Source organism: Varanus komodoensis, unplaced genomic scaffold (genome assembly GCF_004798865.1).
Source record: "Varanus komodoensis strain SLA01 unplaced genomic scaffold, ASM479886v1 scaffold24, whole genome shotgun sequence".
Lineage (NCBI taxonomy): Eukaryota > Metazoa > Chordata > Lepidosauria > Squamata > Varanidae > Varanus > Varanus komodoensis.
In genome coordinates, this window is record NW_025335641.1 from 10,850,006 (window position 1) to 10,922,094 (window position 72,089).

Consider the following 72,089-nt stretch of genomic DNA (forward strand, 5'->3'; position numbering starts at 1 on the left):
AAGCAACTCATATGTTCAAGTAGGATCCAGGAGTGAACCATCCTCATAGTTTGTTATGGGTTTGGCTGCTTTAGTTTTCAAGAATGAACCAATTGCTAGGGTTTGGCAAGGCAGACCACTGAAGCGTGATCAGGGACAAGAACAAAAAGGACAATATTTCTCTTGAATATCTTCCCTTTGAAGAAGATGCAGCAGCAGCAACGATTAATTCACTTTTGACTGTGAAATTTCAACCCCCTAAAAAGGAGAAGAAAGTAATAATATACATACATAGGTTTGTGCATATCTGTATCAATGAATACACATATGAAAACATACCTTTCGCATAAAGTTTCAACAAAGCTAGAGCAGTTATCCAAATAAGTATCCAATTGAAGTTTGAATCTATAGATCTATATGGTACCTGTTCAAATATGGAAACCACTGTAAGGTACTTAAAATTCTTTCAGCATTAGAGGAGATGAAGATTTTTCCTTCCAGTGTTGTAAGATAATTCTTTCAGCAGTCAAAAGAAAATGGATTTTTCTATTGATACTAAATAAATCTATTTATGATAACTTTTTCTTAACTTCCAAGAAGGAGAGAATTTGAAATAGCATGTACACTGGCAAATATTAACAACTATATCAGTATGAAGTTTATCCATACAGTAACTTCTGCCCCTCACCCAAGCAACGATTGGAAATCACAAAGCAAGTTTTTAAAAGGAGCATTAGCTGCATTGCATTGACAACAATTAGTTCAGTTACACAAATCTCTGTTCAAGAGATGTTGCAAAGTGGAAGAAGTTTTTGCTGCATAACCTATATAGATGCCAAAGCGATGATCAATTGCTAGGCAAAATGGATTCCCTGTTCTATTAATGGATTCCCTGAACTCTGTATATAAATCAATAACAGTTTTGTTATGGGCAGGGCACCCCCTTCCCTTTCCAGCAGACTTAGATGAAATCTTAGAAGCATAGTCTTTTATTTGAGCTCTACAGATTACAAAACAGCATAAATCAAAGGAATGACCTCTGAGTTATGAGAGAAGTGACTGCCCACATCAAGAGTTGAATCCACATGGAAACATCCGCTCCTTCCCTTCCTTTTAGCAAGATTCTAATTCCACCCTTGGGAGGTTCCTTTTGCTTAACAGATAGATGGCTGAAATGCCAGATACTTCTTTATTCATCCAATTGCTTTGCCTTACAGGGTCAAGATCTCCCCTTTAATCTTCAACTCACCCTGTTTTGAAATATCTTCCTCCTTTTCTAACATGGGCTGGTTCTCACACTCTCAGCATCTTCACTTCGTAACCCTGAAAACACAAGTTCAGTTGTCCACTTCTTCCTCTCCAGATCCTCCTCTGAATCTGAAAAATCCATCTGGGGAGGCTGTAACTTGAGAGAGCTGGGCCCCCTCTCCGCAAAGTATTGACTGACATGGATTGTGGGTTGCTTTGCCTGACTAACCTCAATAATTATTTCCAATCACTACAGAGACTCTGATGCTGTAAAAGCAGCAGAGACACTCACAAGCTCTGCAATTGTAAATTTTGCCATTCAGTCATTGCTCACAAATCATATTTGGCGTGCAGCATAGAGAACAACATGAACTAATCATCAGCACCCAATTGTTCCAAAGTAAAATTTGCCTTATCTGGGACACACATCTCTAACAGTAAAACCTAATGCTACCTATTAGGAAAGCCAGTGCAGAATGCAAGACTTGGGATCCAGGAGTTCTGGGTTCTAGCCACCAGTCAGTCATGGAGCTAACTGGCTGGTCACAGACTTTGACCCAGTCACAGACTCTCAGCCCAACCTACCTCACAGGATTGTTGTTGTGAAGATAAGACTGAGAAGAGGAAGAGAACTATGTAAGTTGTTCTGAGTTCCTTGGAAAGATGTCAGTGAAAAACCCCAAACTAAGTAAAAGTAATTTCATAAGCCTGATGACATAGAGCAAGAGCCAGAAAAACAAATCTACTTTCTTAAATTGGACTTTACATCTTTTTTCAAAGAAAACATTGGAGGGCTTAGAACTCTCCCACTCCACCACCTCACCATCACTTTCCTTTCTCTGTTAAAGTTGACTCTTGAGACTTGACTTGAACATTTCTCATAATGACTTGAGATTCATCATGGACCCATATATACCTACCCGCCCCTTAAGATCAGCCCAGGAGGTCCTTCTATGAGAACCACCCCTCGGGGAAATGAGAGGGGTGGCAAATAGTTGAAGGGCCTTTTCTGCTGCTGCTCCCCATCTCTGGAACTCCCTAGGGAGATCATTTTGGCCATTATAGGTGGTATATAAATATGTGAATGGGTGGGTAGATAGATAGACAGACAGAATTGTTCAACCTGCCCATTATGATTCCAGTCCCACTTGCTCTCTTCACAGTGGTGATGTTTTGGTTAAAAACAAATTAAAAACATGAATATATTTGAAGTATTTTCAGTCTGTCCTGGGAGAGTGCACACGGAAAGGTGATAAGGAAAACAGAATGGAAAGGAATTCCAAAAATCCCAACTTTCTTCCTCTTGATTTCAATGCTATTACATTCCTTCGTTTATGGATGATGCATGTTCAGATAGCTTCAGGACAGAATGTGACAGAACAGGCAGATGCAAGCATGCACATGCACCAGCAGATAATAAAGGGGGAAGAGGGGGGAAACAGCCCGTGTTGTAGATAAATCTGATGCCCTGCAGATGTGTTGGACTATAATTACTATTACATGTGCATGGATTTATTTCATTTTTTATACCAAGGCTGTCTGAGCAGATTAAAGAATATACCTTAGCCCCAACCAGCGTGGCCAGTGGTCAGGAATACTGGGAGTGGTAGGGCAAAATATTGTGAGGAATCCGGTTGGAGAAAACTGCACAGTGCTCCTCACTACTGAGGACCTACCGAACAGAAATTTTGCCATTGCTGTTTTCTACCGAATTGCGAAATGCAGACATTCAAAGAGTCTTTGAATATCCATACACATCCATCTCAGATGGGTTAGAAGTACTGAGTCAGGACACTTCAGTGTGTATCAGTGGGTATTTAGAGAGAAGCAAAATCATTTTCCAAATCACAGCAGGCTACAGGTGAAGGGAGTTATTTACATGTTTCAATGTGCCCACATAACAAGATTTCCGCACACACACGCAGCCTATTTCTTAAACAGGGCATTTCCACCAAAAATTATCAGCAACAGGGCATCAACTTATGTTCTCTCAACCCTTGTCTTCCTGATATCCAACACCTCCTAGAAACCTAATTATGAATACAGCTACTTTGAACTTCTCAGATCACTACAAAGCCTCAGCCATGTGCTTCCCTAACAACAAAATACTGACAGATTTGTTTACACAAGAGAGAACATGCCATATACAAGATACCCAACAATGAAGGGATTTCATCATAAACAGCCACAAAATCATTTGTTGTCTTAGTACAACCCTTACTATTTGCTCCTATTTTATCCTGCTGCCTCACCTGTTTTCCTGATATCTCAGAATTTTTAAAATGTGGATACAGGTCAGAATTAAAGAAATTTATATCAATTTCAGTTCATCAAGCAAACACAAACATTGAAGATAATGCTGTGTGAATGGCAGTTGGTTGCAAAATACCCTGTGGTTGTTCACATTAAACCATGCCACAGAGTAACCATTCAGCATTGTATCTCACCTTCTGTCTGATGTTCACATATTCTCCATCTTACCTCTAAATAGTCCATGTATCCCATCAGCCGCTGTGGCTCAGAACCAATCCCAGGATGCACCGCTGCAGCTTGCCCCACCTACCTCTCCCCCATTGGCCCATCCACTCCCTAGGCATGGCCTCCGCCAGCTGCTTCTGTTCCCCCCCCCCCACTGATGGGGGCTTCAACCACCTCCCCTGGAAGCCCATTCCATACCCCTGGGGTCCTAACTGTCAGGAAATGCATCCTGACATCTAAAGTGAACCTTGGTTCCTTGAGCTTGGCTCCACTGGAACACGTCCTACTCTCCTCCTGCTCCCTGGAGTCACCATCTACTCCTTAGAGAAGGAAGATGGCTCTGCAGAACAACAGAACAGAACCCTGCTGCTGCCCCACTCCATGTCCATGCACGAGCGAGTCCTCTCACCCATACTTCTCCCCTCCCTTATGACATATGTGCCTGATGCTCCCCTCATGCGTAGGACATGCACAAGCTGCTGGGGACACCTCAAGCCAAAGCAAAGCATGCAGCAAGGCAGGGCAGGGCACCGGGGGGCGGGGTATTGTGGCAGGGGGCACAGCAGGGCATTGGAGAAAACATGCCAGTAGGGGAGCGCAGGGACCGCCAAGCAGTGAGAAATCGCAGGTGCAGCTTCTGCTGCAGTCATGGCCACTCAACTGGCAGAAATAGGGAAACCACAGAAAAACACCCCAAATGAATTCACATATAACAACAAGCAGAGGTGAAGCACAGAAACCTTAGAACACACTGTTGGTTCTCCTTGGGGATGCACAGTAACTGAATGGTTTGCACTTCACCATGCCTGCTGGGTTCACATGTAACGACAAGCAGTCTCCAGCATAGCTTGTCCTTATGTGTTAACACAGCCAATGTGTCGCATAACCACAGTCGCACACAAGGAACTTTAGTTGCATTTTCCTCATGCACAGGTTCCAATATCATTTGTGCTACAGGAATGATACACTTGAATGCTACCCATAATTTAGTACATGGACTAAAACCAGCCTGAAACTTCTGTAACATTCATATTTAAGCCTTTATCAAGATCCACACATCCCATTTTCTAAACTAAAATGCTATGTAATGTTTACTGCTCTTCCCTGCAATAGTATTCATTATATTTATATTCCATCATTTTTCCTGAACAGAACTCAGGGTGGCTTATACAGGGTGTCCCCAAAAAATTGACATCATTTCGTAGTCTAATAACATAGCCAATTCTCACTCAAATGATCCTAAATTTTAACAAAATGTGTAAAAACTAACTAATGTTAGTTACGCAATGTTATGCAAGACATGCTACAGTGTGTTTGGCAGGAGGTGGACTGCCGACGTGACATGTGTCATGTCACAGGCGGTGTACATATTGAACATTTGTGAAGCTTTGTGAAATTGGTTATAAAATCTACATCCCTTTGAATCTCTTGTTCGAATTTTGATAAATAAATATTTTATTGTTCAACATCAAGCTTATTTAATTTTGTTTGCCTAGGACATGTAGTTACTCAGATATTCACATTTCAAATAATGTCAAATTTTTTGGGATGCCCTGTATATTCCGCCTCTCCATTTTATCTTCACAACAACCACGCTTTGTGTTAGCTGAGGCTGAGAGCTGGCAACTGACCCAAAATCACCCAGAAAGCCTTATGGCTAATTGTAGACTAGAACCCAGACCTTTAAATCCACAATCCTACATTTTCATCACCACACACTGGCTCAACTCTGTGTAATATTGTGCATAAAATCAACTGTGTACTTGTAAGTACAGTAAGGGCCACTTAGAGGAGCAGAAATAATCCCTTGCTAGTCACTATTAAATACTTCCCGAACCAGCAGGATAATAAACTCAAGGTCAAGTCAAACAGGAACATCCAAAGGAAGAACAAATTGGATTCCTCCCAGCATTTCAAGCAAAATTAAATGAAGATTTAGGGCTAGGCAAGGTTGATTAGAACTTACAGCATGTAATGAAGCACATGATTTTGTCCAACATAAAGTACAGGATAGTTTCTCTTCTTTAATTTCAAACCTCCAAATGGATCTGTCAAGGCAAACATTGATTTCCTTACTAACAGGCATGAAAATGCTGGTGTGGGAAGGGAGATTTAAAATGGCATTCATAAGATGTGAGGGGCTATCATCCAATGTGAATTGCGACTTTCTTTAAGTAAATTTATAGGCTGCATTCAATCTTATTTCTACTTAGAGTAGGCCCATTGAATATAATGGGATTTGCCAATCATGACTCAACTTCCATTCATTATACTAGTTCTGCTCTACGTAGGAATAACACTAGATAAAATTTATGGATTCTATTCTCAGCTGTTTTAGAAACCAAATGTAAAAGCAGTTATCTCCACAGTATTTTTAGTTATACAAATCATTAGCTTGAACATAAACATATTTCATGAGCAAATCCTCTCAGTCAATGTGTATCTGTGTGTATCTCACATTTTCCTCTATAAATAGTATAGTCATTACAGAAATTCTCTCAGCACATTCTATTCCTAATTTTCATCTGTCAGATCTATAGAACCTGGTGCCTGGCAATGGAGACTGCAGTGGTCTAACAGGCTTGTTAAATTCTGACATGAAGGAAGAACTACAACAAATTTGCTTGCAGATTTTTTTTCTATTTTCCCTCTCTGAAACATCACATCAAAAGGCTATCGGTCAATCTAACCCAGAGTTAGGTCACCTCTACTTTGATTTAGTAAAATCCTAGATGTGCCATCAAAAGCCTAGAGCAAAATACTTTACTTGCCACTCTGGTAACATATGAATTATGCCTAAAGATATTAAGGATGTGAGTAGAAACGAAAGAATGTCTTTTTGCAAAATCCTTTTCTTGTTTTTTCACTAGAACCACAAAAGTCATCAACCAGAAGATGATACAAAATCAAGTGTTCTTCATACTAACAGTATCGTTTAGGCTGCGTAGGCAGTAGGTCGAAAAAAAAAAAAGTAGAAGGGAACCAGAAAAATCCAGAATATATATTTTCATCCCAGGTTCCCACACATTCCTTGGGAGTAGTGGAAAATAAACAGTTTTGGTTTTGGGCTCTGGTTGCACTACGTTTTTCTATCTTCTCCAGGCCTTCATGCCAGCCAGTTTCTTCTCGGTATTGTTAAACAAGTATTAGTAAGACTACAAAAATCACCCAGCGATCTACCAGGAGCTCCAGCTCTACTCCATTCTAGGAAAGGTTTCCTTCCGTTGGGGTGGTATAAGTTCGCTGAATAGAAACATGATAAGAACATAAGAAAAGCTGGACAGGATCAGATCCAGATCCATCTAACCCAGCATTCTACCCACACAGGAAACCCACAAACAAGAGCTTCACAGCATTCACCCACCCCAAGTTCCCCAGCAACTATTATACACAGGCATACTGTATGGACTACTGTATAACTGGAGTAGGATAGATGGCCATCAGGACTAGTAGCCACTGATTACCTTTATCCTCTATGAATTTATCCAACCCTTTTTAAGGCCATCCAAACTGGGGGTCATCACAACATCTTGTGGAAGAGAATTCCATAATTTAACCACATACTGTGTGAAGCAGTCCCTTTCATTGGAACCAAGTCTTGCACTGATTCATAAGCTGATCCTGGGTTCTAGTATTATTGGAAAGGGGGAAACTTTCTACTTTCTCCACACCATGTATAATTTTAGGTATCTCTATCATGTCTCCTCTTATCGCCTTTTTCTACATTAAATGCTAGATATTTTAACCTTTCTTTTTGGAGAATTTGCTGCAACCCACTGATTATTTTACTTGCCCTTCTCTGCACTTTCTCCAACTCCACAACATCCTTTTAAGTGCAGTGACCAGAACTATGCACTGTATTGTAAGTGTAGTTACAACACAGAGTTGTATAAAGGGGGTGAAAGCTTGGCAGTTTATTTTCAATTCCCAACATAGACTTTGCCTTTTCCAGAGTCACTACACACGGGGTTGACATTTCATCAGGCTGCCTATCACAACCCAAGACCTCTTTCTGGGTGAGTCATTGCTAGTTCTGATTCTATCAGCTTCCACTTGAAACTAGAATTTTTGCTTCAGCTTGTATCACTTTGTACTTGTTTACTCTGAACTTCAAATGCTATATGATACCCATTCTCTCCTTACAATCCTGTTTTTGTTTAAACCATCCTAAATAATTTGGTGTCTTCAGTTGGCCACTTCACTGAACACACCTAATCCTTTTCATATCATTTTTACTGAAAAGGATTTCATCCAGCACAGATCCATGTGGGATCCCTCCATCAGGGGAATGTATCATTTATTCCTGATCTCATCATTCTGTTCTTTACCTAATTACTGACCCATAAGAGGATCTCTTCTTTTATTCCATGACTACTAAGCTTGTTCAAAAGTCTTTGACGAAGGGATTTTGGAAAAAACCTTTTGGAAGTCAAAGGTTTTTTTTAAAAAAAAGTCTACCAAAACATCCCCTCTGCATATTTATAGCAAATAAAAAACTCTAAAAGGTAGGGAGAAAAAGAGAAGCCATGTTGATTTTTTCCCGGCAGGACTTGTCTTCCTACATGCTTACTCATTTTACCTTAATAATATTTCAGCCCATTTACCCAGAATACAAACTGGCTTATAGTTTCTCTTCCCCTGCCCCAATTCCTTCTTTAAAAAATTGGTGTTACCTTGGCCATTCTTCAGTGGATAGAGCCAAGATGACTAGCAAAGGAGAAGGCAATGGCTTAACCTCCACAGTATTAGGTGATGAAATCACTTTTGGCAAGAAAATTGTAACACATCCATTGCCAGATGAGGAAATTCCACCACCTTTGACACTTTCTTCCAGAGCAAAGCATTTGCGCCATCAGTCCTGTTTTTCCTGGTTTGTTTGATGAAAGCCTGACAATGTGGGCAAGAATCAACGATATACCTCTCACCCAGGCAAAGTAGGCAGAGGCTGCATTCACACATGACACTAACCATGCTGCTGAGTTACTTACTGCACAGCATGGTTTCTTACCTTGCGTCCTGTGTTCAGACAGTTGCATAATTTCCATGTTTCTCCACCTTTTCTCCTAGTGAAATTGTTTCTGAGGGAGAAGGAAGCAAGCTAGTGAGGCCCCAGAATAGCTCACAGTTTACTCATTTTTCCACCTACCAAAAAGTCCTTTTTTCTTCCTCTCCAAGGTTGCATTCCCAACCTCAAAATGATAATCAGAGCCGTTCTTTCAGCACCAGCTAAGAGTAGGATAGACACGGATCACGGACTCCAAGGTCAGAGCACTATTTCTAACTTCACCTACAGCAATACGAAGTATGTCCTCTCCTAGGGGAAAGAGGATTGCTCTCCCATTAAAACAAATTGTATTCCATAATGTGGATACTGTGTGTCTGTGACAGTATAGTGAAACCAGTGCACACCTTGATTTTATCACTTGTGTTGCTTCTTCTGCTTCTAAGCCTACATTTCATGCAACCGCTAAAATGCCTTCTCATCTAATCTGAGGTCAATTTTTAGGGGAACACCCATGAACCTGTCAGATTGCACATGTTACACACCTAAGTCAGATCACAATCTCTAGCCCCCACACACATGGAAAGCCTACAATACTTTTAGGCAAGAGATCCTCTCTTTCCAACTGAGAAACAGTTTTATGGCCTATTGTCTTTGGAGGCATCCTGCTCCCAGACAGCTCTTCTCATGTCTGGAAAACATACCCTCTTCTCTCTTTCCAGCAATAGTTTCTCAAATGCTACAAGTAAAACATAGTATGAAATAATACAGCCCTGTTAAAAGCCATTCTCTTTTAGCTAATGATCATGATTCACTATTCTGGTTTGTCAACTAGCCAAAGTCTAGCAAGAGTTACTGTTGTAAACAGTGCAGAGATCGTTGACTATTGGATGTCATAAAAATGTATTGCCTAAATAATTTGCCTTCACTTATTGCTCCAGAGAAGACTGTGCATCCATTCCCCACCTTTGTATCTCACATGACCTTCAAGATTCATTAAGGTTAATTAATTACTCCTATATAGAATAAGAATTGGTTGAATTTCACGCTGAATTCTGTAACAGAAGAAGCACCCGAGATCATATTGCAAATATATGTTGGCTACTGAAGCACACCAAAGAATTTCTGAAGATTAATCTATGCTTTATAGACCACGGTAAAGTCTTTGACAGTGGAGATTGTGCGAAGCTATGGTCCTGAAAGAAAGGAGTGTGCCTCTGCTCTATATTGCTCTGATGTATAGTTTGTATCATGGACAGGAAGTCGTTGTGGGGTCAGAATATGGAGAAACAGCATGGTTTTCTATAAATAAAGGTGTCAGACATGGATATAAACCCTATCTGTTCAAACAGTATCAGAACCTACAAGGAAAGCTGAATCGGGATCAGAAGTCGGAGTGAAATCTAGGAGAAGACACATTGATTTAAGATACGCAGATGTTATCATATTACTGGCAGAATGCAACAATGAATTGAAACAACTCTTGATGAAAGTGAAAGAGCAAGTCTTGCAACTGAATATCAAGAAAACAAAAATCATGACTACAGAAAAATTGCAGAAATTTCTTGTTAATGGTGAAGAAATTGACATGGTGAGAGGATTCTGTATATCTTTGTTCGGTCTTTGATTCAAAGGCAGACTGCAGTCAAGAAATTCAACAAAGACTGAGACTTGGCAGGGTAGCAACAAAGGAACTAGAGAAAATAAGGAAGTAAAATTTTGGATATAATATTGAATTAGAAAAGTAGCAAAAGCTGTGGGAGAGAAATATTAAGGTAACATTAGCAACTTCGTATAAAGAAAACTTGTATAAAATGTTTTATAGATGGTAGCTGTCGCCAAATAGATTAACTAAGATGTTTCCAAATATGTCAAATGGATGTTGGAAATGTAAACATAAATTGGGTACTTTTTATCATATGTGGTGGACTTGCGATAATGTGAAAAAGTATTGGATTAAAATACATAAATGGCTCAAGGAAATGTTATAAAAATCCTTAGCTTTTAAACCTGAAGTTTTTTTATTAGGCATTATACTGGAGGACATAAGTAAATAAGAAATGTATTTGATTTTACATGTAATCACTGCGGCGAGGATTGCATTCACTCAACACTGGAAAAGTGAAGAACTACTCACCGATGAACTGATTCTAAAAAAGATCCTGGACTGTGCAGAAATGGATAGATTGACTTTATCATTGAAGGAGAAGGAAGATACTGACTTCTATCAAACTTGGGACTTTTTATTATTGGCTAGAGAAACAGGACTTCGCATAGATTTAAATATGTTTATAAGTTATCATAAATGGAAAAAGAAGGGTGTGGGGGCTGACCCAGAGAGCTCGATGTTTTTGATGATGGACGTTGTTTGTAGTTTTCTTTTTGTTTTTTAGGATTATAATTTCAAATAAAATGTATTTAAAAAAAAAGAAAATAATGAAGTGTAAGGACATCTTCATAGAGACAAAGGCCAAGTCGATCTACACTATTGTATTCTCAATCACTATGTATGAACATGAAAGCCAGACACTGAAGGGAGCTGGAAGTTAGCATACATATCACAAACATTCACTGGCACAAGCCTTCTCATCCAAAGGCTAATCCTGCATGGAACTGAATGACACATTTTTTTAAAAAAGCAAACCTTAATAGCCATCACTAGAAAGTTGATCCTCCAAGTACCCTGCAGTGAATGTTATAATAATTAAGAGGTACCAATGCCAGATCATGGTGTATACTAATTTAAGGTGGAGATGGTTATGTAATTAGCCCTTTTTCTTGGAAGGAAAACAGGAAACTGCAGATCATTCAAAGAAGTGGAGATTGCAAGTATGCTCTGAAGACAGCCGAAGGCAGATGAGTTAATTAAGGCTGCAAAACTACACAAAGGCACACCCAACCTACTGAAAATAATGAGAGTACTGTTTAAACAAACAGGCAGTACTACGTGGTATTGCAGTATCAACTGGGAGTACTTCCTATTGATTTCCATATGTTTCTGAGTAAAGATCCGTATAATCACGCTGTGCTGTGACTCAGGGGGTTTGTCCATCTTTTATGACACCAGTGTGAAAATATGCTCATAAGAAAAGGTGCATGTCTTCCTATGCTTGGCACAAAACCATTAGAAATTTAGGGTGGAAAATCCAGTTAACATGCAATGATTAGGATAAGTGGGAAAGACTTTGATGAAGGGGAACAAGTAAAAAGATTTAAGGGAAAATGAAGGGAAGGAGGACTAAGGCCAATAAGCTGTGGGAAACTGTAAAATATGGAGGTATAGCATATGAAGCAACTGATTCATTACCCAAGTTGATGCTGTTAAAAGAGGAGATGTGGATGATGACATAAGTGGATCTGTTTTTGAGGAACTGTGTATAAGAGAACTTAATCTGTCACCCTACCGCTAGTGTGAATGGTGCTCAAACATGGATTCATCTTCCTCTTTAAAACATTGTAGTCCTAACAAAATCAGATTGTTTTTCACTCAGTATAATACAATTGAGTGTGACATGTATGTGCAGAAGGGTTTTTTTTTTTTAATTACAATACATGTTGATCAGCTCACCATTGCAATCATAACCCAAGCCAGCCTGTTCCCAGTTTGCCTCTGCTGACACCGGCTGTCTTTTGATCTCCTCAGTTGTCACCTAGCAGAACCCTATTCCATCAGACTACCTGATTGGATTCCAACCCGGCTATTCTTGATAAGAACTCTAAGAACTGGAGTCTTTCTTTCTTTTTCTTCCCTCACCAATCACTTTTTCCTCATGGGTCATGTCTTTCAGACTGTACACCTATGGGCAGGAACTGTGGTACAGCTGAACTTTGCACTGGGAGCCTATTTGGTTCAACCCAGGACATTTTGTGGAGATAAGTAACAGTGCCTACACTTTTTGCATTGAAGCTCCCTTTAATAGCACAATTTACATCTGCAAACACACCCAAACACATGTATAAAACTGCCAGTTTAAGGATAATTTTGTTTGGATCTGATGCTAGGATAAACTTGTAGGTCTTTTAAGGTGCCATGGGTCTTTGATGTATAGATACTAATTAGTGACTGTAAAGGATGTAGTTAGGATGGCACTGGTCATCATTCTATGTTCTTCAAATGCTTACTAATGTGTACAATATGTATATGCTAATATGAAGAGATACAGTCCTTAAGAAAAATATGTGTTTGCCACTTCCATGACAAACTACAAGCTATGAGGCTTGTAGCACCTTTGAGACTAAGCATCACACAGCTCAAATGTCTGCATATATTACTGTGAGCCATCCAGAATTATTTTGCGCTATGTGGCAGTGTACAAATACAATAAATACATATAGTTGGGGGTCCACTATATTTGTCCCTCCCAAGGGCACATAGGATTAGAATCCTATGTGTTTAACCAAAAGTAAATCCTATTATGTTCAATAATGGTTATTTTCCAGTGGGTGTGTGATGATTGAATCCCTACTGTGGCATGCTATCCTGGTTTTATGCAACTTTCTTGCCAGCGAAAGCTCATAAGTGGTGTAGAAGTTAGAAGGTTCTAGTCCCTGACTCGGCCATGAATTACTTTCGGGCTAGTTGCAGATTCTTAGTCTAGCCTATCTCATAGGATTGTTGTGAGGATAAAATGTAGAGAAAGGATTCTATAAACCTGTGAAGAGGGTGATCTTGGATTCCTTGCAAGGAAAAAAGCAGGATATAAATATAATGAAGTGTTAGTCTCTAACATGAGGAGAGTGCAAGTGGATAGGTCAAATAAGTTCTTTTGAGACCTGAGTTTGGGAGGAAGAATCAGAAAAAAATCGAAAGAGGTGCGATTTCTTCTCCAAATTTCAAAATATCCCAGGGGAACAGGGTTCCTTCTCAATCTTCCTATCTCTAGGTTCACTATGAAATTATCATCTGGACATGTGTAAAAGAAAAATGCTTGGAATGTAGGGCAACAGGAACACCGCTGAATACGAACTCTGGGAGTAGGGCAAGACAGCAACATTTGCGGAATCCTAACATCAAATTTTCCTTCCGCGCAAGGATAAAAATGTCTCTTGGTGGAATGAAAGTTTCCTGCTCGAAGCTTTTTCATGCACTAAAGCTCGACATAAGCACAAAATGCGCGTAGTGTATCTCTCACCCTTCGTATCCAAACAACTGAGCACAGCTGTTTTGGAACTGGCATCTGGAACAGTTGCTGCGTTGCTGCGTGTTAATTCCACAAAATTGCTTTTTTTGGAAATGCACACCTTCCGTCTTAATGTACGGTCTGACCGGAAAAAAAATGAGGCGGTCTTAAAGACGCTTTGCAGGGAGCGGTTTTGTTAGCAGGAGCTCTCCAAAGCCTGGATTGAGCCTTCTCGGTTCCCGTAGTCGCCGCGAGGGGTGGCCTATCCATGGAGCCCTTGTGGGCAACGCTGGGCACCGCTGCCTTCGTCTCCCTTTTGCTGCTGCTCTTGGCCGCTCGCTTCTTCCAGACGAGCGGTGCGCGCGTCCCACGTAACGCGGCCGTCGCCCTCTTAGTCGTGGCCGGTTCTGGTAAGGTTGAGACGGCGGGGTCCGCCACGACGCGCGGCCTAGGCCATCCGGACTACGCTACCCAGCAAGCAAAGCGACTAGGGACAGGGGTGCGGGAGCGAGGCATGCTGGGAGTTGTACTTCATTGGCGTTGAGTGAGAGTTGTAGTCTTTGATTTGGAATTGGAGGATGCCGAGTAGTGGGTGGGCAGGAAAGAGCTCCCAGATGTTTTTGGACCTCGACTCCCTGCTTTCCTAACACTCAGGACTTTATTTTAGGTTTAGCGCAAGTCAAAGAGCTTCCGCTCACTTTATAGTAGCTGCCATGCTCATACGTTTTGGACGTCCTCTTCCACCAACCCCAAGCAGCATGGCTCATGGACGGGAATGCTGGGATTTGTAGTCAAAACAACTGGAGGGAATCCGGTTGGGGGAGATGGCTGCATAGCATTTTAGAGAAGAGGAGGTGCTTTCTTACATGTAGACAAGCAGGCCACTGAACTTAGCATGTCTGCACATGCTGATTTTAATAAATTAAGCAGGTTCATACTGAGTCAGGTGACCTCTCCGGTACCATTTGATGGTACCTCATGATGGCTCACCTTGGGTGGATCACGTCACCTTCCTAATAGTTCAGCTGATCTTAAAGGATATGTAGAGAATCAAGACAAGGCGATATGGTGCAGAGTCTAAGCCAAAAAAAAAAAAAAAAAAGACTTTCGCTGTAAGTAATACAGTATAGTGAGAGTCTGTACATGACAGTCAATGTTTCTTTTACCAACATTTCCTACCACTGTAACACAATGACAGGGAAACCCTGCCTTATGAACTTCCCCCTTGACTATAAGTACTAATGGAATAAGAATCCTGCTTCTTATAAAATTACAACCCTGAGTGGTTGAAAGTAAGAGAGGCAGTCCACAAAGTAGCTCACAACTGTATGGGCATAGGAGAAAATTAGACACCCCCCAAAAAAGGCCAAATTCTCAACCTGATGCCCTCAAGTTAGTTACTTAGCATGGCCAATGGGCAGGGGGTCCATGCCATCTGGAGGGCACTAGGTTGGGGGAGGCTGAATATAGTTAACACATAATGTGAATATGCTAACTTTAGCAGCATCTGGGTAAGGAATATAATTTAGTAGCAGAGTACAGAAGTGGAATCTGCAACAAACTGTTGTAGTATATCCACCTTCCCAGAAGAAGTACTCTGAGTTCAAAGTTTCAGCCCACTGGAATTTCAGTTCTATCCAAGCAGGATATTCTGGTCCTTCCATCCTCTGCCATCTCTAGATAGGAGTGGGAATTACACCTGATTGAAAACTTAAGATTTTCCTTCCAGCCAGTATAAACAGTACTGGGCTAGGTGAACTGATGCTCTAACCTGGAATAAAGCAACTTCCTGTGCCCAAATTCATGTTTCCCAGCATTGTTTCTTTCTACAAAAAATGGTAGAAGCACAGCAGAATAGAATGCAACTCTTCTTAGAAAATAAAGACAATGTAAAGTTGTCACAGAAAAAGTCAGGTTTTTTATGTTCTATACATGTTGATTTTTTAAAAAGGAGATCAGGATCTACTCAATGTTTAAACTCAGATTTTTCAAAACAGAACAAAACAATGCCTAAGGTGTGTAATTATGAAATATTACTTGAATGTCTGCTAATGCAAATATTTGTCAACTGAGAAAGGAATATGTGAAATGGCTATAACAGGAAAATAATTGTGTTTGAGATGGTATGAGAGTTCTGTTTATGGAGATTGCTTTGTAGCTGCTCAGCCATCCCATGCAGGCATGAAAGGATAAACATACTTCCATGGACAGCCCAGTCCGGAAGGCAGCCAGACTGGAACCTACAGTTTACCCTGAGCCTTGTTTCATAAACTAATTTTGCACCTATATTTTTCAGGAGGGCACACAATGGAAATCTTGAGATTACTTAGCAGTCTCTCCCAGTCATACTCTCCTATACATTATGTTTTGGCTGAATCAGATAAGATGAGTGAAGAAAAAATCCGTTCTTTTGAACAAAAAAGAGCTGAATTATTATCCAATTCCTCGGTAAGTTGTCACAACTTTCTTGGTAAATAGGGATGTGAAGGCCCAAGGAAAGAATAATAAAAAAATGGTGGGGACTAGATTAAAAAAAAGAAAAACCTCCCCCATTTTCCAAGAAGTCCCTTGAAAAAATACTGGCTTTCTATTTTTTCTGCCCTTGTCCATCCCTCCCCTCCTTTTCCCCTGGGCATTCACATTTCTATTGGTAACTATTTGCTTATATTTTGAATGTGAAATGGTGGTTTAAATTGCCCATCAAAAAATTATACACTACATCTCAGTTCTAAGGATTTCATTTATTGAATATTATTTTTTTTACTCCCAAGTCATATAGTCCAAGAGCCATCTTCCTTTCTATCACTTTTCACCCGTGCAAACCGTTTATTTCTTGATCTCAAAAGAAACTTAGAAAAACAATATGTTGGGATTAATGGAGCCAAACGATGAACAAACACTGGTGATTGTACATATGTCATGGCATGAAGCAGATGCGTGAATTGACATTGCCAGCAATTGCTTGTTCAGTATGAATAATCAGCAGCTGGTGTTGGACAATGTAAACTGATTGCAGTTGTTTCATACATTGCCTGAGTAATCTGTGTGGCCTCCACGTGGAATACATGGCCGCATAAAATATTTACATTGAATAAATGCGATCTATAAGTGAACAACATGCATGCTGACTATGGGGGTGCCCACAAGCCTCTGAAATGGGAGGATTACAGGCACCCTACCTACCGAGGGCAGGAGGAGCATGGAGTGTTTCCAAGCTCCTTCTACTGTGCAGCATAGCTGGAAGGCTGATCCCAGCCATCATCTGCAACACACCTAGATGATCTCAGCCGTCTAGGCGAGGAGGGAAGGAGGCTGGAGCGTCACCATTGTATCCTGGCAACCCCCGTCTCTTCTGCACCCCGTCCCCCAAAACATCCTCTTCACTCTTAAGACCTCAGAGGCACAGCAGATGCAGTTTTTTCTGTGCTAGCTATAAGTGGAGAAGGGTGTGCTGAATGCACAGTCGCAGCTGCAACTGCAGAACTGGTTTCTTGGTCTGCAAATAATCCTGTGACACTATAGGATTTCTCTGCCCCTAGAATTTTTTCCGCATATGCATCTTTGCCAACCTTATGCATATTTACCCAGCAGGGTGTGAACTGCTATGTGTACATGCTTTCTTCAGAGTATGTGTGCAGTCTCTATCCCATGCTTATTTACGACAACTTATATATAAAGGCAACAATTCCGGAAATTAAGAGCAATAAACAAAAACATAAAATGAGAAAAATCTTAAAAATATAAAAACAGCTTTTTAATGTTTAAAAAATCAGGACCTAGAATAATACTGTATGGTTGTATTTCAAGAATGTTTAAACCTTTTGTAAACTCATAGGCCCTGTTTTGCTGTTCTAAAGCATATAATTTGCATATATAGAAAATCTTCTAGGGGTGCCAGTAGATCTGGATTTACTGGGAGATCTCTGAGTGACTTGTGCTGGATTAGCAAAGATACTTATACTGCTGCAATATGGAAAAGTTGGAGCAACTGGAAGTGGCTTTTAGGATGGAAAGACAATGAGATTCATTCCATTCTAGTACTCAGAAACAAATTCCAGGTCACAGAGTTATTTAAATCTAAATGTACATGTTTTGCATCAGGTCTTGGTTGGTGGCTGTCAGGGTTCTAGGATATTCTGCAAGACTGAAGTCCACCTACCCTGTTCTAACATTAAAGAAAGTGGAACAATATCAATAAAGATTGTTTAGCACATGAGTCCTGTGACAGCTTGGGTCACAGAAATGAGCAGTTCCCATTAAAATTAATAGGCCATTATTCTGTGTGCGCCAGTAACTGAAATACAGATGGATGCATCACTGAAATCATGGGTGCAAATGTTCTTAACTCTGTTGGACTGCAGCTGTAACTTTTATATGTTTCGTATTTTTGCCCGAGTGGTATTTCAATATTCACAGAAAAATGATGTGAATGAGCAGAAGTATGCAAAATACCTTAAAGCTGCAACTTTATTCAGCTTAGACTAAGGTCTGTTGAACTCATGGGGTCTTATTTATGAGTAGAAATTCAGGAAATCACACCGGGTCACTTGAATATCAAGTCTGGCTCACCTTGAAATTTCCCACTGAAATCAATAGAACTGGCTCCCCCCCCCCCCCGAAAAAAAATCTTTATACTAACATGCAATGAAAACATTATACTTTTGCCAAGGACATTTGGACAAGCATATCAGTCTGCCAGTGACATCTGCACAATCTGCCTTTAACATTAGCATACCATTGCTGTGCTGTCATGATGCTTTTGTTTGTTGTTATAATGCTGGTGTTTACATTGATAGTCGCATCCTAAGTGCTTGTATGCTTGGATCACAAACCCTGGGATTAGGCTGTTGCACAGCTTGCACAGATTTGTTTCTGACTTCAGCATACCTTCCCAACCACCACTAAAAGAAAAAATGCGAAAGCTTTCCTTTACTGCAGCTTTGCCACAGTCTCTAATCATTTTGGTCTGGGATATATCCGATTCCCTATTCAGTTTGTACAATGAAGATAAATGGGGAAGGGGGAACCACAGGAACAAATCTTTCTTTTAATTTCTTGCTACATGTAAGAATTTTTCAGGAGGAAGGGTGGAGTTCATGTTGATAGGATCTTTTATAAGTATATATTAACATAACAGCTGTTTTCTTTTAAGTATGTAACAACTTCTGTATAACCAAACCCAGGAATATGAAAACTGTGTTTCACTTGGACTAGCTTCTGAAGGTTTCCATTTTTGATGTGGTTACACGCTTCTGTATTTTGTTTTTTGTTGTGTTGGTTTACTCTGTGGAGATTTCAGGCTTGTGCTTATCTCCACCAAACGGCCCTTTACTTTGAAACATGTATTACAGTATAAAATTGCTTTTTCCCCCCTTTGGGGTAGGGAACAAGGTTAGCTGTCTGATCTAGTTCTTATCACACTCTAAGGGTTCTGACTCCAGTGAGCACTCAAGTAATTGATCCCCATCATGGCTTGGCTTGAGATCTCAAAAATGAAATATTTATTCCCACTGGAGAACATAAGTTTTTTCTTGTTTGAAGATAAGTACTCTCCTGTATGGGAACAGAAGAAGAAACTTTCTTTTACATGCACATACACACACAGATGCTGCCCACACCCATGTAGAACAAAGGATATATCTGAGTAAGATGAAAGGGAATAAAAATGAGATTTCAGAACATGTTTATTTAGGTTTGTGTGTGGGCTCTCATCTTAACTGATCATCTGCTTGATGAGGGAAGGCTGCAATTGTAGACATGATTCCTAAGAGTAAGCACCACTGAACATCAATGAGACTTAGCTTTGAATAAGCTGGAAGCATACTTCCAGCATGCACAGAATGCTGGAAGTAAGTGCCGTTGAATTCAGGGGGATTAATTTCTGAATCAGCATGCATAGACTGTATCGTGAATCTGCATGTATGGGTAAAACAAGTTCTGAAGTGGCAAAAGTGCACTATTTCTGGATCAGGAGTGAGCAATCTGCAGCCCTAGGACTAAGTTTACAAGGCCTTTTAAAAGTTTCACTTCAGACAAATCAGGAAAGCTATCTATCCTTTTTCCAGCAGGCTGCTGGGTGGGAAAAAAGAGAGAGAAAAGGACTGGCCTCAGCCCCAGCCCCAGCCACCAGGGGCTTTAGCCCCATTCACACCAGCATCCCCCTCCCACACACATGCTGATTACCCACAAGGGAATTCAGCCATGACTGAAAGATTCCACACTCCTAGGTGGTATTCAACTGTGTTTCAGCTGACCTTTTGGAATGCCTTTTCTGAAATAGGTCCTTATCACTTGGAGTGTTCGAATGTAGCTGCACAGCAACTAATTACTTTTTAAAAATAGTGTTTAAAAATCTGCTGCTGGGTTAATTAAAAAGCACTTTTTAAAAGGCTCAGACAGTTCGTTTAGTATTTATTGTTTGCTTAAGCTGCCCAATGACAAATGTTCTCTAGGCTGATTGCAAAAGGATGAAATATATTGGAATTTAACCAATCAATCAACTAAACATAGGAGGTTTCAGGACAGATGGTAGTTACTCCAACCCATTATGGGTGCTCCATACAGACGTCTGTGCATGGATTCTTAGATTCTGATTTAACCAGCCTTGTAAATAAGCTTGTAGAAATTACAAGCCTACATTTTACTAGTATGTTGGGCACTGGCAGAGCAGTTCCCTCCCATGTATGCTGGACGGTGTGAGAGGATTTCCCTCCCATGGCATTTTGCCTGGCTTCTATGCTGGGTGCAGAGGAGAGACAGTGTACTCCATCTTTCCTATGTTAGCCCCTTCAGTCACCTTTTCAGGCTGTAAGCAGTAGATCTCCAGATATTTTGAAGTTCATTTCCAAGAAGTGCCTACTAACAAAACTAATGAAAGAATTGTTTCTTCCTGGGGCATCCTTCTCTCCATTTCTAGGTGATTCCACAGTGCCACAGCTAGAGAACTGATCATCCTGGGAATCTATTCTCAAGGGTCTCTGGGTCAGGGACAATATCATTGCAAATATCCTTTAAAAATATGAAACGAGCTAAAATAATCCCCTTGGGGATAAATCAGTCAGCTTTATTCAGACCAAATGCAGTAGACAAGAGGGAGTACATTTTTTCTGCTATCTGCTTTATAGTTTTTTTTCCCCCCTTCACCAACATTACTGAAATTCCTACTCGCATTATTTGTTTGGGTAAAACATTCCGGAGATTAAGACTTGCACATTCTTTTCACATACAAGAGAAAAACAAACAACAAAATAGAACCTTGGCTATGGCTGAAAACAGGCAGCCAACACATTTTCCATGCAGGCATTTCCATACATTTTCCAAGACAGAAGGACGATTGAGCCATATCCTGGAGGACAAAACTGCTTCTTAGAGACAACATGCCTGTGATTTCTGGATGTGATGCCAAATGACCAGGCATTGCCATTTATTTTTATTTTGTACTCCCCTTTTCAAGAAAAAAGGCTTCCTAATGGGCTTGTGATGTAGCTGAGGCAGCACAAATACAACTTTAATAATCAGTTAAGCAGTAGAGCAATAAGCAGATCTTACGCAGTACTATGCAGCTGCAAAGCCATGTATAGTGTGTAACAGGAAGTCCCCAAAGCAACCAACTATAGTGCCATGGGTTGATAAAATTTGGGAGACTATGACTGTATATGATCTCTTCAGCAAGAGCTGCAAGCAAGGAATCCTACTTTTAAGAATGATTATGATACCATGGTTTTCATCTATTTCCTCTTGAAGCTCTTCAAACTTTTCATCAAATTCTGAGTATATAGTTTTTCTGATTAAGAGAGCAATGCCAGGGCTCCCAGGCATTGAATGAGGGGCAGTGAGTCCATTGACCTGACCTGCCCTCCTCACCATCTTGCACCTGCTACAGAAAGATCTGATGCCCTCTGATGTCAGAAAAATGAACTCAGAAAGTGGGAAAAGGGGGCTTTCTGGTGGGCAGGGAAGGGAAGAGACCAAAGAGGCCAGGATAGGCATTATCCTGAGTGGCCAGCACCCTCTTTCCTTCCACATCTGAAGCATCCCTGCTAGACAGGGTAAGCAAAACCTCATCTAGCAAAATATGCAGGGCAGGAGGACGGGAAGCTGCACCTCCTGCCATGCACTGGATGATCCAAAACTGCCAGGTCCTGGGGCTTCCAGCCCTCAGTAGGATTGCATGCGAATGGGCACTGCCATGCCAAATAACATGCACTTGCACCCTCTCCTTCTGTGTGCTGCATAAATTGTAGTTTTGCACCTTCATTAAGTATCATGCTCCTTTATAAGATGTTTTACTCTGGATGTTCCCTAAAATTATCAGTGACAAGCTAAGAATTATTATTGGAAAGTTTCTTTGTTGTTTAATGCTCTTGATGTATTATCTATATACTTTTTGTTGCCTTCATTTTGTTACGCTTGAAATACCTTTATTTCAAAGTAAAATAAAATGTTATGGTGATAAAAGGATCAGTAGAGAAACTCACACCTAATCATCTCTGTCTCTTCCAGTTCTGTGACCAGATGCCAATGCATGAACAGAGATTGAGCAGTTGCAACATGCTGCTTCAGAGCAAAAGCATGAACTGGATCATCTCTGAGATCACTGAAAGGGGCCTGTAGCTTATACCAGTGTGGGAAACCTCAGGCCCAAAGAGCCAAATCCTGCCTTCTTGGCATTCTCAGATGGTCCCACCTGCTTTTCCTTAACCAGCAGTCATTTGGTGGCTCCCCAGCTTTTAGTATAAATGCATAGAACTTCACTCCATGCTTTTAATTCAAGTGTGGACAACATCTGACCTTCCAGCATTGTGAGGAATGGTATAAGTTTTTGACCAAGTCATCTTAAGGGGAACAAATTGCACTCCTCGATTTAATTCAGGGGTGGACAGGAGATTGAACAGAAGGTACGGGTAGATCTGCAGGTGATTTGCACTAGGTCACCAAACATTTCCAAACGTTTAATAGTAGCAAGAACAAAATGATCTTTCTAATAGAAATTAGATTATCAAACTGAATTTTGGATAACAAAAACTAGACTTTTCTTTGAAAGACTATAAGCTCAGTTCAGTTTTGCCATGCAAAGGGAATTGCAAGGCTAAGCATGTATTCGGCTGCACCCTGCTCTTTAATTCCAATTTATGCCTTTAGCACCCAGCCTGACAAACCTATATTCCTATCCCTGGTTTGTTACTAGCAATATGCTCTGTTATCCACTAGATGGGGCACTGAGATAACACTCTTGTAATATGTGTAAGCTGCGGATATGAACAGAGTTTAAAAGGAGGGCTTGCATATATATATTTCAGATAAGCATCTGTGCCCACAAAAGTTACTAGCCTGTGTTTGCTAAATTCCTAGGAGGCTCCTATTCTGCATTTCCATTTCTGCCACAGATAGGGATCTGGAGAAATCCACAATGGATTCAAATGAGTTGGGACACAAGAACCTATTTAAAAAGAAATGTGAAATTGCTGAAAAGACTTCCACATAGGCACCAGGTGCCCTTTCTGGGAAGACATTCCAGAAGCAAGACGCCACCACTGGAAAGGTTCTTTCTCCTAAGTGACTTCCTGTCACACCACATTTGGTTTTCATGTTTGCATGGAACTCATCATCTATGGCTACTGTACAAGGGTTTCAATTAGACTATTGGACTGAAGTTGACCTACAGCCCCTAGCAGAGGTGTTCACACATGCCCCCTTGACTTTTCCACTTTTTGTGTTGCAACCTGGAAGTGAAATGGGTTTCTTGGCACTGTTACTGCTTGAGGATCATTTGTTATTTGTTTACTTAACTGTTTCCCATAATCAATATTTTGCACCTTCAAAATATTGAGTATCTTGTGTGCATCAAATAGCAGCAATGCCAATAAAATCTATTTCAGTTCCAAGTTGTTAAACAAAGAGTGGAAGACATTAGAGTTGGTGATGAATACTTCTACAAGGCACTATATCTTTCCATGATCTCTAACTATGTTTACCAGGGTCTTGTTTAGTTCTTGGTGTTTCAACTGAATCATCAAACCACTGTTCAGTCAACAGGGCTTGGTGTTAAAGCAAATTGGTGCTGGTTTGGATGGGGAGAAACATCCTATGGAAATTCAGAGCACACATATGGTATTTCCTACATATATAGAACTCTCTTCTATGGGTGGTGACAGTAGCTGCATTCTGGGCCCTTTTCAAATTATGAGCCCTACCCAGAAGGTGCTCCTCCTCTCTTCGTTCTTGTTTGTGTGAATGGGAGTTCTTTCAGCCCGCAACCTTACAGTACAGTAGTTATGTACTCAATGGGTTCTTCTGTGTAACTCTGTCCATTTGTCTTCTAATTTCCCAAGTTCACCCTTCATCGCATTCCCAGAAGTCGAGAGGTCCATCAGTCATGGAGTTCTTCAGTGCTAACAACTCTGCAGTCCATGTTATATTCTCTTCCTTTGGCCTTCAGACTCAAGCCAGATTTGGTATGTAAAATGATACTCTGCAGCAGTTATGAAGAAATGCTAGTCCGTTCCAAAAGGAAATAGCTATTTGGCGGTAACAGACTTTTAGAATGTATATTCAGAAAGGCTCGTTCTTGTAGACGTTATTTCCTTCTATGAGCCGAGTTCACACATCATACTAGAACAAGCCACCACAAGCGTCACTGCCACCGCCTCCTCTTCCTGCACTGCTACAAAGAGTGGTTTGGCAACATTCCGTTTCATTTTCATTTAACTCAGTTTGTGGCATTGTCCAAGTGTGATAAACTGTGGTTAATCTTAACCAACTGTATACAGATGTTTTGTATTGCAGATCCCAGCCAGATTCCTGACCATTAGCCATGTTGACAGGGGCTTGTGGGAGTTTCGAGTCCAAAACATCTGGAGGTCTATGTCCTGCCCATCTGCAGTCTAAGCAGGATTGCCATGGATGGCGTGGTCAGAAAATGTAACTGTTGCATGAAATCCTTGAGCTACCCTGTGCCTCTTTTCAGTGTCCTTCCACCTTACCATCCCAGCTTCATAGTAAGCTACTAAGTTGAGTAGTAAACAACTAAACCAGCTTACTACTGAAAAGTAATGAGATTCTTGAAGTAGGTCTGGGTTCTTTAATTCTTGTGTGTCTCTAAACTGGAAGTTCCAAGCCAAATCTGGTCCCCGAGGACACGTCTTTCATTGGAGGTCAATGCAGAGACAGGCGTGAGGAGAGTGGGGACTGCCTGGAGGAAAGCTGAAGCCAGCACCCTCCACAGGTTTTCAGGGTAGCTTTCCCATAATAGCTGGCGAGGTCTGTGAGCAAAACAAACCAGTGGTTCCTGCTACCCTTCTTCTCCTTATATTGATTTTCTCTTTTCATGAATGAGGAAGTAAAATGTCTTGATTCAAATTAAACAGACAGTCTTTATTAGATGGGTACATTAGGGCATTGCCTTGTTACAGTGGTGGTTTTATCTAATTAGAATCGATTGTATTGCGTTTCCCTCAAAAGGGAAATTGCCTAGAAAATCAAGCAGAATGGAGCGTTACTGAAGGAGATGATGTGGAAAAATCAAAGGGGAAAGGTAACATGGAGTAACTTTAACTGTTGTGTAACTCGACCATTCCTTTGCTTAGGGAACAGCAGTGACCAGTTTTGCTAATCTAGCAACAGTTTAACTTGTCTGTAATTTTTTAAGCTTGACAGAGCAGTGGCAAAAAATGCAGAGTTATTGCCAAAACGTTGTATGGACTTTGCACTGAAGTCTCCTCTGCGATTAATTTATTGTTTTAAGTGGTGTGATAGAATTCTGTAGAACTGTGTTTGTGATGGGTATCAGTTGTGTTGACAGTTTGTGAAGCAATGAACATGCTACAGTTAGTAGCAAGAGCAGTTTGGTACTTTTTAGTATTATTTGTATTATTTTCTTAACACAAATAGAATATAGAAAGAAGAAAGGTGTGTGTGTGTGTAAAAGTAAAATGAAGTAAAATAGAATAAAGTTGCCAAGTGATTTTAAACACGTATAACCAATGCATTCAAAACCACAAATTTCAGAAAGACTGAAAATATCTATCTTTCAATCATTTGGGACTCTACAGAAATTCAGAAAAAATGGAGTTATTATTCTGTATACTGACAAATTTTCCAGGAACTTCAAATCAATTATAAATCATCAACTACTTCTTTTTACATCCTGTTAATTGTACTGGGTACAATAGAATTTCCATTTCTCATTAGATTCTTCAATCGGTCTTCTATTTACATAATAAGTTAACTTTGCCATCACTGCGTATTCTGCCAAGTTATTTTTCCAGTCTTCAGTTGTTGAAGATTCTGGTGTTTTCCATTTAGAGACAATTGTACTTCAAGCAATTTGGTACTTTGGCTTACAGTGGGTTCTAAAGTGGCTCAGGATCTGGCATGTGTGAGGGCTGAGAATGTGCCCTGTGACTCAGAAATCCCCAGCTCAAATCTCTGCTCAGGAGTTCAGGAACATCATTGAGTGGGGGGCATATGACACCCCTCCCAGCCCTCCATTGGCAATTTAATGTGAGATGGGCATGGCCATACCCACCTGACATCATTCAGTCCCTGGCCTGTGCCAGCCAGATCTATGATGAGACTTGGCTTCACATGAACTTTCCCTGTTAGGGAAGTACCTTGCTCAGCAAAACCAGGCTGCCATAGTCCCCGTCTCTGAGGCAGTGATGGGGGCTTGGTCACCTGTGCTGTGTCCTTGTCGCAATGAGGGAAGGAAGTGAGAGAGCGGAAGCAGAGCTGCACAGGTCCTTGTGTCCCCAAGTGAAACCAGGTGAGGAGGCCCAGGCCAACTTGACTTCACTGGGTAGAGAAGGAAATGGGACAGAGGAATAGATGGGTGCAGAGAGTGAAAAGAGAGGCAGAGGGGGGCATATGGATGGGCAGAACGCATGTGAGTGAGTGAGTGAATGCTTCCATGAGAGTGTATGGAGTTGCATTAGCACTGCTGCCATGCAGCCCCTGGAAGATTTTCCATGTGCAAATGAGGCCCTTAGGCTGAAAAAGCTTCCTTAACCCCTGGGCTAAAGAAAGGCTTAGCAAGTGCCTGGCATTTTGCTGATGACCAAGGTAGGGTTTGTAAACCAAGAACAAACTCTTATTTCCCATCCTGGCTTCTAAAGAGCACAAAAAGCCAGGAGCCCCAGTTTGGATGGCACACTAAGCTTTCTTGGTGGCCAGTTAAGACTCTCCTACTGGCTCCAGGAAGCAAGTGGGAGGAAGTGGGCTGCGAGCACCATAGCTTGGTCAGGGCAAGCCAGGATCCTCTGGGATCCTGGTCTATCACGGCATACAAACAAAGCCAAAGTATATTAAGCATGTCGAACTCTAAACTGGCTTGTATGAAGACAGACCATGAGCCCGTTTAGCCACTGGCTGGCAAAAATTTTCCATAGGCTCAGGTAGAGGCCTTCCACAGTCTAGGTGTCTGGAATCCTGGCATCAGTCCAAGGAGTGCACCTGGACCCTGTGGGGTGCAAAGCAGGTGCTGGACCATTTGCTGTGCCACTTAGGTTCAAACATCAGCGTATAAACGCTAGACGTTATTGTGACGGTTGCTGTTGTCATCATCACCATTAATAAATCCAAGCATTTTATCTGAATAACTGGTTTATATTGGTCACTTGACTGACATTTTAGCATTATATGGCATCAATAAAAATTGATCCGATGCCAACAACTGTTCATCAGAACAAAAAATGCTCTGGAGATCAAAATGCCTTTGACCTCCTATAAAAAAGATTCTGGCGGAGTGCGCTATGATACAGCTACCTATCCTGTATAATATTACCTGCATATTATGCATGTTATTTTTAAAATTAGTTAGAGAACAGGTAGGCAAAATGTGCACATGTATAGTATTGAATTTATTTTTTGAAAAATGAACCTGTGACTTCTCTACAGAATTCATTCATTTCCCCATATCCTCATATCACCTCGTTGAAAAAAAATCCTTCTTTTTGAACGTGAATTTCTCTTGAAAAATATCCTGAGAACCTGAATTGCATAAGTGGAAGGGACAATAATGGTGTGTGATATTCAGATATATTTCATATATTTGAAATAGATGTTTCAGTCCTTCAATATTTGTTGAAGATATTGAGGGCATCAATCAGATGGGAGTTTTGTGTGCCTAGTACCCTCATCACTGGCACTGGTGACTGTCTGTCCTCAGTTAGGTATGTAGGATGCTGATATGTTTTTTGGAAAACCTAATCAAACGCTGCCGAATTGTCCCATGGAATGGTTGTCAGAACTCTTATCGAGTTGCATGCTTTCCTAGATAGAAAGAATTGTTGATAGAAGGTAAGCCAGCCCTTAGGCTCAAGGACAATGGGGAAAGACTGGAGTTAGCTGGATCAGAGCAAGAGTGGAAATTTTTCTCTCTCTCAAGGAATCCCATAATCTCTAGCAGGGGGCTGAAGCCAGCAGTTCATAGGGCCAGAACCAAAAAGAGACCAGGACCATCTCCCCTCTTTCTCTCTTTGCCCCCCTCTCCACCCAGTGGGGGAGACAGATTCCTCTTTCAGAGGGCAGAATTTGCAACCAGCCCTCGAAATCAAGCTGAGGGCTGGAAGGTGCCCGTTCCACTATATCGGAATGTGCTTTGTGACCAGGTCTTCAAAGACTGATCCCCCTTTTGACAGTGAGGTGACTTCCCCCTCTGCAAGTAGATTAAGAAATAAAAGCTGCCTCTGCCTCATATTCCTTTGCCTGTTCAGCACTAAACTAATCCAGGAAGCATTATCCTTCTGCTAAAAATCTTATGTCAATTGTCTTAACTTTTCCCTTGCTCACTCACTCTCCTCGCTTCTTTCTTTCCCATTATCATACAGCTTGACCAGTGCATTGCATGGATGTTTATCAGAATTTGAAAGACCCATTTGGTGCTTGAAAGCAAATGCAATAACAGCATATATTTAACTGCCTATGGGTGAGAGTGTGTTTACTAAACCCTGGAGTACCACATTCTTGGCAGGATATCAGGGCCAGTAGGTTTTATGAGGCTTGAGAGAGGCAAAACAAAAAGCTGGTTCTGAGTGACAGCATTCTGCCACAGAACTCAATATCTAAGTGTTAAAAATAGGAAACAGCAAGAAAAGCATTGAATGGAACTCAACTTGCATAGCTGTGATGCTGGAATTTATGGAGAATCTAGGTCTTATAAACAATGTAGGCGGATCCCTCCCCCGCACACCCTTCTTGTGTTTCTACTGTACTGTTATTAGGCAGTAGTAGGATTTTGGAATGCTTTTAAAAAGTCGGCTGCATTCATGAACAACTGATCGTGCAAATTCCTGTGCCCTCCCAAACTCCTCTTGACTACAACAAGAAATCTGAGGAGTTTAAGGAATGCAAGATTAAGCAGATAGCAAGTACCCCCTACTTTCATCTTCTAGAAACAGGAAGCAGTCAAATACTTAGCCCTCAGCTTTTGCAACAATGCGCAAGCATGTATGCATACTACCCTGAGCATAAGCAAGCATTTCAGACTTTATTTTGGCGGGCTGCAGGCGGGTCTTCTTGCTCCCATTTCCCACTTTTCTTGCCTCCGCATTCTCCTCCTGCTTCCCGTTCTGAGTTTCTTTACCCATCGCTGCTCCTTTCCTCGACTTCTTTCTCCCCACCCCTACCGCATCTGCCCCACCACTTTCCTTCCTACCCTAGCTGAGCATTCACCCCCTGCACAGGGTCTGCCTCCTCCCACTTGCCTCAGTGGCAAGGAAGCTGGAGATCAGCAGATCAGGCGATGAATGTCCTGCTCAGCCAACTTCCTGCTTCCTAGCTGCTGAGCAGGGCACGGAAGCATTGGCGGGGATGAATAAGGGAGGACACTGGGGGTCTTGTGAGTGGCAGGTAGCAGGGTGCCCATGGAGCCAGGTTGCCATCCCTTGCACTGTACCACCCAACGCTATGCTGTTGTACAGCCATGCATACCCTGCTTCAGTGGACTCCCAACACTGAGCATTCTGCCTAGACCATCACATAACAGTATGTATGTATTATATGTATATCTTGCCCTTCCTCTGGAGAAGTTCTTATTCTCTCATTTTCCCTACCCCACATTTTACTCTCAGTATGCCTCTGTGGGGCAGGTTAAGCAGAGAGACTGTGATCGACCCTGGGTAAGCTGGGCAGGGAGTTGGGTCTTCCCAGTCTGGCATCCTGACCATTACATCACAATGCTGCGGGCCTTTGTGTCTGTTGTCCTTCCCCTGGCAAAGCAACTTGACCCATACATCTGCCCAAACAGGGTGTTTTTCTATATGCCCAGAGGTTTTTTCTCCACTAAAGGAGCATTGAGACATGACCAGGCACAGGCAAGTCATGCAGGCCACATGTGACCCATCAGTTTTCTGGGGGTTGGAAATGCATCCTTGGAGCCTCTGAACTTGGCCACCCCGATGCAGAGGATAGTGAGTTTTAAAGAGGATTGCATTTGGGGAAGGCAGAGTGAACTGGGGTGCAGTGCAGTTTGAGTGGAAATTAATTAGCTGGTTTTGTCTTCTGGGTAATTTAAAGAAACCCTCCTAAATAGATCGACATTCGTGTGTGTGTGCATAGATTAGCTCGTGCAACTTTTATACAGCTTTGTGCATTTATTTATTTTATACCCCACTTCACAGCTGCAGTTCTCTTACGAGACTGTGGCCCATATCTTTAAAGTGCCTGGTCTCAGGCCTGGCTTTGCTTGATTCTACTGACAGACCTAATAGGCTCCAGTCTCTTCCTGCCGGCTGTAGGAGAAAGAGTGAAGAAGGCAGGATTGCATGTGGCTTCCTTAGCCTTAATGGATTTCATACTTGCTTACAGCTGCTTGGGCTGAAGGCAGCCATCTCACTGGAGGCCGAGTGTAATAAGTTGTTCAGAAACATAGCCAAGTAGTTCGTGCAGTTTGCCTACTGTTTCAAGGTGCTAGGATAGACACGCTCAGATAGAAGGGGACTATTCCCCCATGTGTTTATGACCCATTTTGGAGAGGAGGAGGCTCTGTAAGATGCCAGTTTCATGAGCTTGTTAAATTCACCATAACAAACAGATAGATTTGTTATAGAAACGCTCACTCAGTGGAACTATATGAAAGGCGATCTTTATTACACTTAGCTAAAACTTTCCATTCTGTCCCATTCTCAAAATGTCTTAAGTTCATACCACTTCAGTAGCGTGCTGGAATGGATAATAATGCATTGTTCCTTTATATCATGCTCACTATTGGTGGAATAAGTTGTTCAGTTGTTCAGTAAAAAACAAATTACTTCCCAATATACACTTGGTTTCGTATCTTCAAAGTTTTCACATACAGGTCACTTAGATATGCTGAGAGTGACTTAAAAATGAAAGAAGACATTTTTATTAGATGGAATATTTTACATTATTTAGTAGAATTTCCCCACTGACTATAAGTTATCTTTCATAATACTACTCTTTTCTTTTATATTTCTTGTCTTGTTGTTTTGGTATTGTTATTATTTAATTTTGGAGAACAAATTTTTATGTATATAGTTCAGACATCACTGCTTACTGTTTCTCACCCATTTCCTGAACACGTGGTGAAAATTGCTGCAGTCACATACCATCCATTAGGTCTGGCCAAAATAGGGCAGTTCATGAGCATGGAGAATGTGCCCAAAGAAAAGTTAGAGGATTCTGGGCGAATCCACTAGTTTACTAGCCAGGCCAGAGTATTTATTTATTTATTCAAAGCTTTAATGAACCGTTCTATTAGAAACCAGCTCTCAGAATGGTGTGCAAGAATTGAAACAGTGTAAAAGCAAATGAAAAACAAATATACTGTAGATGCATTATCAACATAGTAATAGCATTCATTGGGGCATAACGTCTATTAAAAATAATAATGATAATAATAATAACAATACATAATATAAGAATAACACCAATCACAGAATGTCAATGACCATATAGAGAAAGGTAATATAGCAGCCAAAACATTGTTTAATAATTGAAATGCCAGGAAAATAAAAATGGTTTTGACCCGGCACTGAAATATATACAGAGTCCATGTTAAGCACACCTCTTTGGGAAGTGAATTCCATAAGTGGGGTGCCACAGTCAAGAAGGCCCTTCCCCTTGTGACCACCTTCCTTGCTTCTTTTAAAGGTGGCTCCTGGAGAAGGACCACCATAATTACTTTAGGGTCCAGGTAAGTGCATATGGGAAGAGATGATCCCATTTAGGGCTTTATACAATAGTGAAAACATCTTGAAGTAGACCTGGACTTCAACTGGCAACCAGTGTAGCTGATAAAGGACAGGGCTTCTGTTTTTATGACCTGCACATACCTGTAAACAGGTGGGCTGCCCTGTTTTGTACCACTTAAAGTCTTGGGACCATTTTCAAGGGCAGCCCCACATAGGTGCATTATAATAGTCTAAACATGAGGTTACCAGAGCATGGATTACTATTGCTGTGTTCTGCCCATCCAAATGGGGACGTATTTGGTATCTCAACCACAGTTGATAGAAGGTGCTTCTGGCCAGGAATGCTACCAGGAACTCCAGGGACAATTCTGGGTACAGGAGCACCCCCAGACTCCACACTCTGTCCTTTAGGGGAAGTGCAACCCCATCCAAGACAGGGTTGATATCCTCCCTCTGGACTAAGGCACCCCCTACCAATAGTCCCTCCATTTTGTCTGCATTAGGTTTCAATCTGTCAGCCCTCACCCAGTTCATTATTCCATATGGACTATGATATCATTCATACTAAATGTAAAGGTAAAGGTTTCCCCTTGACATTAAGTCCAGTCATGCCTGACTCTAGGGGTGGTGCTCATCTCCGTTTCCTAGCGAGGGAGCCAGCGTTTGTCCCCAGACAGTCTCCGAAGTGCACATACATCATTCATACTAGGCATGATCTAATCTAAACTAGTTAAAAATTCCATTGATTTCAGCAGAAGAGAGATAAGCACATTTTTAAATTTTTCTACAGAAATCAATGAAATAAGCATGCTTAACTTTGGCTGGATCATATACATTCTTCTGAATATATATGTGTGTGTGTTATATGCACAATTATCCTGCTAGACTATTCAAGCAAAATGAGGTACACAGTGCATATTAATGTTGGTCTAGAAAAAAATAATTATAGAACAGTAACCCACTCAGAACCCTAACTGAAAAATATAACTGCTCATATGAAAAAATATAAATACCAGTCATTGATATCTATCAAATTAGGTATAGATAAATGCAGTGCTTTTTTTGTAAAAAAAAAAAAAAAGGTGCCGGAACTCACCTCTTGGGGTCAGTCACTCTACACACACACATAAACATAATGGTCACTGCTGTAAGCACTGAGACCGTGACCACACAACTGATCCCAAGCTGAGCAGCGTCCCGAGCCAAACAGTGCCCTCCCGAGCAGCGCCGACACACACGCAGCCCGCAGGCACTATTTTAATGCTTTTTGCCACCGACCTGCTACTCCCGACAGGGTAATTCACAATCACATGGAAAAATCCGTCAAAAAAAGGTGCCGGAACAGCATTCCGGTGCGTTCTATGCCAAAAAAAGCCCTGGATAAATTCTCTCCCTAATCTAGGAACTGTACCTCTTTGGTCCCATTTGTTTTACTGGGACTTATGGCAACTTGTAGCTGTGCTACTGACTTAAATCAGACCTAAGTATGATTAACTTTCTCTGGATATAAACACATTTACTATATTGTTGTTAATTTATTAATGTTGCTTAGTGTTGATTATTCATGGAACTGGGCTGAGTAAAGATGTTGCTTTTGGTTTGTTTTTGGTTTTGCTTGTACGGTGAATTTCTTCTGAAACCAACTAATTTCTTCCCTGTTGCCAAACATATTAGGAATACATTTATCTTTATTTCTCTGTATGGTTTCAGACTGTTACCTTCTAGTAGTGTTGCAACAGGCAGTTTCAACTAGTTTGATACAGCTGAAGTACAGGGGAAGTGAGGAAAGCAGTGATATGATCTCCAGAATTCAGAAAGAACATGGTGTGGCTGATAATTAGTAAGCAATTCTATCTGATCATATAAGAGAGATCTGAATGTTCTTTGTTTTGTCAATAACAGAGATTCTGTTCTTTGGGATGTTTGCTTTGGAAATATCCAAGCTGTCAACTCTCTCTTTCACTAGATAATGTTTCAGTAGGTGGGAGAGTAGCCAGAATGGGATTTAAGTTGCCTAAACATGGCCTTAGTGCACTTCATGGACGCAATCCTATCATTTGCCATTTGCAGTATGCTCTCAGATATTCTCCTTTACCCTCCCAGGGTTCTGCAGAGCACCCAAGAAGGTGATAAACCAGACATTTGGATTCCATTTTGGGTGTAACCGTGGTATTAATATTTCTGCTTATTGGGAACAAACACGCATTTATTTATTTATTTATTTGGAATTCTTGTATGCTGCCCCATTCGCATAAGCCTCCAGGTGGCTTCCAACAAATAAATATCAATACAAATACATAAAATGTATTTGTACATAGCATGCTAGCATATACTGCCCAATTGCTCCCATTTGGCTCATCTTGCCAATGGAAAGAACAAAACAAACCAGGAACCCTCAGTCCGTGGTTTGGCTAGCATTGTGTCCAAACCAGGTTCCCAGCCTTCTTGCTCTTCTGGCATACTGGAATCCAAAGCCAGCTTTTGTTCTCAGCTTCAGACTTTGGCTGTTTAGGATAACAGCAAGCTGGAGATCCTATTTTAGATGTAACAGTAAACCACTCGTGAATGGAGGGCTTTTCCTGGTAAGAGGAGCCAAGTGGGAATGATTAGACAGTATATACTAACATGCTTCCCATTCCTGATAAGCTAGACTTCTTCAGAATTTTGGCTTATTGTTATCTGCAGACAAAGCCACTAGCCAGGCATTCCATCTTGCTTAGGCCCCACAGGAGAATCCACTCCTGCTTCTTCTGTGCGTCTTCAAAGCATGGAGCACTGGAGAGGAGTGATATACCTTGAGGACAGCTTTCAGTTTAAGTAACCACTTTGCCACACTGCTTCATGGCCAGCATAGCCAGCAGCACTGCCAGAGATCCCATATTTCACAAATTCCTAAATCCTTTGTAAATTATAGATGGGATTGTTCCCTCCCCCACCCCAGAATTCCTTTATCCCCCGGTTCTCCTTCTGAGAATGCCATGAATAGATTAATCAGCAAGTGTGGTCTTGCTGGGGCTCAGAATAATGTTTTTGGCCTGTATTCAATATTCAGTATTTACATAACCTGGAATTCTGTTTATTAACAACTTCCTTCCACTAAAATGTCATGGTTTGATCATTAACACTCATGCAGGCAGGCCCCACAGGAGAATCCACTCCTGCTTCTTCTGTGCGTCTTCAAAGCATGGAGCACTGGAGAGGAGTGATATACCTTGAGGACAGCTTTCAGTTTAAGTAACCACTTTGCCACACTGCTTCATGGCCAGCATAGCCAGCAGCACTGCCAGAGATCCCATATTTCACAAATTCCTAAATCCTTTGTAAATTATAGATGGGATTGTTCCCTCCCCCACCCCAGAATTCCTTTATCCCCCGGTTCTCCTTCTGAGAATGCCATGAATAGATTAATCAGCAAGTGTGGTCTTGCTGGGGCTCAGAATAATGTTTTTGGCCTGTATTCAATATTCAGTATTTACATAACCTGGAATTCTGTTTATTAACAACTTCCTTCCACTAAAATGTCATGGTTTGATCATTAACACTCATGCAGGCAATCTAGCATCGGTTGCCATTAGCTCTGCACATTGTTGCTTTAGCAGTGCTTGTGTCTGCTTTTTATTTATGTAAGCATTCATGTAATTTCCCGTGGGCAGGGCTTTAGGGTATCTTTCATGAACAGTCATGAAAGCAAGTGACACAATCCGTTTAGGAAAGGCAGAATAGTAACGGGTAGCTTGTCTACTGAACACTCCCTTTGCAGCCCTTTAAAGTTTTGCTTCAGAATTGTGGGTAACTAGATTCACCTTACAATGGGAAAAATTGAATGTTCCAGCTTACTGCTGCAGAGATGAGTGTGAGGACCCTGGCATGAGACACATAAACTGAGTGCCTTTGTGAGATGTTCAGTCACTCTTGATTTCTTGATCTGACATTTTAAAACTTCTTTTGCATTCCCTCTCCTCCTCCTCCTCCTCCTCCTCCTCCTCCTCCTCTACTTCATTTTTTGAGACAATATAATTCAGGGTCCAGTTCATGAGGTCCCAGGTTCAATCACCAACCCAAAGCTGTGTTGAGAGCTGGCTGCCTTCCCAGTGAGCTGGATCAGGGAAATGGTATGGGACCGGCCTTCTCAAAACATTTGACCTTCAGGTGTTCTGAACAAGTACTGTCAGCATTCCTGACCACTGGCCATGCAGGTTGGGTCTGGAGTCAAAGTCCAGAACATCCGGAGGGCACCAAGTTGAGGAAGATTAACTGCTTCAACAAATCATATCTAAAACAGCTGTTTGTGTGTTTCGAATTTACAAGACTTTCTACTCTTTCTCAAAGGCAAGCTACATTTTTATTTTGCATGTCTATATAAAAAAGTGATTATTCTGGTGGTGCAGGCCCACCAGGCAGAAACAAGTATTGGTACCGACCTCACTGCAAAAATAGAACATTAGAAGCAGGCCGTCATCTTGCTGGAAATGCACCATGCACTTAGAGGCCTTTTGTTAATCAGAACATTCAATGTGCAGAGGATTCCCATGAACCTGATGACCCTCAGACACCACTGGAGGATGTTTCCGTTAAGCCGGAAATGCCAGGCTTAAAACCCTGGAGATCATGAGATGGGCTTGAACATCTCATGGAATAAACAAACATTTTTTTTCTGGGGCAAGTACAATTTTTTCACAAGGCAACCAAATGATGATCTGGAATGTGTTCTATTAGCTTTCCTCTAGCATGAGCCTGATGGACCCTGTTGCAGAGGACAGACCTCTGCTGAATTGAACTCTCCAGTTCCAGTTAAACATAAAATACCCTAAGCACTGTTGTCATTTCTTTGTTTTTATCCTGTTCCTCAGCCAGAAAAAGACTCTGAATCAGTAAACTGGTAAAAAAGGCCAGTCCCTGTCTGCAGCCTTATAATTTTAAAAAACATGTCACACAAGGGGATGGGGAGGGAAAAGGAAAACATAAAATAGATTGATTGATTGATTGATTGATTGGGGTATTTCTAGGCCGTTCCGTCATTTCTGGACGGCTCACAACAAAATTCTGAGCAGGGCCATTAGCATGGCCTTGCTTTGCTCATCAACACCTAGCATCCGGATAGCAGACTGAAGAGGCAGGTCACCTGATCAGTTTTCCATGCTGTGGCAAGGACCTATATTCTATTTCAATTGTAATAATTATTTCAAAAGGCTAGAAATTAGCATAGTCCATTTTTATGCGCTTTTGCCCCTTCTTTTGCCCCTCTCCCCTTCTTGGTGATACTTGTTTTGCTGATTCATAACTGGCCATCCATTCAGTACTTCATTCAGAATGTGCCTGTTCTTTCTCTTTCATACCAGAAACTTTCAGAGGCTGTTTTGTATTCAGTTTTGTACCTGAGACAGTTACCTTCCCCAATTTATGCAGAGTTTTTGTGTAAGTCAGGTTGTTAGTTTTCTTGTGTTTATCTTTTCCTGCATGCCATGATACAATGCTGTTTAGAATCTTAACTGTTGCTACTTTCTTAAGTGGAAGCAGGCTTTAAAAATGCTCAGAAGGTAAAAGATTGTTCTGAAACTCCTTGTTCCTAAATGTGTTAAGACTGGTTTTACTTGCTCCCTTCTACTGAAAATAGATTATGAGGCAGAGTTTAATAAGCTTTACCAAATGAAGAAGGAATGTGCTTCATCTGCACAAGGCAGCTATGAACTATCCTTGGAAGTAAAATGAAAATTGCTGCCCAATCTTAGCATGTCTATATAGAAGTTAAGTGTCACAGAGTTCATTGGAGCTTATTTCTAAGTGGTGGGGGAATGCAGGATGCATAGAATTGTGCCCCAAGTGTTTTTAGAATCGATGTATTATCTCTAAGCATCTCTACTCTGAAAGAAATCTCACTGTGTTCAGTAGAGCTTACTTCATTGTAAATGAAAAGCTGCTCTTATTTGGGAGAAGCCTCACTGAAAACAGTTTGGTATTGAGCTGTTGCTGATGTTAGCTTGGAGGGAAAATATATTTTTGTTATTTTAATCTTTGGTCTTTTAAGGAACAAAAGGGAGAGTTGCTCTGAAGTTTCCTTAGTCCAGGAATGCTGGATCTTTCTTTCTCTGCCAGTCCCATAACAGTTATTCTCTTGCCAATGACTCTGAAGGAGATGAAATTAAAAGATTTATCCTAATTTTTAGGGGTGTTTTTAAACTATAAAAAGGCAGGCATATCTATGTGATTAATCCTGTGAACATGACTGTTGCACACCTACTTGTGCAAGTGTGTGAGAAATAGGGTAGAAATAGTTGCTCCATTGTCTTCCAGGGAAGCCTCAAGGAAGCAGCCTCCTTGTTAGCAGCCAGCCATTCTGCCTTCAGCTGCTGAGCAGCATGTGGGAGCTGCCCATGTTCTACCCACTTCCGGAGCAGCCAGAAAGACCCAGCCTTCCTTGCTGTTCTAGTAGCCAGCCCATCTCCTGGAGGCTGCTGGAGGCTGGAAGTGTCAGCTAGCACCCGTGGTAGTTATTGTAAGAATAATGGTTATGTATTTTCTTCATAAGTCCCTTTGAAGGTAATTCTGCTTGCAAAGTGACCCATACATTTATGAAACATTGGGATGGGCAGGGCAATCCTATACCCTTTAGACAAGAGTTTGGGATTGGGCAGAGGGATCTTTGTGCTGATGGAGATAAGCTTTGCCGCAGCAGGGGGTGGTGGTGGAGGCGGCATGTCTTTCTTGAAGATCCTGATACACCCACAGAAAGCTCTGCATGTGTAGATCTACCATTGAGCCCCAAAGGGTCCAAGATATTACTGGCATATAAAGACCCAAACTGCTTAGGACCATAGTACCCAGAAGATCGTCTATTCCCATATAGACCTGTTAGACAACCATGATCTGGAGAAAGTCTTCACTCCCCGTGCCACATCCTGCAGATCTGCATCTGGTATAAGCATAGCGTTGGCCTTTTCTGCAGTGCCACTTTCCCTCCTGAATGACCCCCCCCTCCAGGATTTATCAGGCAGCAAATATTAGATGCTTTTAACATTTCTTAACAACATTCTGTTTATCATGGCTTTTCCTGACCATCAGCACAGTCCTTTGCACTGTTAGACAGAAAAAAGTCCCGCATCCCAGCCAGCCACGGGCTTCGCTGCTCATACAGCATAATCCCGTGTAGGTTTAAAGGGGGGGGGGAGCAGTAGAGTGCAGTGGTTGGAGTGTTGGACTGGGACTTGGGGAAGCCGGGGTCTAGTTCCAACTCTGCCATGGGCCAGTCACTAACTCTTGGCCCAACCTACCATGCATGGTTGTTGTGAGGAAAGAATGGAGAGGCGGAACAGGGTTATATAAGCTGCCTTGGATTCCTTGCAGGAGAACAGGCAGGATATAATTATAAAAGTGAAAGAAAGAACTTTTCAGCTCTCACTGTGCTGTGAAGTAGCTGTTTGAAGAATGCTTGGAATTATAAAACTAAGTTGTTTCTGTCTAAATGTGCATAGGATTGTGCTCACAAAGCCTTATCTTACAGAACTTTGTAATTTGTAATATGTTAATGACATGGAACCTGCAAGGTTTGTGTTATAATTTGTAACTTCATTGGGTTTTATAGTACATTGTTTTGTATTCTGTTAAAAGCAGCTTTGGGAATTTTTAATGGGAAAATTACTTCTGTCGTAAGTCAATATTGAGCAATCAGTAGAAGTACTATGCAAAATTTACCTTCAAAACGAACTAATTGAGAGACTTACTGTGAAGTTTTTTAAAATGATGAAAAATGTACTCATCATTGGGTGATTCCTTTTGTAGGAGAACCCTAAAATACAGAAGTGTTTGCTTGAAATACTCCAGCTGTCTTTATGAACTCTTGTGAGTTTACACTGTAATGCATAATATATTTGCGATTGTGAGATATTCTGCAACAGTCAACCTCATCTGTAAAGATACTTTAACAAAAGAGAACTAATATTAAGGGCAGTTGTTTTACTTAAACCTTATCTGTGTTCTAAACTGAATCATTTTAATGCATTTTTCTGATGCTTTGTCACAAATTGTGGGAGCCGTGTATGGCTGTTGAACAGTATATAAAAGCAATAAATAAATAGAGACTCGGACATCCATTTTGATAGGGCAAATCATTTCAGGAAGTGTCTTCGCATTTGTGTTTGCATTTATTTATTAGATTTATTATGGGGTGCAAACACTGTACTGAGGTGGCTGCGCATGCACAAAAAGCTGCCTGGTTGATGGGAACTCAAGCTCAGATAGTGAGGATGAGCTTGTGGAATCTCAGCATGTCCAAGCAATAGAACAAGGTCAGGACATGTCTGAGAAGACAGAGGAGGGGAAGGAGTAGTAGGGAGCCCAGGCTGATTCACCCATGGGAATGAGGAGATAGGGAAAGTGGAGGAGGAGTTGACAGTTTGGGCTGGTGGGAGCCCCAGTCTGTTGATCTCTGAGGAGGCTGGACTCGTCTCGCAGCAGGAGAGTGAGAATAGGGGGCTCAGTGGTTTGGCAGGCATGGAAGTCCCTCTTCCCTCTCTAGGTGCCAGCACTGGTGGGAGGTTCAGTCGGGGGATGGGGGGTGGGAAGAATACAGATAAGCATGATTTTACAGCACCCCGTCTTCTGGAGCAAGATACCAAAAGGGTTATAGAGAAGCAAAGGAATGATTGATGTTAAAAGAGGGCTCAACATTTCACTCTGAGTGAACTGGCTGGGTAACAATAGTCTGTTGGAAAAAGGAGTTTTGGAGTAGCATGTTTACTCAGGAGGAGGACCCCAGCTCACAACATTGATATCCCACTTTGCTCCAATGAACTCAAGGTGGCTTACGTAATTCTCCTCCTCCTGCTCAGTCTTATCGCCACAGCAGGAACCCTCTGAGATAGGTTGAGCTGAGCATCTGTGACTGGCCGAAAGTCACCCAGTTGGCTGAGCAGGGACCAGAACCCAGATCTCCCGAGTCCCAGTCCCATGCTCTTAACCACTGCACTACACTGGTTTGTACGGCCAGCCAACCAGCTTAACAAAAGGAAAGAAGGTAGCATGGTGCCAGCTGACACGCAGTATTGTCAACCATGGAAAGCACTGTGCAGATGTTCATAAATTGTATTGGTGGGGGCGATGTAGGGATGCATGGGCCAGGCTTCTCTTTTCACCCCTTCCTTTCCTACATCAAGCAGAAAGATCTGAGAAGGGATAGTAAACGCATTCAGCTGATCATGGATGTTTCCAATCGTGCACAGGACTGAGTACATTTCAGCTGAATGCAAAGAAGGCCTGTGGTGGCAGGGCCAGTGACTAAGTCCTTCTGGGGAATCCACTTATGAATTCCAGTATAAGGCTAACAAGGGAAATAGCATGAAAGATTTGCTCTGACATTGAGTGGGCCAGCTCTTTTGTATGCATGCAATTGCCCTTCAGAAGCTCTAGGATTTCATGCAATGGCAAAAAGCTGCTTCTCTTTTGTCCCAGTTAAGCTTGACAAATGAATGGCCATGCAGTGGGCCCTAGTGCAGCCAGTAACAGGCTATGCTGCGATTACCTGCAAGCATCATCATCATCATTATTGGCGGCGGCGCAGCATTTATATTCTGCCCCTTTTCACCTCCTCCATTATCTCTGTACTAATGCTGTGCAGTGGGTTAGACTGAAATTGAGGTCCTGGCCCAAAGACACCCAGTGAGCTTCATGGCCAAGTGGGGTCTTGAACCTGCCCCCCCCCCAAAGTCCCATTCCAGCACTTTAACCACTAAACCTCACTGGCTTTCCTGCAAGGCAGATGGAGAGTAGGGATACTAAGAAGCGATGGTTCGTTCCTTAATAGCCTTCAGAGTAAGTTTCAGGCACTAATCAATGTATGCTCTATATTACTGAATATATTTTACCTTTTCAGCAAGTGTCATACTTTTCATTTCCTATCCCGAAACCCAAAAGTGGAAAAGGCCTGTTTCTGGTGTGCTGTTGGGCCATCTCCATGTCACACAGCTAGAAAAACTAGTTCTTCTGCAGCGCAAACCTGCCACACCTCCATGCCACTCCTAGCAAAGAGCAGAGGGGGATTGTGAATGGAAAATGGAATGAGGCTTCCTTCGCTTTGACTTCTACACGGTTGCTATTGCACTGCTCGTCATCAGAAGTCCATCACAACCCCCTCTGTGCAGCTTGTTCTCCAGGAGGACAAGCAACCTGCCTTCTCTCACCTCGCCAGAGCTTTTGGAAGCTGCTGCTGAGGCCAGTGAAGAGAATTAGTGAGCCCAACTGGGATGCCCCTGCCCACCTTGCCACTCGCAGCAGACAAGAAGAGCAGAGGGTGCGTGGTGCAGCGTCCACGGCCGGCCTTTCGGTTGCTCAGTCACACCAGAAGCTCACTGTGCCCAAATGATAGGATAATAATATATTATCATTAAAAAAGGATATGTGTCTGCCCATCTGTGCCGTAATGCCGGAAGCATGGAAAAGAGATGCTGGAAACTTGGCATGTATACGAAGGGGCTCCTCAGGTGCACAGCTCAACATTATTCTGTTTTTAAAACCCCTTCGCTCTAAGCAGTGCTTTTTTTGTAAAAAAAAAAAAAAAAAAAAAAGGTGCCGGAACTCACATCTTGGGGTCACACAAAGCCAGTCACTCTACACATACATAAACATAGTGGTCGCTGCAGGCAGAAAGCACTCACTCACTATCAGCCTGGACACAAAAGCAGCCCGCAGGCACTATGTTAATAATGTTTGCTGCTGATTTGCTACGCCCAACAGGCGATTCAAAATCACTTCGTAAAATCCATTGGAAAAAATGGTGCCAGAACGCAGTTCCAGTGCGTTCTGTGACAAAAAAAGCCCTGACTCTGTGTAATGTTAATGTGTCCCTGTGCCTGAAACCCATCTACAGTTCCATCTACAACCACTAGGGGCAGGCTTCCCAGACTGACAGGGCTTTGCAGCCCAGTTTGAAGCTGCAGCGGATTAGGGGGCCAAGAGGCAGACTTCTACACTCCTCCCCTCTCCTGCTGCCCAGCAGCCCAGCTCAAGGGGTGGGCAGACTCCTCCTGGGCCACGGGGGTGCAGGTGCCATGCGTAGGAGTGCATGGCGCAGTGTATCCAATCCTGAGAGATGCATACCTTTAGTTGAAGGCTTTGCTGTCTCAGACTAAGGGCTATTCTAACTCGTGCAAAACTGCTGATGGGTTGATAATAAGCGGGTTCTGTTGACTAGTCTATAATAAATCCCTGAATGACTTGAGGGCTACATAGCTGAGCAGGCAGCCCTCTGGTACTACCCGCCTGACATTGAGTGAGGATGCTGCCATAGAGTTGGCACCTGTGTGCTCATCTAGGCACTGGAAGCATATAACCAAGTGCTCTCAGTGGAAAGCCCTGAGTTATGAAGTACCATTTCTGTGGATACGTGCTTGGGCCTGAGCTTGGCTAGATGTCAGCTGGGCCTTCTTCCACCAGCCTGGAGTAAAGCTGGTTTTGCTTATAATGTTGTAAAATGTTATCGGTCCTGTTTATAATGCTTTGCTTATAATAAAAACACAATTCAGCCAATACTGTTATTGCTGGTGGCACAGGGAACAACATTAAAAACAATTTCTTCTTTAAAAAAAAATAACTAGCGGGTTGCCTCACGTTTCCCAGGAAAGTTTCACTGGAACTGTGTCAACAGCTTACTCGGGCAGAAATCCCATTAAAATCATGCATGCATAGCTAAGGGCAGGATTGCACTTAAGCAACCAAGTGAGGATTTCAACTAGATTTGAACTAGAGACTCCCACAAAGCAAATCTGACATTGTCGCTCCATTGCCCTGCCAACTCCTTCTGGGAAAGGCCCTTGTAACTCTATGCTTTGTAGGACTCTAGCAATAAGGGAATACAAAGATGTTAGTTAGGTGCCTTCATGAATTGCTGCCAAAATTCAGCCAATTATTTGGCTACAAACCATGCTTTGGCAGGAAATGTGGAAATACAGTGTGTTGCACTACTGCTGTTAGACTCACAAAGACCAGTCCCTGCAGTGGCTTTCTGCTCTGATAAAGTCATTAAAGCTTCCTTCTGCAAAATGGCTTCCTGTTAAAAACAAGTGTTTGTACTAAGGAACTGGGGTCATTATCCTCTTTCTGTTTTGTTCTTAGCTTGGGAACCTCTAGAGATCTCCAGAACATAATTAAAATGCACATAGGCATTTATTTGTTTCAACAAATTTCCAAAACTAGCCACCCTGCACTCCTTCTTTAGCCAGTTTGGCTGACATTTAAGCCCTGTAAGGCTGAGAGCTCTGGTTTTTGCTGTGGAACTAGTAAATGTCATGCGAATGCATTGCCACATTCAGTTGACTGAAGCAGCTTTCATTCGCAAAGTGTCAAGGTTCAATGTGTGCAAAGTTGTGGCAGTTGGTGGGGTGGGGGAAAGAACAGCTTTTGCTGAGCTTGTCCACGGTGCCTAGCAATACATCAGTGCTTCAGTTAAGCAGATCTGCTTTCTCTTTTGGTCCTTGAGAGGTGTGTATGTGATGGACAGACAGCCGTTGGTTCAGGCGGTTCATTATTCTGAAGAGGTTGTTTCTACAGCACAGTCTTTATGCTTGATTGGTCTGAAGTTGGTCCTGTTCCCTTGAAGCTGGCTTATGCCCTAATCCAGGGCTGAGGAACTAGCAGTTGTTGGGCTCCGGTTCCCTTTGGCCCCAGGCAGCTTGGTCAATGGTTGTGAATGCTGGGAACTGCTGCTCAAAAGTGCCTGAAGGGCCACAGCTTCCCCATCCTTGATTTAATGTTTCAGATTACAGATGTGCATATTCAGTTCTGTAATTGGCGCAGGGTGGCTACATGATATGGAAGCCCTGTGCCGGATTCTTCCCCTTGGTGATGCTTACCCTGTACCCTGGTGCTGGTATGAGCTGTGCTTCCTCAGAAGCAGTAGCCTATGAAACGCACATGAAAATAATGTCAGGACCAGTTAAGCTAGACCTGACATAGACCTGAGAGGCAGAAGACAGCACAGGACTCCACCATTCGTCATGCCCCTCGCGGTTGGTCATCCGTCTCTCCAGCCAGTAAAGCTGGAAAATAAGTGGAACTTCTCACTTATCCAGTCCCTCTCAATGGAGCTGGATAAGAAAAAGACACAGGCAGAGCCTGGGAGAAATCTTTTGACATTGGGGGACCCACTGTTGTAACAAGCAGTTACTTTCTCCAAGGCGGTAAACTGCAGATACGTTGACTATAACTCCTGTCATCCTTGGCTGACACACTGGCTGGGAACTGTAGTCCAAAATGCTGGAAGTCACCAGGTTAGAGAAGGCTGTGCTATATGAAAACCGAGTTCTAAAGTTTCTCCAACAGTAGGGCCATTACCCAACTAAAAAAAAAACCTTGATCAACTAATCAAATGAGTTTAAGACTGCATGAACCTCCAAGACAGGGTCTCCCCCCTTGTTTCAGAAGGTTCACACACTTCTCAGAAGGGTTGTGCCTATGTGAAGATAGTGCACGTCTTTTCAGGTGGTTCTTGCCATCTGCACTTTTTTAAAGTGTGTATGTTTGCCCAATTTTAGATTAATTTTAAAGGATTAAAAAACTTTGGGGATAATTGATTGCAAGTTGCAGCTCTAATTAAAAGAAGAGAGCCCAGGCAAATGTTTTGAAAAGTTGGTGGGGTCACAAGCTAACACCCCAGAGTGGTTTTCTGGCAAAACTACAGCCAGTGCTTCCTCGATGCATTTGTTTTTCTTGTTGACTGGCAGCAGGTTAGGGAGCCAGGTTTGGCCCAGCGGCTGCTAGTTGTGCCTTTCTAAAACAGACTACCAGAGAGCCAGTGTGGTGTAGTGGTTAAGAGCATGGGACTGGGACTCAGACGATCTGGGTTCGAGTCCCCGCTCAGCCATGGAGCCAACTGGGTGGCTTTGGGCCAGTCACAGGCTCTCAGCCCAACCTACCCCGCAGGGTTGTTGTTGTGGGGATAAGATGGAGGAGGAGAATGATGTAAGCTGCCTTGAGCCCTTTGTAGGAAAAAGGCAGGATATAAATCACAATATAAATAAATAAAAACCCTGTGAACTACCCAAATTGAAAGTTATACCCAGATGAAAATGTGATGTGGTAAGGGTAAAGGGCACATTATGTGCTGCCAGTTCATCATTTCTGAGCTAGGTCTCTCTTGAATTATTATAAGAAATTTCAAAAAACTGTTTTTGTGCTCTAGGGAAAAGCCGTTCCCGTTTATTTCAGTGGGCAAATAAGTCAAGATGGAGGTGGGTTGTGGAGGAGCGATTCTTAAAACAGACTGCTACCATTTCATTTTCTTCATCTCCATCATGGCCTACGATAATAGTTCTCTGAAGTCCAATTATAATAAATTCATGGATGAGTCATCCTAACCACATTCTCAATTCCCCCCACAGAAATCTTGGATAGTCTCAGAACACTTTATCCTCTTTCTTTGCTTTTGCCTGATAATTTTCTCAGAACCTCAAGCCTGCTAGACTCCTCTTAAGCTATACGCTTTTATTTCATATTTTCATCCTCCGTCTAATTTAGAAGCTTTAGGGAGCTAGCAATAAAAATAGCAGAAAACACCACCTAATACCCAATGCATGGGGCAGAACTAGATGTTAGGGGAACATGTAGGTATCAGCAGAAATGGAGCTCCTGCATTCTTCACCTCCACACCCTCATTGCCAGCGGTTACAAACAGACCGTAAGCCTATAAGCACAGCCCTGTTGATTCTGCCTTTCTTGTAGTCATAGGGAGGGCACTATCCTGCCATTTTTGTGTCTTTTCCTTTAGAGCTTGTTCTTTCTAAAAATGGCTGGCAAATGCTGGGAATTGTGGGACGTTTTCCCTTACAGCTCCCAGCATTCCCTAGCCACACTTTTCCATCTGAGCACGCATACAATTCCCCCGTCTCACACAGCTGCAGTCAGTGTAACATGCTTGTTTCCATCCTGTATGAGTAAAAGACTCAGCTCTAGGCCAGCTTAAACAGGGAAGAGGCTGGGGCATGCTTTTTTCTGTCTAAACTTGTGTGACATTGTGCTTTTTTCTGTATCTTTGCTATTAATGACTACTTTTTGTTTTCTTTTTAAAACAATAATGTCTGAGCACGCATACAATTCCCCCGTCTCACACAGCTGCAGTCAGTGTAACATGCTTGTTTCCATCCTGTATGAGTAAAAGACTCAGCTCTAGGCCAGCTTAAACAGGGAAGAGGCTGGGGCATGCTTTTTTCTGTCTAAACTTGTGTGACATTGTGCTTTTTTCTGTATCTTTGCTATTAATGACTACTTTTTGTTTTCTTTTTAAAACAATAATGTTCTATTCATCTTTTTTTTTCTTGCTAGGTGCTGTGTAATGGCCCGGGCACATGCGTTCCCATATGCATCTCTTCCCTTCTGCTCAGGATGCTGGGACTAAAGAGAGTAACCATTGTGTATGTTGAGAGCATCTGCCGTGTGGAAAACTTGTCACTGTCTGGGAAGATTCTTTACTACTTTTCAGATTACTTCATTGTTCAGTGGCCTGCTCTGAAAGAAAAATATCCAAAGTCTCTCTATCTGGGGCGAATAGTATGACAACAAAGGACAAATTCACCTCCAAATTCTTAATATGCTTGAATTTCTACTCAACACTCACAAGTTTGTACAAATCAAGCAACACTCAGGAAAGGATTCCTAAATAAAGTGGGATTATCTGCATGCTATCCAAGATTGCAAAACTGGCAACCTAGAATGACGCTTCGGTTCCCCATTCCATCAGCGATTTGGCCTGTCTTGTTTCAGTTTTTGGACCTTTGTTGTGAGTGTTTCTTGGCCCTTTTCCCTTGATCCACTTTTCACCACAAGAGAGGTTTTTTTAAGGTGTTAAGGAATGAGATAAACTGGGTAATATGGCAGGGGCAAAGGAATATTGGAAAGTGTGAAATAGGATTGTTATTATTTGTGTCATCCATCAGAATGTATCACAGAGTAGAGAGGGCAGTATAAGTAATCTTATAAAAAAGACACGTCCCTCCCCTGAGCTTGTATGGGTCATCAGTGTTGATTCCTGTTTCATTTTATCACTTTGGTTTTCCATTTTTCCTCCTTGATCTCTCTTTCCTGCACTCTCTATCTAAGTATCTATCTAAGGTAACATTCAGTTCAAAGATGAAAATTATTCTTAAATATATGATGTGGACCTGTGTGTAAGACACCATCCTGGACGCAAGGAATTAGGCCTGCTGCCTCACCAGTTCATTCATGAGGGTACATACTGTATTCTTCGCATGTATTTCACATGTTTCTCCAACATACTGAGTGATGCTTACAGTGGGTGGTCAGAAAGTGGATCCCTTGATATTTAGGACTTCCATTCCCAGCTTTCCTGACAATTGAACATGCTAGCAGGAGTTCTCAGAGCCGAAATCTAAAACATCTGACATCTGCCCAGCCTTGCTCTACGCTATTGACTCCCATTGAACTTTGCATTGAGAAACTCCATGGGGAAAATGCTGGCCTTTGTCAGATATTTTCTTCCATAGCCACTTCTGCTCCTCTGCTTCATATATTATGCAGTTAATAGTCTGGGCTGCATTTACTTGCGTGCAGATTTCCTTGACCCGTAGACTCATTTCCAGAGAAAGACTATGCTGGATGTTGGGATCCTGCAGGCTCACTTCTAAAGCCATTAGGGTGCCACAACAGCACAGAGAAGTTGCTTAATCATGCCCCTAAAATGCAAGAAACGGGTTCTTGCTCTAGTAAATAACCCCTGTTTCCTGTATGCAAGCAGTGAAATCCCTGGTGAATATTTTAAGCATAAAGGAAACCGATGTACTAACTTGGCTTCATGACAGTTTTCTCTCTTCAGCCTTTCCAAAACGCCAAAGTATTAAATCCTGTATCCTTTTTCCTTTTGGCCGGTCAGAGTTGGCCCTGTGATCTAAAGTTCATTTCTAAAGCTTGGTGTTGAATTGTTAAGATAAATGAAAAGGTAGCGGATGCCCCAAACAGATGCAGCGCTTGTACACGGAAGAGACAGATTTTTCCAAGTTGAGCATTAAATCTTTTTTAAACAGTGTTCCATTTCAGAGAACAAACTGTCATTAGGAGGTGGTGAGATCCTTTAGCAAACTTCGCAGTCCCATGTGTGAGTACTTAAATGAACATTAACAATGCCAAAAAAAGGAAGAAATGAAATGAAAAAATTCCACTTTCTCAGTGAACCTGAGTTTTGTATATGTAGGTTTTGTCTGTTTAAAAGTGCAAGACATGTTTAGTCAATCTTGAAGCTACCCCTCCCCTTAAATGGGAAATGGCGCTTAATATCAACACTATTAGTAAATAAATTTTGACTGAATTTCATCAAGTCTGTTGCAGCCATTGAAGTTCATCTGGCAAATCCTAACCTTATTTGTTCTGTATATAAAGCAGAATAAACACATCTGCCATCTACATACACAGTTATATTGATGAATACATTTTGGCTGGAGAGGCACATACATTGGAGGAAGTACCAGGAAAGTGGCAGCAGTCTGTGTGTGAACCAAAAATGGAACACGAGGAAGCCCAGGTGACAAATCTAAGTATGTTGTGACAAGAGACTAATACCTTTTACTTGCTGTAACACCTGTGAAAGTTTCAGTAATTCGTTCTGGAGAATGAAGAGCAGTTTCCTAGTTGCTGGTGCCCACAGTTTACAAATAGGACCAAAGGGTTTGATTTGGGGTTTTCTTCTTGAGAAGAATGCTATTTTGATGCTGCTGAATGCTGATGCAAGTTTGGCAAGAGAAGGAAGCTTATTAGAGGGCAATCTTTTCTATGGTCACAAAGTATTTTTAATATCCCGTGAGGATCTGGTTCGGATTTTCTGAACAGCTCAGTTTTCATTTCAGCGGGGAAACTGGAAATCGGCATAGCTCTGATGAAACCATCAATCACAGCGTTTGGCTTGGCATAGGCTTCTCAGGACTTCGGCTTTCTAAAATCATAATAATACATTTCTGGACCACATAGGGAAGGGGTAGTTAGATGAACGAGTCAGAAATCATCTAGGGACCAGCAGAGAGGTTCGCATCTCCCTTTCTGAATGCCCTAATAAACTATATCGTACTAGGAGAAAAGCCATACACTAGGAAGTCTTTCATTCACATGCCACAGCAGCCATAAAATAATTCAGTATCATTAGACAAGCAACTTGCTCAGCCCCAGCACTTATGATATAGAAATAATGTCCTACCTTTTAGGGCTGTTGTTGAGATTCCTGAGAGAATGAATGTGAAATACTTTGTCTGCTTAAGAAATGGCTGGTTTACACACTAAACATTATTCATCCCCCGCTTCCACATTATGCTAGCAGGCTAGTCCTTACTGCAGAAAGTGCAGAGCGAAGCATACTGACTTGAAAGTAAGTCTGATCTGAATGAATGGGGCCTGCTTCCGAGTAAGGATGCTTAGAGTTATGGCTAAACTTCTCTCGGCCCAAGAGCTGAATTCCATTGCAGAGATGCTACTTTCCCATTGTGGGTGAAAGCCAAGTACCAAAGAAGTGGAGCCAAAAGAGCAAATACGACATATTCCAGCTGAACACTTCCTGCCTGTAGCTAAACCATAAGAGTTGCATTTCAACATTTTTAGAAGGGGGGGAAATAACACAAGGGGGGTGGGGGGGACACAAAAGGCAGGACAGGGGTGGGGACAGCAGAAGGAGGTGAGCTGGGGAACTTTTGGGGGCCGTTTGAAACCTGCTTGGAACCCTGAGCTGCAGCTTTTACACCGTTGTTTAAGAGTGCTTTCACCTCCTGAGTGAGGCAACAGAAGCTGATATGAATAGCAATGACCTGCTTTAGGTAATATGGCACCCATTCCCGTCTATAAAACTACACAAGTAAGTTTTCATTTTCATTATTATTCAGTGGAACTGATTCCCAGGTAAGTGTGCTCAAGACTCAGCCTTATTCTAGTAGCAGGTGAAAGAATTGTGGAATTTAGTACAGAACTATAGACATCCCAGTATATACCAGCAATTTTAAAAATAATACTATTTTATCTCGCCGTTCATTCACTGACATTTTATTTCACAACAATCCTGCAAGTTAAATGAGGCTGTGAGAGTAACTGGTGCAAGGTCAACCTCTAATCTTAATGGCCAAGCATTAACACCGCAGATTTGAAACTGGATCTCTCCGGTCTAAGTCCAGTCCTCCAGTATAGAATACTATCTCTCTATATTTTCCTTTTGTAAAACAAAAATGACACATTCTGTGTGAACATAATTTCTAAGGCTAATCTCTCCAACAGGGTATTCCATCCAAGCTGAACTAATAGACTTTGGTTTGGCCTCATTGTGTAGGTTTGACTGTTTGATTTTCCTTTCCTTTGTTTGGTTTTCTGTAAATCTTTGTCCCTACACGTAAGTGTGAAGTAAAGTCAGAAGTAATTGCAAAAGAATCATGCGTGCTGGTTTAGTTGGAGGAGCACTGTTACTTCGACCGTATGTCTCTCTCACATATTTAATAACCCTCTGTCTTTAATGGGACTCTGTACGACGGCTGAAGGTTCTTTCTGGGGAAGAATTCTGGGCAATGTGTGTGAGCGAGCAGTGAATATCCTTATACAGTACCTGACACAAAGATCTACTTACACATACTACCTTTTGACCTAGTAATTCAAATGGGAGTTATGTTATTGGGACTTTTGTGCAGAGTTGAACATTGTTTTGGTAAATAAGGGGAAATGGAGTGCTGTCTGTAATGACTCAGACTCTTAGTTCCCTGGGAACATTCATTGTGTGCTCCTTTTGGGACTTGCCAGTATTCTGCAGTCTAAAAGAGGCCCACCGCTTTTGCTTAAACGGACAAGGATCCTCATAGCTTAGTAGCAGAACAAATAGTGGATCAAAGGAGTGAAGCTTAGTTCCCCACATTTCCAATGGAGGTCATCGCTGCCAAAAGGCTGGGACCTCTGCTGGAGCCAGTGCTGATCAGAGTAGCAACGTGGGCCTGGATGGATATTATGTCAGACCACTGGCTATCTATACTGGATGGACTCTGCTACAGCAGCTTTGTAGCTTTCTGAGGCATTCAGTGATGGGTTAGAAAGAAAAGTAAGTGTGCATTTCTATCCAGCACACAATGAATATGGCATATTGGACTGGTCCAGAGAGGCAAGATTCAATTCATGCTTGGCAGAGTTGCTATAGGTGGACCTTAGGAACCCATTCAAATAAAGAGGCCAAGCTAACATATGTAAATTGCTGGTAGGGTCAGATAATTCCCAAAGATCTTTCTAACTTGCCTTTTAAAACAGTGGTTGTTTTACATGTTGCACCATGTTTTAATGTGATTGTTTTATCTTCTGATTTTTCAGGGCTGAACCATCTTGGTTGGTTTCAGAAAGGCAGAATAGAAATATGCATTAATGTAGTAACAGGCAAAATTCCAATCTGATGCTTGCTACCAGTATGCCAGGTGGTGTTTAACCTTCCCCTGCTTTCCCCCTTTCCTCTTTTAATATCAGCAACCCCACTGCCCAAGGATGAGCTGGAGAAACATGAAAGGTCCCTTGTTACCTGTAAATTACACATCCCTCCCTTCCCTCTCCACCCAAAGGATGCAACAAAGGGCTGAGCCTCACATACAGCATATAGTAGTTACAAGAGGGGGAAGCGATGACCTAAAAACTCACATGCACAGCCCTGAACACCTTGGAAGGCAGGGTGGTGTACAAATAAATATAATGAAGGTCTCAGACACTGCTCTTAGGGATGGACAGCAATACAGAATGTGTATGCATGTTATTTTGCAACTTCTATAAGCATGTTCTGTAAAGGGGTGCATTACAAGCAACCCTGTTGTTCCTGGTGGGGTTGCCCTGGGCAAGGTGAATACGTAGACCTGTTAAGCATTTCACCTGCAAGGTCAAAGCCTGACTTTGATCTGTGGTTCAGTTTCATAGGCGGGTGTCTTACACCAAACTGTTTTGGAGAATTAAAGGAAATTCCTCTTGGCTTGTTTAGACTTGTTTAACATCTATGTTGTGTGATTTTTAATATCTGTAAGTTTAACACATTAGCAAAATCTGGAAGAGAAGGATCCCACCTAAGGTTGGAAATGTATTTTACTGCCAATGGAACAGCTAATATCCTTTAATGGAATAGGCTGTTTCACATTTAAAACAAAAGGCCAAGCACATTCTGAACTCATATTGGATGTGAGTATACAAACAGATCATAACCCAGAGAAGACTTGTTTTAATCTAACTTCCATCAAGCCTTTACTATAGTTAAAATGCCCTACTCATTGCCCAAGGCATAGTCAGACTCTTAAATCATGGTCCAATAAAAAGAAGTGGTGTCAACAATTGAGATGGTCTTTTCCTTGAAAACATTTCATATGGATGTGTTAGTTCTTTTGAAAATCTTGACACAGCAGTGGCAACATTAGCATTCTTTTAATTATGCAATTGCTCTTATCTGTTTGTGGGCAAAGGTTACAGGGAAACAATTGATGTTTTCATTTCAAATACACACATTTGTTAACCTCAGCAACCATAAAGGCAGCATGTAGGAGAGCCGGTGTCCTGCAGTGACTAGAACGGTAGACTCAGGCTGGAGAGCTTTGGTTCACATCTCTGCTGAGTTGGCCTTCACTGGATGGCCTTGGGCCAGGGGTTTGCCTGCCCCAAATGGCTCCCAGATGAAAGCCTTCCTGAGACAAGGGAACTCCCATCAGAACCAGACCGACATGTGCAGGGGGTGGTGTCCTTCCTCCCCCGCCACTTCCCATGGCAAGCGCATGCCTCAGGACTACAAGCCAGTTCAGGAAATACTGCCTAGCCTTAACATTTGGAGTCTCCCTCTAGCTCTGCTTGTCCAGACAGTCAGCAGCAACTTATAAAACCTCCCTTCAGTGAACTGGTAGCTTACTTCTGTTCTTGTTCACCGTGTGCTCCTATGCACTGGCAGGATGTGACACCACCAGGAGATGGTACTAAAGACAACTGAAAGAAGTTCGGATGCACTGGAGTTTCTCACACAGGGTGCCCTTTCTTCCTTTCTGTAAAGGGAACTTACAGAAAATATGACTTCCAACATAGCAGTGTGGAAATCCCCACAGGAGATTAGAGGTTTCAAAGTAATTGATCATGAAAAGCAATCTCAAAACAATGATTCTGTCTTCAGGAACTTCCTGCTATGGTAATAGCTAAGTAACAGAGCGACTTCCAGCAAAACCAAGTTTTTCCAGCCAAGGCTATCTTTCTTTGACATTCTATTCAGAAAAGAAGGTTGAATTTGGGAAAGCCATCTTCATGCAACAAAGAACCAAAAAATGGGTATTTGTCCTAATCCAGCCATATCCAACCTGTGGCCCTCCAGACATTTTGGACTACAACTCCCATTATGCCTGATAATTGGCCATGCTGGTTGGAAATGTCAGGACTTGTAGTCCAATGCAGCTGGAGAGCATCGGACTGAGGAAGGCTGGCCCTATTTTCAATATTTTAAGCCTTCAAGCACTCAGAGTCTATTCTAAATTTCTTATTGTTGCAACACACACACACTTTCTTTAAAGCTTCCAGAAAATAAAATTATCCATGTTATTTGCTGGGGTTATTGAGTTCTAGAGAACTCAAACTATGTCACTAAGAAATGGAAATACAAAGAACATGAGCACCAATTGGCTGAATTTTAGCCTGTCAGAAGAAGTAATAAGGTATGTCTCTCACCTGCACAGTTCACAGGAGCTGGGTCTGGCAAGTTTAGAGGAAACACAGGGCACAATCTTATTTTATTTTCACAACATTTACACAAGACAGAATTGCCTGAAAAATAGTGGCCTCTTATCTTCTAAGTGAGGATTTTAATTAAACTCATGCCTCCTCATCTTAAAAATTCCCGGTTCCAATCACTTCATTTCCATGACATAAAATGTAATATGGCTGGGTTATAAGATCCAAGATCTTCCGGGTAACAACCAGCCAACACTGGTGCATAGAAGCATTACAAATGCACATTTGACCTAGGAAAGAAAAATATAAAAAGCTTGAGAATTGTGGTATTGGCTTACTTCTCATAGCTGCTGCATTTGTATGTCATGAAAAGTCTTTTTTTACCTTGCTGGTCTGCTGTGCCTTGTGATATGATTAGTTTCTGGAAACCATGGGGGGAAACAGTTTGCTGTATGGCTTCCATGCTTCACTGTGGCCTCTTGTGTCTTCTGGACCCAAGAGCTCCATCATTCCATTAATGCTGAAAAGATGTCATAGAGCCTATGGAAAGAGTGGTAACAGACGGGGTCACTCCAGGCATGTGATCTCTATTACTCACAGCTCCCTAGCAACACATATGTCAAAACTTACTTTGCTCCTATTGGCTGAGAGTTGTGCCTGGCACCCTGTTTACTTTCAGGGACAAGGGGAAAGCTGGTGAATACACAGAGAAAGAAAGGAAGAATTTTAGCAAACATGTAGCAAAAGTTTATTGTTGTGTTAAAAAACCTTTGGAGGATGTGTTGGCTAGGAAGTATTAAAAAGTGGAGGTACAATCAGGAAACCACTTCAAAAGCAGACCAGTCAGGAAGAGGCAGCTGGGCTAGGGAACAATATAGTGATGAAGGTCATTTTGCTCACAGTGGCTGCTACAGCATTTGGTAACAGTAGGAGGATGTGGGGGAGAAAATGACAGAACCAGCTGACTGTCTAAGAAAATGTGATAACTTCCCACCAGTCTTGGGACCCACCTACCCTAGTTTGTGACATACAAACCCCCAATTCTGAATGAACTTCCACCCCTCAGCTTTGCTGGAAACGTCTGTATAAAAATACAATGGGGATGCATGTCTGTACACGATAAATGCATCCCTTTGGTAGTATTCTATATGATCATTGCTAGCTCTGTGTTTCTAATATTTAAAGAATAAATTGATTAAATGACAGTTGAAGGGAGGACGTTTAATGAAATATTGGAACAGCATGATTTAGTTCAATTGTTTTCCTTTTAATTGGTTTCAGGGGCTTTTTCCCTTCCCTGTGATATTCCCAGCAGAGCCATTTCTATGTCTCCATAAGATGAAACCTAATTTAATTTACCCTCTCCCCATTGGGAAAGAGAATACACACACCCCCACTTAGCTTTTGCAATCCTTTAATTGCAATGATCTGCAGATTCTACTTTGTGCACAAGACTATTAAATAATTGTCTCTATAGGCATTAAAGAATAAGAAGCAGATAAATGCAGAAAAACTCATGAACTGGCACAATAGCATCCTTTGTTTCAAAGTCAACATTTCATGTACAAGGTGGGTGATATACAAAATTAATGAAGCTACGTCCGTTTAGGACAAATGCTTTCCATATTTTGTTAAGATTAAAGCAGCCGTTCAAAATAAGCAGGTAAGACAAGTCTGAGAACACAGGAAAATCCTAGTCCTTTCGGTAGCTCGTCTTAATAGTCTACTTCTTGGGCGGGTTCATGTGTCATGCTAAAGAACCCCATGAAGAAGCTACAGTGGATTGTCCACTGAACGATGCACAGTATGCCCAGCAGATGATTAAGCTTGTCCTGGCTGGCTCTTCTCTCCTCCCTCCTCAGTCCTCCAGCTGGCTGGAGCACATGTGATGGGGACTTTGTAGCCAAACCTGTCTTGTCTCCTGGACCCAGTCTTCCCTCCCTGCTTCAATTGTTACCCTTTTTCATTTCCCAGCTTCTAATGTTTACTTTCCAGAGGCATAAAATGTATAATTTTTATATTTTTTGTCAGCCTTTCACAAGTTTGCTCCCTCTTATAGCTATCCAATATATGTAGTCTGTTCTCGTCACTTTCCTTGTATGTTTCAGTTGTCAAAGGGAGTAAGGAGTAAGCAACCCAAGGAAATTGACAAGACCGGGCCATCTATTCTCTAATTTGTACACAGTTGCAAAGCACTGGGAGAAAAGTAAGGGTAATAGAGCAGAAGGGCCCAGGAGCACAAGTCAGAAGCAGTGAAAATAGGGGAGGAAAAAACAAGCGAGTAAATGCACCAAAAGGTGTTTGAGGAGAGCATTATCTCACCCTTGGAAATCCCCCTTTTTTACACTTCCTCTCTATTGAAAAGGTGAAGGAAGGACACCGACACCGGGAAGTGTCAGTTCAGCACTTAAAGACAAGAGGGGGAGTTACTCTCCGCCCTTTTATTTGCTCCTTTGGCTTTCCACACTCTGTTTTCAGTGTTGTGATGGTCCTAGTCCTGGGCCTCTCCTTTCCTGTGATACGATATTTCTCCTGGCTCTTTGCAATTGTGCACAAATTATCTAATAGACAGCCTTGTCTTTTCAATTTTCTTGAATATTTCTTACTCTCCCTTTGCCATCCAAGAGGTACAAGAAAAGTGACACATATGAGACAGCCATAAGTGCACTTGCAAAAGGCCGACAATAACAAGAGCGATAATAATGGCACTAACTGCCCGTTTTAAGGCTCAAAAATAAGATTTAAAAAGCAGGAATCAGGTGATGGCCCTTCCAAAGTATCATTTTGCCATCAGTAGAATGACAGTCACTGGCAAAATTGGGAAGGGGAAAAATTGAGTGGCACAGGGTTTTGCTGCTCAGCTCTGGAGCTGATCATGACAATCCATGATAAAACTGGTCTCCTGGCTTTGGACAACCCATTACAGCAAATACCCTCCAATAGGCCATGGGTTCTCTCTGTGGCTAGTTGCTGAAAAGCAAGTGCCCTCATGCTAAATGTTCCAGGTTTGTATGACAGGAGAAACCATCATAGCTAGCTGCCCATGATGAGTTCTGTTGTGCAAACCCAGCCAGAAACCTGCAGTTTCAGAGCCTTCTCTGTCAGCCTTCTGCCCACCCCTTCCTAGAAGGCTGGTAATAATAAATTATGAGATTCTATTTTAGTTAATGGATTTTTAGAGAGGCCAACACAGCAGAATGTGCATTCTGCTATAAATTAAGCAGGAGTGATAACATATACTTAGTGGCTGATGCCGGTATGTAAGATAAATCAAAGTTAATTGCTGGATTATCTGGGTTTGGCAAGAATCAAGATTTTAAAGAAAACAAATCTAACTGGCTGGTAAGCTATAGTAACATGCATACTACCAACCTGTGACACTGTCCCTAATTATACCTTCAAGTAAACTGAATTTCAGCAAGGACACCATATATTATTTAGGTGGCGTGTACATAAATATTTTGTCAATCTAAATAAAGATTATAGAATAAGTGAGGGGGGTGGATGGCCCAGAAACTCAGAACTTGGAAAGTCTGCCCTTATGTTTAAAATGAAATAGGGGGGAAGTTATCCAGCATGAATGCAACACTGCCTACATAGTGTCTCTGGCAAGTGGCTTTTAGCTGGTCAGTCTGGGACACAGTCATGGTCCTTGCTGGACTGATGGTGTAGCCACAATTCTCCATGCCTAAGATGGACTATAGAAAGGCTTTTCTGTGGGACAACCTTTGAAGGAACAGCAGTTAATGTGTCTACACACCACATGCACTTGCTAAGTTACTGACTGACTCTATAAATGCTATCACATTCATTTCTAAACAACCAAACCAGGTGCTAGATCAATATGAGGTACAATTCATAGAAACACAGAAACAGAGCAAGTCAGAAGGGGCCTCCTGGGCCATCTAGCCTGATCCCCAGCTCCATCTGGCTCTGCTCGTAACAATTCAAAGTGCTAAAGATCACCTGTAAGGTCCTAAATTATTTGGGATCTTGGTAGCTGAAGAACCACCTGTCCAAACTTTGCAGTCTTTGTGTGAAGCAGTTTTCCATGTCCCTGTGCCATCTGTTGCCATTCAAGTAGCATTTAAACAAAGGGCATTTAAGGTCTTGGCAATCCATCTGTAAGATGCCTGCTTGAACCTTTGAAATCTATTTTCTTTGGCCTCTGACTGGTCCACACTTTCTGTACACTGAGGAAGGGAATCAAAACACATATTTTTATCTTTTTATTGCCTTTATGGCTCTTAATGATACTCTTATCATGTTTTATTGGATTGTTATTATTGTACGCTATATTACTTGGTTTCAGAGAGGCAGTAATACATCAACTGCCTCTACAACCATGATCTCCTTGAAGGAGGAGGAGGAGGAGGAGGAAGAGAAGTTGCTGTTATTATACTGGTACTGTTTATTAAATAAGCATTTCCCTCTTCAGCTGCTTAAACTACGGCAGAATTTTCATTGAAGGTGATATGAGGATGGCTTAAAGGTTTTATCAGAACTTGTAGCCATCAAGGCTCTGACTGAATCCAACTGCAATTAGTGGCAGGGAAAACTGAAGATTAAGACCTTCGAAAAGATCTGTCTCCCATTGCAATCAACCATTGCTACCAATTTCTCCTTCCCTCTGCTTTTCTACTCAAAATCAGAATGACACAGCTTAATAGACTTTAGATATAGTTGTTAAAACTATAGTGTGGTATAGTGCTGCAAAGAATAAAAGTAGCATTCTAACTAGCAACTAGCATTGGGGAATACGTGGCTCGACAGAACTGAAAAGGAAAAAGTCATTGGAGTTGCTGTGGACAACAGGCTAAATATGAGCCAACAATGTGATGCAGCCACAAAAGGGCAAATGGTCTTTTGAGATGTATTAATAGAAGGATGAGGTGTTTCCAGAAAGTAATGAAGTTCCTACACTTGAGAAGGGCTCTGTGAAGGGAGAAGCTGGCCAAGGTCACCTGGCCAAGGTGAGGTGCCAGGTATACATTAGAACACTGATTAGTTGCATTCCAGCCCTGTCAGAGTTGAGACATTCTTTTTTTTTCTTTTGTGTGTGACACCCTGTTCAAGTGCTTCGTATTAAGAAAAATGCAAGTGAGTTTGGAACAGTGATAAAATTTTGTGTGAAATTGAGTAAAAGTATATCAAACTTTGGAAATGGTAAGGAAAGCTTATGGAGAAACTGTGTTATCATCTGCACAAGTGTACTGATAACACAAGGCCTTCAAGAAAGGATGAGAAGGTGTTGAAGATGAACAACGATAAGACGTCCATCTTTGGGACGATTTACAACAACTGACCTTCATGCCCTTCTTGCAGTCTTCCCCAAAATGCATCTTATTGGCAGCTGTGTGCAACAGAACTCTGGACTAGATAGGGCCAATGTGACAGGCCTTTGGTCTGACCCATCAATACCCTCCTTATGTTTTCAGCAAGCCACAAACAATAAGACCAGATCTCCTTCCAGTTCCTTTCTCCAGTCAGAACTGGATGTTGGCTTGCTGGCTAGATCTGTATTAACCACCTCAAGCAAGACTCCTGGTGAGCTCAAAACCAGATACTGAACTGCAGTTGAAGAAACTATTCTTCATTCTGACTCATAGGAATGCACCACATGCATTCTGTACTGACTTCCTTTCATCGCTAGTCTTTGGGTTCGGACAACATAATAACCACTGTTAAATACGGGTTGAGTGTAGGTTGTTGTTGAACCATAGCTTGTTTTTGAAATGTGGGTTATCCTGTTGTCTGAATTCAGCTCTGCTAATAAGCCATGGCATATTAACAATGAACAACCCATGAAAAAAAACCATGATTTGCTGGTGGTGAACTGGGAGTTGCACACCATTGTTTGTTATCTTGGCTACGTTCAGACCACACCTCCACCCTGATAACTTAGGTTTCAATATTTATTTATTTATTTAAAACATTTCTATGCCGCCCCCATTGCAACAAAGCCTCGGGGCGGCTCACAACTAACAACCCACAGCTCAGTGAAAACCCACAGACAATGCATAGTTAATCCAAGTGTGAGTTGTCTGAACCCATCCATCAGCTCTCATAGGTACAAGGAATATCAAACCATGAAAAGGGTAGCATTCATTGTTGTAATTCCCTCTAGCTGCAATTCTCACAGTAGCTGGCAGGGAAATAAATTTTCCCAGCAACCATACACTATTCCCTTTTGTCATGCAAAGCATTTTGGGGTGGCTTGGTCTTGAATGGGCCATTAAGTTCCATTAGCATTACAAAAGCCCAAGCTTGTAGTAGAGATTAAGCTGTTGGAACTGGTTGCTAGATGCCTTATTTTTTAAACTGTCCTTAGTAGGGTAACTATGGAAAATGATATGATGAGTATCTGCACTTAAAATTTACTACTACACTATTGGCAGCCACCTTGCGGAAGTTACGTAGCCTTGGCTCTGATCAGTGACTGGATGGGAAGCTGCTTGGGAACCCCATAGATACTGTCTTGTATTCCATGTTGGAAGAAATATAAGAAATGGATTACAGAAGTACTAAATAAATAGGGAAATGATATGGGAAGTCAACATATCCCTTCATTTTCTTCACCCAACCAGCCATGGCAAAGGAAATGGAAGGCAACTAGGTCTTTCTTTGTAGGCTGGGACAGGGTTTGGGTAATGGTGTTGTTGTAGCAGACTATTAAGAGTTTCATGTTTCTTCATGTAATAAGCGCCAACTCATTCCATGTTGGGGGAAAACAAAAGGATTTAATCAAGGAGGTAATCCTCCCATGTCAGCCCTATGTATGCTGTTCCCAGCTCTGCCTCACCTGGTATTCCAGCTGCAGGCACGCCAGTCTCCTTTTAAACAAAACAATAGGAAAGGGACAACTCTTGTGAACAGACTTAATGTCCATTGCTTTAAACTGTAATTTTCTGCCAGCCATACTTCAGTGATTAATGTTTCCTGCTCCATCCAATGAAAAACTGCTCCTGTGAATTGTGAACTTTGTTGGCAAATCTTACTGACAATTAAACTGGGTGAATGTCCTAATTTTGACCGCATTCAGTGCTGCACAATTCAATTATATGCTGGGATCCAGGAAATAAGGAAATGATACACTGAGTTAATCTGGTAAAAGGAAGAATGTTGCACAAATTCAAGTATTTTGGATTACTTCATCACTAATTAAATAGCTACTGACTTCCATAAAATTTCTTTGGAAATTAATCTTTTCTTTTAGACTACATTAGTAATACTACACGTGACGAAGATGCAGAAGTTCCTAATAGAATAAGTCATATCATAAACTCATGGCCATTTTCCACGTTTAAAAATACTTGGGATTTAGATTGTTTTACAGAGTTTTCAGACCATTCCATATACATTATCTCATTACAACTCTGCAAGACGAGTATCAAGGCACGCACCTGGATCCCTGTAAAGATGTCTAGCACCTGGGGAGACAGAAACCTTATCTGGCCCAGTAGAAACATTATGCTGCCCAGTCCACTAACCAAGCAGCAGGGTCCAGTGTGTTTCTGTGCTCCAGCTTGTCCACCCTTGCCCTTTCCCCTCAAATTCAAATTTGCCTTTCTTTTTCTGAGCTAGGTGTGATGCACTCCGGGAGCCTTCTGTAAGAGAAATCAAGAAGCAAAGTACCCAGAGGAGGGCCTTCTCTGCGGTGGTGCCCCATCTGTGGAATGCGCTCCCCAGAGAGGTCCGCCTGGCGCTGTCGTTATTTGTTTTTCGGCGCCAGGCCAAGACCTTTTTATTCAAACAGTATTTTAATAATCTTTAATATTTATAGTTTTAATTATGCAGCCAGTGTGTTTCCAAGTTTTAATTGTAATTGTAATGTTGTTTTATTTGTGTTGTGAGTCGTCCCGAAGCTGTGTAGCAATGGGAACGGCATATAAAAACTTTAAATAAATAAATAAAATAAATGCACTAACATTTCCAACAATCACAAGTAGCATCACTAATGCTAATGTGTGTGAGAGGGAAAAAGTGTGGAGGGAGTGGAGGATGTGAGACGAAACATGTGACACTTTGGGGAGGAAGAGAGAAAAGAAGGGCATGCAATTGCAGAGGTCATTACCAGTCTTCAAAAACCATGACTAGTATTGCATTTGCTCTAGGAAAGCTGAAAATGATGATCTTCTCTGAACAGTTTTGTTTGATAATGGCCACAGTCTGAAGCTATTTATTCCAGTCATTTTTCTGAGTCCAAAAGGACTTCCATGAGATTTGGCAAAGTCATTTGTGACCTCCTTATCCTCAGGAAACTGCCCCATATTAATTTGACTAATGAAGAAAACCCAGCCCATGACAACAGAGACACTGAGCCATTGCAGCATAATTGGCTTCCTGTAACACTCCAAACCCAGAAGATTGGGAGCATCCAGTAGAGAGTGGAAGAATTCAGATTTGAAGGTCACCTCTGCACATCTCTCACATTGCAAAAGACTTGGACTCGACCTGTTTTCTTCTGGCCAGGGCCACCACAAGGAAATACGGTATTGTAGTGAGGCCCCAGCCCCCTCTGTACTTGCAAACCTCCAGCTCTAAGCTAGGCTTTCCAACTTTGGAGTTGCAGCCAATGTGCTTCTTTGAACAGCAGCTGCAAGGGTGCACATTCTGAAGTTGAACTCATAGCTAGACTATGGTTGTCTAGACTATCCAGAGACCATAGGATTGCACTCTAATTAGAAATCTGGAAACTGTGAAGCAAGCCAGATTCTTAAATCCATTTCAAATTTTAGTTAAAGATCTCAGCTTGTTCCAAAGCAGGTAGCCATAGCTTCTCAGTATGGACAAAAGCATGGTTAATTACCGCATTCTGGTCTAATCACAGTTAGGACATACCTGGCTGGTAGGCATTAGGCAAGAGCTGACTAGTCGCATCCCAAGCATCTACACAACAATATGACATCACCAATGGCTAAGGACTGAGCAACCTTCCATCAAAAACCCTCAGCCCAGCCCTTAGGTGCATGCAGAGACCACCTGAGTGCAAACGTGCCAACTGGAAATTGCTGCAGGAATTTCAGCCCAATAAACCACTGTCTCTGCTACCCAGTCATCCAGGGTATAAAAGGGTGCTCCTGGTGCTGATTGCTCTTTTGCTGTGATTGAACTATTCTGAGAAAATAGTTTAAAAATCTCTCACCCTTGTCACTGGGTGGAGAGCACCAGGTTTGGACCTTATGTGTCCAACAACAGTACGCACAAACCATGGATACATAGTCTGGAACTGCATGCACAGGCAAAAGAGAGGGGTCATAGCTTAGTGGTAGAGCACACACTCTGTATTCAGAAATCTCAAATGAGGTGAAAAAACCTACCTGAAATGCTGGACGGCTGTTGTCAGTGTCAACAATACTGGGCTAGACTGACTTATGTTCTGATTAGGTATAAAGCAATTTCCCATGTCCCTATGCTTGTCTGAACTGGGCCAGCATGTGACAACTGAACACCACACTATGAATTACTTGGAGAAAATATGAGAACAAATTCACCAGCGTTGTAATCTCCAGTACCAGGAGTTTGGAACAGTTTTTGAGTAGGTGCTAAATCCCCCCACCCCCCAGTGGATCTTTCCAGATGATGTCAATAGGCAGGGACATGCTTATTGATGGTATCCCCCCACCCCACCCCCACCCCGTTCCTTTCTCTGTGCTGAGAAAGCATTTTTTGCATCCCTGTCTTGCTACTGAGACACCAACTCATCCAAAACAGGGAAGAGTAAGAGTTAGAAGGAATATTGCCTTCAGTGAGGCGGGGGGCGGAGTGCATCTGGCGGGCAAACCATAATAAAATACTATCAGAAGATAGTAACTTCTGCTTACCATCTGTCTGTGCTAAATTTAACTTGACAGTCTAGAGGTAAAATCATCTCCTATTTTGTCATAAAATTTATTTATTTATTTATTAAAACATTTCTATGCTGCCCCTTGCCGAAGCCTCAGGGCAGCTCACAACACAAAGTAAAATACAATAAAATACAAAAATAACAATATAAAATTAACAATATAAAATAAATAACAATATAAAAGAATTCGCCCTGGCCAGGAAATAAGCAAATATTATTAACAATTAAAATGACGCTTAAATAAAAAGGTCTTCGCCTGGCGCCGAAAAACAAATAACGACGGCGCCAGGCGGACCTCTCTGGGGAGCGCATTCCATAGATTGGGCGCCACCGCAGAGAAAGCCCTCCTCCGAGTACCTACCCTCCTAATTTCTTTCACGGAGGGTTCCTGGAGAAGGGCCTCTCCCGCAGATCTCAAGGGGCGGGCGGGCATATATGGATGTAAGTGCTCCTTCACCCTAAAGGAAGTCACCTAAAGTGACCTCCCTACTGCAAATAAATAAATAGATCTCCTTTTTCCATCAGAATGTAATTTAATATCAAGGAAACAGTGTTGTCAATAGATGTATTCCCAGTCACACAAAAGTAAATAAATTCAGCTGGTATCCATGCTATGTTATGTTGGTTGGTTCCTTAATTCTGAATAACAAATGTTGACTGATCCTCTACAGAAGCATAATTCCTCAGGGTTTGAAGTTTCATAATTGGTTCCTACATGGCTGAACGATTCTGAGAAAAGTGAGGAAGACAGAATAGGGCATATTGTGACTGAGTATCAGCTGTACTGGTTCAGAAAGCAAAGCTAATTACCATTACCTATTTTACATGATAATTTAATTACATTAACTAAATTGTACAAAATAAGTGGAAAATATTATTTATAGTTTAGAATATGAACATGACAATAAGGTTAGGAAGTAATTTAAGTTAGAATATTTTACCTTGCAACCATCTATGTCTCAGTTGTTTTGATTGCTGACAATGTAGTTAGCAACTGTGTTCTTTCCTTTCAAAAGTTTTATTCCATCAACGTGACCCTGATACAACTGTGTAGTTCCTACACTCACATAAATATTTCAAAAATGCTTATGCTCCAGAAACAATGTAGGCCTGGGGTCAGAAGCCTCAGGCTCAGGGGCAAAATCCAGTCCTCCTTAACCCAGATAGTCATGCCCCTTTTCCCTTGTCCCATTCCCTTCCCCCATTTTGTGGTTTTACAGCTTTTGTGATTTTTTTCCTCCGTTCTCAAAGGTTGCAGTTCTTCTTTTAAGACTTAATTACTGGCAGTAACAACTTCCAGCTATGATATACTGGTATTTTGTTTATATTCTGGCCCAACTCTCTTTGCCTTTGGCCTTAGCCACCACTGGAATATAACCTATGAAGGGTCTGAAACTAAATCAGACCCGGGGACAGAAAGAGGTTTCCTCAGCCTGGTACAGCCACACTTGTGCAAAATTGCTGAGCACCAGAAAATCATACTGGGATTCCTGGAAATAAACAATATGGCTGAGCCCTGAAGCTGTTGTCCAGCTATTCTTGGGGAAAATATCTTTATTTCTCTGCCTGTTTTGCTCCACTTTTTGATTTAACATGCTCTGCTTATTTCATTCCTGATCACTAATATTTTCTAATTCAGTAATATGAATGTAAAAATGCTCCTGTTTAATCCAGTTTTTAAAATCTCTGATATCTGGGAAGCGGAAAATCTGATCTTTATTCTCTTGATATATTGTTTCATTGATTAGTAAAAATAGCATGAGTCGTGTGGATCTAATGTAGGAAGTGTTTTGTTAGCGTTTATTACCAATGACAAAGCTTCAGCAGTAGAATACATAGTTTTCTTAGTGGTATCAATTCTTATGATGCTATCACTAGAGCCTTTGGTATGTGTGCTTTTTGTGTCAGGGCCTCAACACAAAATCCACAGATCTCAGATTTCATTGCCTATAAAAGGAAATATCTTAGCTCACTGTTAGTGGAAAAAGCTTGGAAATACGACTGCATTGTATTCTACAGATGAAAAAAACTTTGTAAAAAATGTGTTAAGACCACATATTTCATTATAAAATATAGTAAGTAAAATCCCAAAACAAATAGGGGAAAGATACTGTGGTAAGTTTATAGCTGGACAGAATAGAATTATTGGGTCTGAAGGACTGCTTAAAATTATTCAAACCTGCTGGCCATATTTGGCCAGGCACATCTTTTTGTTAGGCAAAGTATATGAAATAGATTTCCACAAGAACTAAAAGGACAGTCAATTGTTTCTTAATACAAGTGAACCATTTTTGGAGCGTGCTGAGCAGGAAAAATTGGTTAGAGAAGGCAGCAGGCCTCTCAGCTGAGGAGGAGGTAATCCAGATGACTGCATGTAAAGGTTAGGCTGCATTTTTGAGCGAGAGACAGAGAGAAACCCACAGAAACCTGAGATTGAACTCCCTAATCATCTTAGTGTGCTGGCTGTCTCTGATGTCAATCTTATGTGGAACCAATAGAGTTTGGCTGTCAATTAGTGATATTTAAGCTGTGCCTCCACCTCAACTCAACTTGCACATTAATACAAATATTGCAAAACTTCAATAAAGCTCCAGGGACTGCTTTCCAAAAAAAACCAAGTCCAGTAAGTGCTGTGCCCTGAAACTTTCACTGCTCACAGAAACAGGGTGAGCATAAATAACATTATGCACATGTTGAAGCATATGCCAGTGTAACAGACTGTTCACTGATAATAGCTGCTCAATATTGCATGGTAGACAATGTGTACCATGCTAATTTCATAAGATTCAGTGTTTCTCATGCTTTTTAGACCGACCTTCTGCCTAAACATAATCTGAGAATTTTACATCATAAAAGTCATACTAGTAGCACATTGGAGTTGAGTCACATATGCAAAACTGCCACCCCCAAATCAGAACAGCCCATTTGCAGGATCTCCTTGGCTGAGCAGACAATTGGCAGCAATTGGCAAATCTTTAGGCATATTGATGTAACAGTTGGGAAATAAGGAATATTCCTTCTGCCTTGGACAACACAGATTCCCCATCTCCATAGGATAGCTCTGCGTATGTAACATCATACATCACCAGAATATATTTAAACATGATAAGAGAGAGGAGTGTATATTGGTACTTGTGTATTTAGTATGAAATTATATATTTCTGCTCTCCTTGGCTCTTTGACTCTTGGCAGTAACATGAGAGTGTAAATGGAACTGAGACTTCTACCAAATAGTTAGGATGCATGTCTAATAACCATGATAAGAAACATGGAAATATGCCAGGAGAAAACTTGATTTTTAAATTCTATTAACTGATATTTCACATCACAGATATTCTGGATAGTACGTGCAAGTTGGAATCAATGAATATGAAGAAGGCAGTGTGTTGAAGCATGACATCCCAGGTTCGATTCCTTTGCATAGCCTTCAAAAATCAGAAACATGTATTTTAAACCAATACTGAGACTCAGAAGATTGTATTCATTTCTTGTTTCTTTACTCTGAGGCACAGACCAGGATAACTGAAATTATGTAAGTTTTTTCAGTTATTATCAGAACCATTCACTATAGTCCTTGCCTATATTTCAACTTACATGTTTTAATGTTTTGTTTGGTGCTTTGGAGGGATAAGGGGCTGCTTCGTTTCTTTCAGACTTCATCTTTGTATTCTTGGTTTTGTGAGGTCCCAGTGTTGATTATGAAATATCTATAAGCATAATTTAGGAGACGCTGATGACTGCCAAGAAAAACTGTCATCATCTATTATCTGTTACAAAGCAAGAAGGAGAGAAACACAGGTGCCTTGTAGCATTCACAATCATTCATAAAGCAGATGAAACCCTTATGGGATAAAATGATGAAAAGAGAAATCTGTCAGCATAGTTCACAGAATGAAAGCTGGGAAACTCTGCACCTAGTGGAACACATGTAACTATAACCAAAAAGGGTAGCTATTACTAGACAATGCATCCACTAGAGTATTTAAAGTAAAATTACACTAGTATAGTAAATAACATTCATTCTCTGAGGGTTTATGTTCACATGTAACTGTCATAAATGCGGAAGACAAGAGGACAGTTCCCCTTAAACAAGGCATGACCTTACAATGACACCTCTGTTCTCTTGCTTTTGGGCACACAAGTGTTTCCAGTAGGATTAATAATCATTGACACATCAATAGAACAATCCTCCATGTATGGTAGAGACATTTCAGTTCTCCACCACATTTCTGCTTTGTAGGAAAAAAGTGATATCCACACAAAATCCACTTGTGCATGCAATGCAATGCAATGCAAATGAAGGAATGGAAACATCTGTAGAACTTATACTACATGTACAAGGCTTTGCATATGCCAAAGGAGTTACAGTGGCAATGCAGTGCAGATAGCTAGTCTCTCTTCCCAACAGAGAAAACAGAGAAATCTGATCTTAGACTTGGCTACTTATTTTTGTATATACTGCTTTTTTACAATAAATTATATTCAAAGCGGTTGACAATAAACATTAACTTATCAAAAGACCATCATGAAACTATTTGGTAGGGGACGGTATAGCAACATTTTAAATAAATAAAAGACAAGATCTATGGGGAAGAAAAGAATTTGTTACAACGTGAGTTAATTTTAAAAATCACAATATAGAAACAACAGATACATTTTGTTGATTGATATTCTTGTTAAATATCCCACCATAAATTTACAGGTTTATTCCTATCAATAATGCTCTTTTCATCAATAATGCATCATGAACCTTAAAAGTATCTCAATTAATAAGCCTGATCCAATGTATTCAAGAGTCAATGTGGTGGAAGCAGCTGCAGAGAAGACTCATATCATCTCTCATCTCTTCCCCCAGCCCACAAATACTCCTTGTTCATTCCTAAATTCAGTATATTTCTAAAGTCAATTCCTGTCCTTCAGTTTAGTACGTCTCTTTAGTGCTCATATATTTTGTTTTCCAGTTCCAATGATGGCACTGATGAGGCTAGGTTGGAAAGGCTATCTGGCACCCACTGTTATGTTCTGCTGTCTCTGAATTTTACTCATCTGCGAAGCACTTGTGCATGCGTGTGTGTGGCAACTCTATACATGTGCCCATGCCTCTCCTCCCCCACCACACACGCTTCTGTCAGGCCTCTTCTGTCTTTGACAGGCCGAAGTTCAGGAGGTGATGTCCTCCTTGCTTGCTTTCATTCATTCATTGAAGAGATGCTGTATGATAAGCAATTACATGGTGAATGTCTGCCTGTCGAAAACACCAGAGCCCTGCTGGTGGGAAGGCAGGGGCCTGAATCACAAATCCCAGTGATCCAGCCAAGGGATAACATAATTGGAGATTAAATATATGTTTGCCTAGTTTTGACTTAAATACGATAGCTCTGTAGGCAGAGAGATACAGCCAGCCAGCCACTGATCAAGCAGTGGCTTTTAAAACAACGACAAAAACAACAAAAAGCATCTGCATCTCTCTACACCATGTGTTAGAAATTAGTGGCAATTTCAGATCCCTAAAGCAAAGTTTCCTGCATGTTATTTTTCCATAATGTTTCTACAAAGGTCTGAATGGCAAGGGATTCTTTGCTGCTCTTGATGTTTCTTCCCTTTTTGGCAGAAGTGATGAACAGACTGCTGTCCAGTAGTTAACAACTGCCAATTCCCCCTCTGGTTATCCCCTGGCTCCATGATCTTAGTATACAGTTCCTGGTATGTTTTCATCATAACTTTTTCCACATCTTTTCCATCACTTGAGACCTCCTTCTTCTTATAGCACCTTGTAAAACCCAGAACTTCCAACTGTTTCTTAACCCACAACATGCCGTCTGCTAAATATAAACAGGTTATGAATATCGGTCAAATACTTGGGAGAAGAAGCCAATGCAGTTTAATATGGGTACACTAACAGGTGTTGTTATTTAGCAGAGAGAAAACAGGCACACATTTGCAATTGATATATGGTTTAAAAAATCGCCTTACATGGCAGGATGATACACAGACTCCAAATAGGCAACATTACCACAGGTTTTGTTTTTGTCATACACCTGTTCTTGTTACCACCTTACCTGGCAGCAGAAGACCAGGCAATCCACAATCCCTCTGAATCTAGGATAATGGGCTCGGATGTTTAAGCTTACTTAAGCCTGCAATACTAAATACACGTACCAAGTAATACACCTGACTCTTATGGAACTTATTTCTGAGTGGACATGCTTAGGACACTTCTGTGGGCAGAAAATAGATCTCCAGAAGTTTGGACTTCATTTCCCAGCATTCCTGAACATTGGCCATGCTGGTTTCTGGGAAATGAACTCTAAAACATCTGGAGATCTACTATCATCCCACCTTTGATCCATGGCAGGGGTGGAACAAATGTTGCTCTTTAGATGTTTTGGCCTCTGTAGTTGTTGTTGTTAGTCGCGAAGTCATGTCCGACCCATTGCGACCCCATGAACAACATTCCTCCAGGCCTTCCTGTCCTCCACCATCCCCAGGAGTCCACTTAAGCTCACACCAACTGCTTCAGTGACTCCATCTAGCCGCCTCATTCTCTGCCGTCCCCTTCTTCTTTTGCAATCTATTGTTCCCAGCATTAGACTCTTCTCCAGGGAGTCCTTCCTCCTCATTAGATGGCCAAAGTATTTGAGTTTCATCTTCAGTATCTGACCTTCTAAAGAGCAGTCAGGGTTGATCTCCTCTAGGACTGACCAGTTTGATCGCCTTGCAGTCCAAGGGACTCGCAGGAGTCTCCTCCAGCACCACAATTCAAAGGCCTCAATCCTTCGGCGCTCAGCCTTCCTTATGGTCCAGCTTTCACAGCCATACATTGCAACTTGGAAAAACATAGCCTTGACTATATGCACTTTTGTTGGCAGGGTGATGTCTCTGCTTTTTAGTATGCTGTCTAGATTTGCCATAGCTTTCCTCCCCAGGAGCAAGCGTCTTTTATTTTCTTGGCTGCAGTCCCCGTCTGCAGTGATCTTGGAGCCCAGGAAAATAAAATCTGTCACTACCTCCATTTCTTCCCCATCTATTTGCCAGGAAGTGAGAGGACCGGATGCCATGATCTTAGTTTTCTTAATTTCAAGCCAACTTTTGCACTCTCCTCCTTCACCCACATCAAGAGGCTCTTTAGTTCCTCTTCACTTTCTGCCATGAAAGTGGTATCATCTGCATATCTGAGGTTGTTGATATTTCTCCCGGCGATCTTAATTCCAACTGGTGATTCATCCAGCTCTGCCTTTCTCATGATGTGCTCTGCATGTAAGTTAAATACCCAGGGGGACAGTATACAGCCTTGCCAAACTCCTTTCTCAATTTTGAACCAATCAGTAGTTCCATGTCCAGTTCTCACTGTTGCTTCTTGACCCGCATATAGGTTTCTCAAGAGACAAATAAGATGGTCTGGTACTCCCATCTCTTTAAGAACTTGCCACAATTTGTTGTGATCCACACAATCAAAGGCTTTAGCATAGTCAATCAAGCAGAAGTAGATGTTTTTCTGGAACTCCCTAACTTTCTCCATGATCCAGCGTATGTTGGCAATTTGATCTCTAGTTCCTCTCCCTCTTCGAAATCCTGCCTGTACTTCTGGTAGTTCT

The 72,089-nt window shown here is 41.7% G+C and overlaps 1 protein-coding gene across 2 annotated transcripts; it reads left to right on the forward strand.

The window, feature by feature from the left end:
* The first annotated feature begins 14,061 nt into the window (after window positions 1–14,061).
* On the forward strand, window positions 14,062–49,287 carry ALG14 (ALG14 UDP-N-acetylglucosaminyltransferase subunit). 2 transcript variants are annotated; one of them, XM_044432496.1, is made up of 4 exons: window positions 14,062–14,237; window positions 16,124–16,275; window positions 24,159–24,281; window positions 47,283–49,287. In XM_044432496.1, exons 1-4 carry the CDS (start codon window positions 14,096–14,098, stop codon window positions 47,511–47,513), a joined length of 648 nt encoding a protein of 215 aa, XP_044288431.1. In that variant the 5' UTR covers window positions 14,062–14,095; the 3' UTR covers window positions 47,514–49,287. The 2 variants fall into 2 exon arrangements, with proteins under 2 accessions (XP_044288431.1, XP_044288433.1); XM_044432498.1 differs by lacking the exon at window positions 24,159–24,281.
* Window positions 49,288–72,089: the final 22,802 nt, after the last annotated feature.

Excerpts from the sequence above, each read along its gene's own strand:
- ALG14 (XM_044432496.1), top strand. The coding sequence starts at position 14,096 with ATGGAGCCCTTGTGGGCAACGCTGGGCACCGCTGCCTTCGTCTCCCTT. Across the intron at positions 16,276-24,158 it reads AATTATTATCCAATTCCTCG|TTCACCCTTCATCGCATTCC; the intron begins GTAAGTTGTCAC and ends TAATTTCCCAAG. Across the intron at positions 24,282-47,282 it reads TCAGACTCAAGCCAGATTTG|GTGCTGTGTAATGGCCCGGG; the intron begins GTATGTAAAATG and ends TTTTCTTGCTAG.